The 67,542-nt window shown below is 36.8% G+C and overlaps 2 protein-coding genes across 2 annotated transcripts; both read right to left on the minus strand.

Annotated features, from left to right (window-relative positions):
• Positions 1 to 9,171: 9,171 nt before the first annotated feature.
• Positions 9,172 to 10,536, minus strand: LOC137770310 (forkhead box protein D4-like 1). The gene has a single exon (XM_068552922.1). The coding sequence runs from the start codon at positions 10,534 to 10,536 to the stop codon at positions 9,172 to 9,174; it is 1,365 nt and encodes a 454-aa protein (XP_068409023.1).
• Positions 10,537 to 18,542: 8,006 nt separating this feature from the next.
• On the minus strand, positions 18,543 to 60,576 carry LOC137770052 (zinc-regulated GTPase metalloprotein activator 1A). Its single transcript, XM_068552424.1, has 15 exons — positions 60,314 to 60,576; positions 56,497 to 56,583; positions 54,549 to 54,645; positions 53,320 to 53,411; positions 47,266 to 47,325; positions 46,042 to 46,079; positions 40,796 to 40,842; positions 38,971 to 39,057; positions 35,811 to 35,855; positions 31,106 to 31,162; positions 28,228 to 28,279; positions 21,802 to 21,870; positions 21,634 to 21,699; positions 19,382 to 19,511; positions 18,543 to 18,859 (listed from the first exon to the last, which is right to left on the minus strand). The coding sequence occupies exons 1-15, from the start codon at positions 60,468 to 60,470 to the stop codon at positions 18,753 to 18,755; spliced, it is 1,191 nt and encodes a 396-aa protein (XP_068408525.1). The 5' UTR covers positions 60,471 to 60,576; the 3' UTR covers positions 18,543 to 18,752.
• Positions 60,577 to 67,542: the final 6,966 nt, after the last annotated feature.

Raw genomic sequence — 67,542 nt, forward strand, 5'->3', positions numbered from 1 at the left:
ATGTCAGTAATGCCTCCCAATCACTGCACCCAAAACACAAGAATCCCTCCCTAGAGTGAGGTGCCACTTCTCTGGGGGCCATTGGGCTACAGTAGACAAGGACCAGCAAACTATGGGCTGCATTTGTATGGCCTGTGAGCTAAGAATGATTTCACATTTTTTAAAGATTGTGAAGAGGAGGAGGAGAAGTACAAATAATAGTAGAAGGAGGAAGAGATGAAATAAAGGGAAAGAGACAGATTATAAGTGGTCCAAGAAGCCAAAAATAAGATTTTGCTGACCCCTGGTCTAGACTCCAGAGGGAAAAGGAGATCACATGGCCCATCCCTGCAAGGCGTTTATAACCTAATGGGGAAAGCATCTGTTAGGATTCAATCCGAGAAGCAGAACCATGATAAGCAATATGCAATAAGGGATTTAGTACAAGGATCAGACTTTGTGCAACTGTGGGAGCTGGTGAAGAAGTCCACAGCAGGCTGATGCCTTCGTGCCTGGTGTGGGCCGGAGGTCACTGCAGGTGGACAATGCATCCATCTGGAAGAAAAGCTACACGCGACGTTGGGGAAAGCAAGGACAAACAGGAACCCACCAGAGCCAACTGCAACCGATGAAGACAAACTACAGCCTGCGTCTGTCTCTCTCCAGCTCCAATCTCATTGATGAGCATGACCTGAAGAAGCTGATGCCCTCTGCCACAGAGCTGCACATGTGCTGCCCTCTACATGCTCTCACAACACCCTGGGTTAACCCAGCACTGCCCCCATCACACAGTCCTATAGTTGCCTGCTTCCTTGTCTGTGTCCTCGGCTGGACTCCAAGCCCTTGTGGTGAGGGCTGCATCTGTCTTGTTCATTATTGTATGATCCCTTGCTCCTAGCACAGTACTTAACACAGCATAATTGCTCAAGCAATACTTCCTGGATGAACAAATGAAAAATAAATCAACATATCAAGTGAAAATTAAGCTGGGCAGAAATGAAGCAGGTGATTCATTCAAGGGAAGGATGCTCCTGTTATTCAACATGTGCTAATTCTAATTTTTAAGGTGTTGTGGTGACTTCGTGTTATTATGCGGGGCTTCATTGACAGGCAAGAGCAATTCTCATTGTAAACAAGGAGAGTTTGCCCAAAGGCTATGTACTTCACTATGCTGGTCCTTGGGAAGCAATGGTGTACATGCTTGTCCCTCACACCAGAAGGCTGAGCTAAGCTAGAAGGAGACCTACGCTGGGAACCTTCTAGCAGGAAAGAAACAGCATGCCTTGTACATCACCCATATGAGGCAGGAACTAAAGGACGCCCACCATGTAAAGACTGACCAGGACTCAAGAAAGAGGGCATCAGGGAAGGTTCCACCGATACTTAGGGACACATCACAGTTATTATTATCACTAAATAACAGCTGACATTTATAGAGCATTTAGCCCATGCCAGGCTAACCATTCACATGCATTATTTCATGTAATCTTTACAATGAAATCTATAATTATCACCATTGGATAGATGGGGAAATCGAGACTTTGAGAGGTTGTCTGTCCAAGATTGCAGCGTCAGTAAGAGACAGAACTGGAATGCAAACCAACACACTTTTCATCCAGAGACCCAATTCCTCACTACCATCTATCCTTGGAAACTGGGCTAGTCCCTGAGGAAACTTGAGTCTAAGTTTTATTTTAACAAACAGAAGCTGTTCCCTACAGTAGGTATTTTCTTTTAATTAGGGTATAGTTGCTTTACAGTGTTGTGTAGGTTCTGCTGTACAATGAAGTGAATCAGCTATATGTATACCTATATCCCCTCCCTCTTGGACCTCCCTCCCACTCCACCCTCATCCCACCCATCTAGGTCACCATAGAGCACGGAGCTGAGCTCCCTGTGCTATACGGCAGGTTCCCACTAGCTATCTATTTCATACATGATGGTGTATATATGTCAATACCAATCCCCCAATTCATTCCACCTGCCACCGCCTGTGTCCACATGTCCATTCTCTCCCTACAGTAGGTATTTAAATGGTTTTAGTAAACATTGGAAATCTACTCCAGGATTAAAGTTTCAAAGCTATTGAATATAAAATATATACATATATTTGTATATATCATATACAGATATGATATGTGATATCATATTAATGAAGTGCTGAACGCTATGAATCTGGAAATTCAGACAAACAAGAAATACCTAACAGCATTATATAAAACACCAGCTGCTTACCAAACAGGTATTGAATGGTTAAGAATGTGACCTATTAATTAAGGTATTAAAATATCCAAATCTAGTTTTACCTAAAATCTCTATTTGTTCTAGGTAAATAATACTTTTTGAACAACTATAATTTGAATAAAATTTACATCCATCTAAACTTAAAGCAGAGCCCAATATATGTACCACCCTTTTACACACATCAATATTATAGATACAATAGATTCAAATTAATTTCACGTGTAGTTTTGAAAACGTGCTGGGAATTGTTTGAGATACAAAGACGACTAAAATTTGGTCTCTACCTACATAGGATTCCAGAGATTGGAGGACACAGAAACTTCTGCAAAGAACTGCAGAATGAGACAAATGGTAATAAAAGCCCAATGTACAATGGAAGAATGGAAATGGAAATTGAATTTAGTATGCATACTCATTAAAAAAATAAGGAGCCCCCAAAGTTGGCTACTTTTAATTTTTATTAAACATATTTCTTACATTAAAGTGAAATTTTTTCTGTTCAGTATAATTTCTTTCATATCCTAAGTCTGTTCAATTTAGCGTTATCCTAAAGTGAATTTTCTTCTCATGGGCACACTTATGAGATTTAATGTTACCACTTTTCATTCTAAAATACGTAACAGTATAAAACATAAATTTTTTTTTTTTTTTTTTGGCCATGCGGTATGCAGGATTTTAGTTCCCCGACCAGGGTTTGACCAGGCATCAAACCCATGCCCCCTGCATTGGGACCACAGAGTCTTAACCACTGGACCACCAGGGAAGTTCCTAAAACATAAAGTTTTGAAACATAAAATGTCTTTGGAACTTCAACTAAAATTTTAAAGGTGTAAAGAGCTTCATTCATGCCAAAATAAGACTAGATTCAAATTTTTAGATGAAGTATTTGATTGGTAATTTTATATTTCTATAGATACATGGGAAATAATCTCATTTTTCAAGTTGTAAGAAAATGTGATCTTTACATTTAGGAAAAATTACAAAGCTTTCCCAGATCCATGCTTACCCTAATAATATAATATTTTCTCAACAGTTGACTCTTAAAGGTATCTTAACTAAGCCCTGCCCCTCTACAAACAATATTATTATCAATATTTGCTAGTATTCAAAAGTCTAAATAAATTATCTTATCCCTGATAATATCTTTAAATATCATAAAAATATTGCCTGTAACCACAAGATCAAGAAAGTCAAATTCTTCCACCTAGAGGGGTGGGATACGGAGGGTGGGAGGGAGACGCAAGAGGGAGGAGATATGGCGATGTAGGTATATGTATGGCTGATTCACGTTGTTATAGAGCAGAAGCTAACACACCATTGTAAAGCAATTATACTTCAATAAAGATGTTAAAAAAAAAGCCAAATTCTTGAAGATAGTCCAGTTCCTTCAACAAAAACAAAAACACAATTTTAAAAAAAGGATTGATGAAACCTAAAAGGAAGAGACTATAAGAGACTATATCAACCAAATATAATGTGTACCCCTTATTTTCATCTTAATTCAAACAAGCCAACTAATCAAAAACAGTTTTGAGAGAACTGAGAATATTTAAGTATAGCCTGGATAAATTGATCCTATTAATGAATTACTTAGGTGTGGTGATTACTTAGGTGTGGTGATATTGTAGTTACATCAATGGAATTCTTATCTTTTAGAGAAATGTTCAAAAATATTTGTGGATGGAATGATAAGATATCTGGGATTTGATTCAAAATAATCCAGTGGGAGAGGACTGTCAGAGGGTAAAGATGAAACAAGATTGGCCTAACCAAGGGGAACACAGAGGTTAATTATATTAATCTCTTTACCTGTATATATGTTTGGAAGTTTCCATTATAGTAAACTTTTTAATAAAGGAAAAAATAATCACTGCTTGAAATATAGCACAATGTCTCTTATACAACAGATACCTTGAATAACAATAATATAGTCACCTTAATTCTAAGAACTAATGGTCATAAGCATGGTTTTGAATACAAACATAGATATAGGTAGCAAAATGACAGTATCTGAAGAAAAGGAATTCTCTCATGCTTAATTTAATCTCATTGTTCTCTTTGCCTGGAATTGGGAATAGAAACTGCTTCACTGGCTGAATAAATCATAACTATCCCCAAATAGTCTTAATTACTGATTTCAATAAGCATACCCCTGCATTCTAAGGACAAACAAGTAAAGGAAGTTTATAACCAAGTACTTCTTTTATAAGCATTCATTTTAACATATAAATCTTGATTATATTAAGGTAGCTGAGCAGCAAGAAACCGGTGTTAAACTGATTTTCAGACTGGGTCTTCAAAGCCTTTTTCTTTTCCTTCACCTAATTTTCCTAGGTTTTTATTTGGGGGGGGGCGAATTTTGGTATTAATAGATAAAACCTCTTTAAGTTCTTTGCACCTAGTGATGTATATGACATCAATGAATGTTTAAACCAGAGAATAATTTCAGTGCTGATATGAAAATTAGGCCATTAAGACTAACCAATTTTTGTAGAAATTACAAGAAGGTGACATTATCAATTAGAGTAGGATTACAGTTTAGACTGGAATAATATGTTAACGTGGGAAGACATTTCTGAACATTCTTCCTAAGTGCTGGGGGGAATGAGAGCTAGGAGTTCCCCACACAATAAAATGTGAAGGACGGGTGCAAATTCTTAGAAAACAAAATTCGCTCTACCTCCCTCCCCCAGCCTTAGTTAAATCTTATCATCGTTTTGATTCTATTTATCCTAGCGTCTGCTGTTTCTCTAGATTTTCTGCTGTCTGTTATTGCAGCCAAGTCAAAATGAAAGAGAGGGGGTGTCTGGTTTAGGCAGACAGGAGATGAGAGAGGTTCCCGAATCATTCGCTACACTCCGCTGAATACGCAAGGACCATACAGCCGACGTACGCAGGAACGGGGCGAAAAGTCATGTCACCGCCGGTGCCAGATCGCACCTGCGCGGGGCGTGCAGGCCACTGACAAGCACCCAGGCTTGCAGCCTTCGACCACCTCGGGGGACTCCAGTCCGCCCGACCCACAGACGCCCTCCCTCCTTCTCTGCCAGGGTCCCCACCTGCACTCCAATTCCTGCCGGCCGGGACCTTCCGACCAGAGGGCTGGTCCTTCCTCAGTCCGGCGTCCCCCACTCCTCCCTCGCCTCTCCCCAGGCCGGTGGCGCCCAACAACCTGGGCACATCAGGGCCCCTTTCGCGCTGCCTGGATCCAGTGCCCTCACGGGGCGCGAAGCGGAGCGCAGGGTCCATATTCCGGAGAGGAACTGTGGCTGGGCGGGGCTGCGCGGGGCAGGAGGGAGCCCACCTCCACCGCCAAGGGCGGGCGGCAGGGAGGAGGCAGCGGCGCTGGGCCTGCAGGCGGTCGGGGTTCGTGGTACCGCCGACGCCTACGCGCAGGGGTGCCTGGGCTGCTGGCGACCATGAGGGGAAAGAGCGAAAGTCCTGCTGGGGAGGAAAAACTCACTCTCAGGACTCCGCTGACTGCTCACGGGCGACCTTGGGTTAAGCGAAGTCCTCGAGTTTGGCGAGGGCCGGGGCACTTGCCAGGGCCGGGCCGGCCGTGACCTTCCCGTCGCTCCGCTCAGGCGCTTCCTAGGGAAACGCAGAGCGGAGCCGGGGCCCTGGGCTACGGATATGACCGTGCGCGGCCTTGGGGCGTCCGGGTTTTGCGGAGAGAAACGCGCTTCCTGGCGCGCGGGGCCGGGCCCGGGATCCGGGATCCCGGATCCCGGATGTACGATCTGGGATCGCGGCCCTCTTCCTGCCTGAGCCTCGGCGACCCACTGGAAGCCCAGGCCTAAGAAGGTTGCTGACGCCCACGGGGCTAGTGGTTGGGAAACCCGACAGAGCCCGGTGCCACCGCCCAAGGTCCTCGGGCGAGTTTCTTAATTTCTCTAAAGCGCAAATTTCTTATCTGTGTAATGGAGATTCCATAGTGTCTTCTTCATTGGGTGCTGGGAGGGTTAAAGGGGAAACCATTGCCCCGCTGACAGGGAGCAGGAGATAAGGATTAGCCGCTACTGTTACTATTATTAGTGTTATTATTAGCGGGCTGGACCTGAGGGAGAGTCACTTTTCCTTGTTTCTCCTTCTGCCCTCGCCCGGCCTGTCTGTGCCTCCCAGCTCCTTCGCACTCCGCTCCAGCCCTTAGGCTCCACTACTCAGGCAGCTCTGGACGCTTCCAGTCAACCCGGCCTCAGGAAGACGATCCCGAGGGTAGGAGACGACCCCTGATCCTCTAGTCCTTTGAGTAACTCGGAAGCGCCGCGCACGCGGGGGTTTAAAATGGACACGCGTTCTTGTCCAAGCCTTGGGCCGAGGCCAGCCGCGGGGCGGACAGAAGCCCCGGACCGGAAGGCGCCCTGACGCCCCTACTCCGAACCCCCAGGGCCAGGCCTGGGAACCAGAAATGCGGCCTCGAGCTCGGCGCGGTACAGGACGCGGCCCGGCCTGCTCACCGTGCCGAGCACCACGCGCCCTCGGCCCATTCCCGCCGCGGGCCGCCCCTGCCCCGGGGGCTGCGCCGCCACAAGGCCGGCCGGAACGCGCTAGCCCGGCCCCGTAGTAGTAGCAGCTGCACAAGGCGCCGGTCCGGTCGGCGAGCCCCAGTGAAGGCCGGAGCTCTCCGCGCGGCCGCGGCGCTTCGTGCAGGTGGACCCGAGCGCCACGTGCGCTAGGAGAAGAACGTTTAATTTACTCTTCGACGGAATCGATATTTTTCTTGAAGATTGATCGTTCGGTATGGTTTCATTCGGTAATAATTAGGAGCTTAGGGGCCGGCTTGGGCCGGGATCCGGCCCGCAGTCACCCACGTTCGTGGCTCCGCTGATCTGGCCTGGGGCCAAGGGAAGGAAGTAAACGACGTCTCCTGCAGGGCGCGCGGGAAAGCCTCAGGGTCGGCTCTGGGCTCATCCGCGGCTGCACCCGGAGCTCGGACGTTTGTTGATCGAATAAATGAACGAATGTAGGCCTGGAGCGTTTCCACACAAAGGGCAAGAGGAAATTGGAATGTGAACGCGTGTGTTGTTGGCATGAAATAGGCTCCCTTTATATTCTCCCTTGTTTCCAAACTCTTAGGTGAGCCCCACCCCGCAGAATTTGCTAAAAGGATCTTAAAGCTGAGGTGATGAGGGCGAGCCAGACTGAGTTCACGATTTGGCAAAGCCTAAGGAGGGAGAGGGGGATGAAGGGGATGGAGGGGGTTTGGAGGATCGCCTGCAAGCCGAGGATAGGGGCCGACGTAGTCAACCGGTGGTGCTTGCCCTGCGGGCGAAGGCTGCAGGTGCAGCGGAGGGCAATTGAATCGGAAGCTCGAGAATGGCGGCTACCAAGGGTTGGGCTTGGGAACTTTCCAGAACACCCTCGGAACGAACTACTGCAAGCCAGGAGTCAGTGGGGGTCGTAGGCAGAAGTTCCGAGTGATGGGATGGAGATGAGAAGCTGGAGTAAAAATGGGCCAATTAAACGGCTGTAAAAATGTGTGTCCCTATATGTTCCCTCCCTCCTGGAATGAGAAATTCAAAACTGGGGCTGAAGAGTAGATGAGGGGGAACGAGCTTCTTACACTCACGGGGGGGACTTCCTCCAAACCCGTGCGGAATACAGTTCTTTTGAAACGTGAGCCCTGGTCAGGACCTTGAGAGCTGCAGGGTCTCTAGAAATTTGCTTTCTCTGGCGGGAGTATTTCTTGATGGACATCCTCGTCTTGTTTGCCTCCCACCCAGTCACCTGAAACCGAATACAGTGAAACCTTTCTGGTCGCAAAGTCCTTTCAGAAATTTTTTTGAAAGAGAGAGAAAGTTCCTTCTGTTCTAAAGAAAGGGAATAGAAGTTCCTAGAAGGTACCTGACCTGGGAGTTTTTTAAATTGCAAATGTCCGGGATCCGAGTGCTTCATTTGATATTTCCTTTTTCTCTGGGCCCTAGTTTTGACATTTCTAATTTTTTAAATTGCCTTTTATTTTTCCCGAATAAACTTTGGCCACTACATCTAAGATTCATGTCAAATCGCCCTTCAACTTATTCAGGAGAAAAATCAACGCTTTAGAAAGATGGAAAATAAATGGAGAATATATTTAGATGACCTCTAATTATTTTTCACTTATAGATTTCATACATACTAAATCCCATATTTTAAAAGACAGAATTTTTTCAACTTCAAATATTCGGAAGTTTTAAAAACCATTTTGAAAATGGATTGTTTCTGACGTCTATAATGAATATGAATTGTAAAATTAAATTGTTTAACTTAAGGGAGGAAAAAACTAAGTTTTAAAATAAGTTCCATTTAGAAGGTGAAGTAATATAAAATATAAAATAAACAATGTTGTTGTAGTGATTTAGCACTTTATTTAGTCCATATAGTTAGGTTTCATTTTAACACCTCTCCACGGAAGATGGCACATCAGACATACAGATCAGAAATAAATCCTCTGAAATTAAAATTCTACTCATATTACACATCGATTTCGGGAAGACAAAAAGGGCACAAGGATTCTGCGCTGGATTTGGGAATAATACTTGCAGTTTCTAGGGAGTGAAGACGGGGGAAACGTTGTGCATTGGACGATTTATTTTCTTTGTTTTTCTTTTAATAACAGAACAAAATGCCCCACTCACGTTCATAGTTCCTCTGGAAATGTGCAAATCGGAAAAGCCTTGGAAGTCACGACCGGAAGCTGGAAAAGAAATATTCGACGCTGACGCCATCGAACATTTACGTTCAGGTTGTCTTAAGGGAACAATAACCAACTTTTCCTTTGTAAGTATTTCGCAGCGAACCGAAATTAGTGGTTGCTCCGCTGTAGGATGCAGATACACACTCTTGGTCCCGGCTGTGAAAGGTGGAGTGCGCCAGGGCAGGCGGCGAGGAGAGCGTGACCCCGGGCGGCTCCGCCCTCCAGGTTGGCTCCCTGTCCGCCCCAAGGAGTCAGGCAGGTGTGGGTGCTATTCAAAAGGCCGGTGAGGTCCCCTCTCCGCCCGAAAGGGCGACCAGCGACGTCAGCCTGGAGCCCTCTACTCCAGGCTGACACCCCAGGAGCGCCGCGGTGGCGGACAGGTGCCGGCCCAGCAGAGCGCCCTTGCTGGGAGCGCAGCCGCTGGCAGAGTCCTGCTGCTGCTGCTGCTGCTGCAAAATCGTCCGGGCAGCGGATGCGGCGGCGGCGGAGACGTGGAGCAAGGGGGCAGCGGCCTGAGGATGCAACAGGCACGACGGGCGCTGCAGCAGGTGGCAGTAACCCCACGGGGTCGGCGGCAGACTCTGCGCGGCGCCTGTACCAGCTCCCCGGACCCCTTGCAGGATACTCTCGATGCTGAAGGAGGTGCATCCGCCTGCCGGCCGCGACGCCGACCCCTTGCCCTCCTCCCAAGGCTGGGAGCCTAGCGTGGGCAGCAGCGCCGGAAGGGCGCCGGGGGTCCCCAGATCCGCGCCTTGCGCTTTCCTGGGCGCCTCAGCTACGCTGCCTACGGCCGGGGCAGAGAGCAGCAGGTAGCGGAGGGGATGAGGATGCAGCAGCGCGCACGGGCGGCTCCCGGGAGTGGAGGCGGGATAGGCCCCCGGGACAGGCTGCGGCGGGGCCGGGGGTCCGAGCAGCATGCCCGGGTAGGGGGCATGCAGGGCGGCGGGCGCAGCGGGCAGGGGGAAGGGGTGGTGCAGGTGGGCTCCCGGAGGCGGGTGGTGGCGCTTGAAGCGCTTCCTGCGCCGAAGGAAGCTGCCGTTGTCGAACATGTCCTGGGAGGCGGGGTCCAGGCTCCAGTAGTTGCCCTTGCCGGGGTGTCCCGGCTCCCGGGGGATTTTGACGAAGCAGTCGTTGAGCGAGAGGTTGTGGCGGATGCTGTTCTGCCAGGCGGGGAACTTGCGGCGGTAGTAAGGGAAGCGGCCACTGATGAAGGCGCAGATGCCGCTGAGCGTGAGGCGCTTGTGTGGGCTCTGCAGAATGGCCATGGTGATGAGCGCGATGTATGAGTAGGGGGGCTTCGCCGGCTGCGGGGCGCCCGCAGAGGCCGCCGTAGACTCCGTCGGTGCCCCGCACTTGGGGCCAAACTCGGAGGAGTCGCTTGGGCCGCCGCCGCCGCTCTCGGTGCGCTCTCCGGGAAGCGCACCCGCGCCCGCGCCGCGCCGCGCCCTCTGCGGCTCCGGCTGGTGCAGCTGCTCTAGAAGGCGCTGGCTTCCCTCCGGTTCCTCGTCTTCCTCTTCCTCCTCCTCTCCTTCATCTTCCTCCTCTCCCAGGATATCGATCGCACCGTCTTCCCTATCGGAGCCCCGGAGGCTGCGCGGAGGTGTGGAGCGAAGTCGCTCAGCTCTTGGCAAGTTCATGAAGGAGCAGGTCCTGCAGAGGCCGGGGAGGTGGCGGCTCTGGGTGGGCTGGGCTGGAAGCCTGTGTTAAGAGTGTTCCAAGAAGCAGAGACGCTCGAGGTTACCCTTTTAGGTGGTGTTCTTCTGCTGCCGATTTCTCCTCCTTTCCTACACCATCCGGCGAAGATGCACTTTGCCTTTTATTGAAGCTTCTTCTGAGTCCTTGTGTGGTGGACTCCCCCGTCCCCCTTTATACCCTTTCTTGCCCTACCTCAGAGCGCTCTTCCTTCCTCCCGACGCAGTCCAGTGATGAGGGGTCCTTTGAGCATTACCCGACGCGGCAAGAGCCTCCAGCTGCCCCCTCCTTACACGCACCAGCCAGCAAGGAAGGTGCTTCACTCCTCAGGCTCAGCCAGCCAATTGCGCCAGGAGTTGCATAGGCTCTGTTAATGCACTTTGAAAACCGCGCAAATGAAAAAGGGGGTAGGAAAATGTGTACCTGACAATCTAAGGCCACCTCCACATTCAGGCCTCTCTCCTGAAGGATAGAAATAGGAGCTGGGAGAAGGCATTGAAATATGTACGGTGTTTGACTCTAAAAGAATGTGTAACAGTAAATATGTTTTTGTGTTTCATAGCTGGTTAGTTACCCACTTTCACTGGTGGATTGTGTCCTCCACCCAGAATGAGGAGCTGAAATATTTTTAATGTTCTTACTACATTCCCGAGCTCAGAGTGGAGCGTGAGAGGGTGTGGCCTTGTCCCTACTACCCCCTACCTCAGCTTCCCAAAATGTTTTCCCTGACTCAAGTTTTCAGAAAAGACTGAAATGTCCTATCATGAGGTTGTGGAAGTTCAAGGTGGAGGGAAAGCAGGAGGGCTACAGAGAAGTCCCCTTCCAGCAGTGATTCTCAACTTCTTTGAACATTTAACCTCAGTATGAAGTAAATTTTATACCACGATCTTGCATAGACTTATATAACTAAAATGAGTTTCATAAAATAAGTGATCACTGATATTCTTTCATTTCTTTTTTAATGGCCATGACCAACTAAATTGATTTTGCTGCATACTAACCAGTACAAACCCAGTTTGAAATATCCTTTTCACAAAAATGGCCCAACAACTCCAAAGTATACACCCAGTCTGAGACTCCATCTTTCTCTCTCTCCCTTCTTCCTTCTTTAAAAAAAAGCCAACATGAAGCACTTTTTACTATAATAATAAATTCTAATCTTGAAACTTACAGGAGGCAAAAAAAGGGCTGCAGTTTCAGTGTCTTAAACTAATTCACCAGGTCATCATTCCTTTCTCACACTGGAGAAGAACAAGATGACAGAGACGCTCTGTTTAAGTCACTGGACATCCTTGGAAGTAACATGTTTTTTAGATTGGCTTCAGTTAAATTAGTTCAGAGAATAAAGCAGCAGTGCAGTGCAATATAATTTAATGTGTTATATCACTAGGTATCCTATGATAAAATACTAACAGTATATACTCATAATTTAATACCTACCTACATGTGAAAAGAATTTGAGGTGGCATCTAATAAAAATTCAGCATAAAAATATTATGCCATTGATTGTTACATAGTACATCTTCTATTAGAGTTTGTAAAATGACAACAAATTTTCAGTGAGAAATCAGAAGCCGGCTAATATAACAAAAAATAGCTTAAAGGAGTTAGTTTTCTTCAGGATAAAATTTTGAAAACAGCTTTCTTACAAGTCTTTTTAAAGTCTTATCCTCTATTTCTCAGGTGTTTACCCTCTAAGGCTTCTCAGTTGTATGTAGTTTGAAGTAGAACAAATAACAGAAGTTTTCGAGCCTAACAGATTTGTGTTTAAATCCCAAATTAACCAATTACTACTTGTGTGACCTATTAAACTAAGCTTCAGGAGGGCTGGGACAGGTGTCTTATTCAGCCTTAGATTCCCAGATGCCTCCCCCTCAACCCCCTGTAGGTAAGGCACATTTCTTCCAACAGCATAGGAATCCGATTACCTGGGAAAGGGAGCATTGTTAGTTTTCCTACAGTCAACTTCTATGGGGATTTGGGTTATTTAAAAATGAAAGGAGAAAAGTAAGGGCACTAAAAAAAAAAAAAAAAAAAGCAAAACAACCCCCAATGATGGAAGTATGTCAGAGGGCACTGGGAGACAAGAAAGAGCTGCCAATGGCCAAAGCTGGGGCAATTAGAGCATCAAAATATAGTATTAGATTATTAACCAAAGTATATTCATGTATCTATACTGATAAAAAATAGATGACTGAGTAAATTAATACATGGGGGAAAGAGGCAAATCTCCCTTGCAGAAAACTTCCAAATAAATTATGTAGATATTCCACCCTCTAGGAGGTAGAGCATAACCCCCCAGTCTCTTACTGTGGGCAATGCACAATGACTTCCTTCCAAAGAGAACCATATGAAGTGGGGGGAAGGGGAATAAGTTACCGTGGAGAAACCTGACAAAGGTTTCAGCCAGGTGTCAGGTAATCAATGGCAACATCAACAGTCATAAATCAGGTTGATAGTATGTACCCTTGATATGAGGTGATAAAAATGGAAGACATGACTACCCATGTAGTCATGGGCGGGGGTGGTGGAGGAGGGTGGATGGATATGGGAATTCCCTTCTACTGTCTGCTCTGCTCCATTTTTCTGTAAATGTAAAACTGTTCTGAAAATTATATTTTATTAAAAAATTAAACAGGAGAAAAAAGGCCTAGTAGCCAAAAAGTAGAAACTCAAATGTCCATCAACTGATGAGTAGATGAACAAAATGTGGTATATAAATAGAATTTTATTCAGCAATAAAAAGAAACAAAATGCTGATACATGCAACAACATGGATGAGCCTTGAAAACATTATGGTAGGTGAAAGGAGTCCAAATAGGCAAATCTAGAGACGGAAAGTAGACAAGTGGCTTCTGGGGAACAGGGGCAGGAGGAAATGGGGATTAACTGCTAATGGATACAGAGTTTAAGAGCTATGAAAATGTTCCAGAATTACTGATAGATAGTGGTACTGGTTGCCACTACCTGTGGATATACTAAAGCCATGAATTGTATACTTTAAAGGGTAAATTTTTTTGCTAATTATATCTAAATAAAATTAATGTACAAAATATATCAATGTAAAAATAAATAGCTGTATCAAGAAAAACTAAGTTGAGTTCTTTGGAGATACTCCAAATTATGGCAAGTAATTCCTTAAGGAAAAAAAGGGTGGGGGGACTCTTTCTGTCCCACATGATTAATTCTTTAGTGTTGTGTTACTTTGTGCTCATGAAACACTGAAACATTTAACATGGGGTCCAGTGCATAGTGGGCACTCAATAATATTTGGAGATTACTTCTTTCCTAACACTGAATAGGGTTTTTTTTCCTGAACAAATCTATCAGGGGGTCATAAACGCCATCCATCCCACTTTGAAAACCCAACCTCTCTAAACTACTGGACAGAAAAGAGGATGTCTGATTTCTCTCCATTTCGCTCTGAAAATTAAAGGCAATTCAGTTATCAAACAAGTTGATTATAATTTTAAATAAGTTGATTCTAATATTAAGACTAATTCTGAGAAAAAAGTCTAGTTCTTCTTTCTCATCAAAGTAGGGCAAGTTGCTAGACATTCAAAGACAGAATTCACTTCTTTCAGTATCACCTCCACAATGTATGGCACTTCTAGAACTGGGAAAGTCCTTTCAAAGAAATCTAAAAATATAATTTTCCACCTACATTACTAATCCAAAGGAGACATTTATTCAATTTGTAGCAAGCAACCAAGCCCACAAATGTTTAAAAGCCTTTAGCTTTATTTTGTTGATAATTCCCTTCAAACTTCATAATCTATGAGGAATTAGAGACCCTTTCAATCCCTGGTCTTCCCTCACCCCCTGGGCTGACCCTTCCTACAGCTATCTTAAACTCAGTACTAATGTTCTTGCCCCTTTCACTAAAAGCTGGAAAAGCCTAGGAAAGAATCATTTAAGAAGCTGTGCAGAAGCTTGAATATATTATCAAGTCTTGCTGGAAAAGGAGAATTTACATTTACTGAAACTCTATAGTCAGGGTACTTTAAATTTAATCCCTGGAACAATTCAAAGAGATTTGCATTTTATCTGAATTTTATGAATAAGGAAGCAAAGGTTTAGAGAGATTTAGTAATTTATCCTATATTACTCTGTAAACTATAAAGTTACAGATGAACTATGCCTAAACCTTGATTATCATCATTACCATAATCATAATACCCTGAAAATTTTCTATGGTTAGCAGAATAATGGCCCATGTTATTTATTTGTTAGTGATTTCCATTATAAAAATAAAATCTTCTCTTGAGGATATCTATTGGAGGTTCCAAACCCCTCTGAAGTACAGATTAAACCAGTAAGGTCTCTGATCACTGAAAAATACTTCATTTTGGGAAAAATGAGAACAAAGAACGGGGCAATGCATATTCAAAAGAACTTATAAATAACATAAAAATACAGTAAAAAAAAAATCTAAATTAAAACAGTGAGATGCCATTCCATCCAGAATGGCAAAGGTTAAAATGTGTTAGCTAGGTTTGGAAAAAAGGGTACTTTCATACACTCCTGTTTTACGGCAAGAAGGTACAGCCATTTGGGAAGGCAATTTATCAGTATCTATTAAGAACTTTAAATGTGCATATCCTGGAAGCCAGTGATTCCACCCTTACATATCTCTTCCAGAGAAACATTCTCACATAAAAACAAAGAGGCACACATAATGATGTTCACTGCAGCACTGTCTGCAATTTCAAAAACAGGAAACAACTAGTTCATCTGCCACAGTGATCACAACCACATCACTTGTCCAGCTCAAAACCCTTCAGCCACTTCCCAGGGCTTTCAGAATAATCCAAATATTTTGCTCTGTCCTGTAAGCAAAAAGCCCAGCCCTGGCTCACAACTCCAATCCCACCTCCTACCCTGGCTTTCGAACCTTCCACCACGCTTGCCTTCTTCCTGGTCTTCCAGCACACTATACTGGTTCCCACCTAAAGGCCCTCTCCAATACTTGCTCCCTCTGTGTAGAATCTTCTCCCTGACTTTGCATCAATGACTCCTTTTAACTCTGTTCTCAACTTAAAAGCCACCTCTGGCAACCTGGATGAAACTTGAGGTTCATTATGCTAAGTGAAATAAGTTAGAGAAAGACAAATACTGTAGGACTTCACTCATATGTGGAATATAAAAAACAAAATAAATAAATGAGCAAAACAAACCAAACAAAAACACGTGGATACAGAGAGTAGAGCAATGGTTACCAGAGGGGAAGGGGAAGGAAACTAAACTGTATGGAGAAGGATGGAAACAAAATTTTTGGTGGTGAGCACACTGTAGTGTATACAGAAGTAAAAATATAATGTTGTATACATGAAACTTATATAATGTTAAAAGCTAATGTCACCTCAATAAGAAATAAAGTTTTTTAAAAAATGACAATTTTCACCAAATTGTACTATAGATTGAATTCAATTCAGTTAAAATCCTAGCAGTCTTTTTGAAGAAACTGACAAGTTAATGATAAAATTTATATTGAAAACAAAAATACCTAAAATAGCTGTAACAACTCTGAAAAAGATAAACAAGATTGGAATATTTACACTACCTAATTTCAAAACTTACTCTAAGGCTAAAGTTATCAGGACAGTGTGGTAGTGCCATAAGGACAGATGAATGAAAATAATGTCCATGAAGACACACACACACGCCACGTGATTTTCAGCAAAGGTACAAAAAGCTTATTCAAAGGGCAAAAGAGTTTTCAAGACATAACGATGGAACAATTAAACTTGAAATGGATCATGATGCTAAATGTTAAGAGCTAAAATTATTAGGTTTCTAAAAGAAAACATAGGAAAGATCTTTGTGACATTGGGATTATCAAGAAGTTCTACAACAGCCCCACCCCACCAAAAAAAAAAAGCCACTTCTCCTCAGAGAGGCTTTTCATGCCCACTCATTCTAAAGTCAGTTTTGACTTTTATCAGCCTTCTTCAGGCACCTTGTATTTTCTCACTTATTTATGTCCCTCCACTAGAATGTAAGCAATACAAACCTGGCTTTTAACCATCATGTGCAGTTTCAGCCCCAGCACTAATACTGGGCAAACTTGGAAGCTCTCAATGAATGTTTTTTTAAAGAAATGTATTCTATGCTATACTATGAATTTCTGTCCAGCAGTTAAAAACATATTTATATGCATTGTCACAGAAAGATCTAAGATTAATAGTTTTTTTAAAAGAGCAAACTGTATTACAATATGTAAAGAATGATTTTTTATTTAAAACACACATTATAAAAATCTTTCCTTAAGGATATTTATGGCAAGTTTGTAAGTCTTCCGAAGAAATTCCTTAAATTATAGCTTTATTATTGGAAAATAATTCACTTTGGGAAACAATGTAAACCATAATGTGTGCATAAGTGAAAAGAAACATCTAAAAGGATAGACATTAAACTGACAACACTGCTTACCCAGAAGTGACAGTGACTGAAAGAGAAAGGTCAGGAGAGACTGACTTCATCTGTAATGCTTGCGTTTTACAACACAAATGTAGTCATGCAATACTTTTGTAAAGAAAAATATTTAAAGATTAATACATTATAAAGAAAAAACCAAATATTTATCAGTTTAAAACAGATTTTTAAGAGTTTAGATTAATATTACTTCAAACATTTCTCCCACAACAGTACCATTAATTATAAGCCCTTTCTCATGGCCTAGAACAGATGAATCTAAATACTTATTATTTGCCAATGAACATTATGAAGTATTATCGTGACTACATTAATTATAAAACAAACTGAAATTGTTAGGAAGGAGAAAACATTTATCTATGCTCTGTTGTGGGCCAGGAGCTCAGCTGGGTGCATTACAAACCTATTTAACCCTTACAACAAGCTTGAACGTTTGATATTATCACTGTCCACTTTAAAAGTAAGAAAACTAATCTCAGAGAAAATACTTTGCCCAAGATTATACAGCCAAGAAGCAGCAGAGCTGGAATTAAAGCCCTGGAATTAAAGATCTGACTCAAAAATCAGCTGACTTTTATCAGGCAATTGGCTGCCACAAAATAAGCGTATTCTCTCAGCCACAAATTAAGAGAATAGATTCAGGAGGCAAATGGATGAACATAGAGAAGTTATATTAAAAAGGTACAGAACACAGGGGAAGGGAGATAGATAATCTAATTAATTAGCCTGCCTCCAACTACTGGAACCATTCAAGATACAGAGATGTAATTTTGACTTAAAATTCTGAAAAAATATTCCAAAAGCCATTCTGACAGCCTTCTGATATTTAACAACCATTAACTCTTCTTTAAATTCCGTTTAATGCCTTTCTCTTACAATTTGAATATAGTTAAGCTGACCTGGCCTTTAGCAGGAAGAAGAGAAAAGTAATCCATTGTATACTTACACACCTACCATTTATATAAAGATTGTTAAATTATCAAAAGTTAAATGCAGTTACATCTGAAGTTTTATACCTTGTCACTTTTTAGTTTATATTGAAAAATAAAGAAGTTAAAAAAAAACAAGATGAATTTAATACCAGTAGTAAAATCTACTTTAAAACTAAAATCTACTCTAAAATTAAAAGCTCTACAATTGAAATCTTTGAAATATATTACAAAGTGAATGGCTGAAGTTCCATTGCACTGACTACCAGTAAGGCTTAGAATCTAAGAATAAGAGAAAGTTTCAATTAATTTCTTTGATTTAGGTTTCTTCCACTCTTAAGTCTCTACCACTGTAAACCCTTTATTTCCTTTAATAAAAATGGTGACATTGTTTTTAAAAATTTTTGTTATTAACAATAAAAGTACATCCACGCAATCAGCTGAAGTTCTAAGCGAAAATGACAATGTTGAAGTAAGTTTTCCCATTATTATTATTATAACTTCCATGGGTGAGAAATTCGGCATATGTAAACTCCAAAGCCAATTCTGAAAGATATGTTTATGAATCATCTGTCCACAAAAAAAAGTCAGAGGACAGTGTATTTTATTGTATGAATATCAAATGTTTTATAATACTGATTTACTATATTGTATGTATTCTATAAAATAAATACTATTTTAAAGTTTACATTGGAATTCATAAGAGAAGTAATGCAAAGAATAGATGCTTGAAATACATCCAATAGGAAACTTAGTCCCAATTTCATCATCCAATCCTTTTGGTGATGCTTCTAGTGTTATGGACAAACTTGATCTTCTTTGAAACGTGTTGTCCATTGCTTTTCTGTCTCAGTCACAGTAGCTATAAATAGTTGTTTAAGAATATCCTTATCTAAATTCCTGCCTGCAAACAGAACAAAATATGGTATAAGTATATGATGCTTATTAAAATGACACAGTTTACCTATTAAGTCCAGATCATTAAATGCTTCATGATCTTCAGAAATTTATAAAAACAATAGTAATTAGTGATTCTTTCCTTAACTTTCTAATTAAGTCCCTTAGAACCAAGTTGGCAGTTGGATTAATCACTTTTCTAAAATTATTTGAAGAAGAGTAAAAGGCTTAACAAGTTCTTATGATGTTATCTCATAATTAAGACAAATACATTAACCACAAGCTTATCCAGATTAACCAATCAGATTTACAGACTGGTTAGTACTACTTACGTAGCACATTATATCCCTTTCTCTCTCTCTCTCTTTTTTGCTTTAGAAATTTAACTGTCTATAAGGAAAAAGAATCTGAAAAAAACAGATATATATGTGTGTATAATTAAATCACTTTGCTGTACACCTGAAAATAACACAACATTGTAAATCAACTATACTTCAATTTAAAAAAAAGTTAACTGTTTGTCACTTACCAATAAGGACCAATCGATTTGTTCTCTTACTGTCGTCTTCCCAGCTCACTGATGTCTCCTCCAGATCATACAGCTCATGGACACCCTGGACAATCACTTGTTGTGGTTTGTCTTTGAGCGACACCAGCCCCTGCTCAGAGGAGAATGAGCAATCAGCCACAGTTTGAATATAAAAGCAGAAATCAATCATCAATGTTAATGGATTAATCATTGCCATTTCTTTTTAAAATACAAACTCATAAAGGAGATGCTGTTAAAATTACTTAATTCCAGTTATTTGTGCATTAAAGGCTTTCCTAAATCCTCCAATTTTTAAAAAAGGCTTCTGCACACATTTTTTTTAAAACAATCCCTATTTCTAATGATAAAATTAATATACGTAATTAGGATGTTTGTTCAGTATTACCACAATGAAAACTGAAACAACCAAATGATAAAACATGTTATATCTCAAATTCTACCAGTTATTCTACTTTTAAGGATTTTATACTTGTTTTACAGTTTTAGTGGGAAAATTTGAGAAGTTAAAGGATTTTGGTGATAATCTGTTTTTGAATGGGTTGTAATAAATGGAGTAGATAATGATGAAATAAAGGAAAAGAAAAACTATTATATTTATCTGAATAAAATTCATTTAAAATTGATTTGCAGAAATGAGGAACAAGTTATCTGATGAACTGGCCTATGGGGATGAAATAATTTCTCTGAAATAATGTTTGTTATACATATTTATTATAAAAATAATATATATATTGAAAAATAGTAAGAGACAAACCACTGTCATTCCCACCACATAATTTTTGATGTATTCATGTATTTGGGGTACATGTTCCTCCAGTTTTCTTTTCTTGTGCAGAGTTTTGTTTTCTGCTTTTCAAATCTGAGTTTTAATATGTAACAACAAACTCCATGGAGAGAATTACCTAAGCATCAATTTTATACTTGTATAAAGACTTTGAAGTGTCAGCTGTTATTAGAGTTAACAGTTTAAACATGTTGATTATTTTCAGACTAGTATAATACTTTGTAACAGCAAAGAGAAGGAAGTCTATGAAGAGAAAGGCTGTGGTGCCTCAGATGTCCCAGCGTTGCTGTGATGAGAGGAAGGCCAAAAGAAGAATCAAGGAGGACAGCTGCAGAACAACTGTCATACACGAAGGACAAAATCCAGACTGGGATGGTGTGAGATGAGCCACTGAACTCTATACAGAGGTCTCGTTGCTGCATTAGTATAAACGCCCAAATGGTTGCTTTTCTAGGTAACCACCCCCCATTCAGTACTAGGGGATAAAAGCAGTTACAGAATGAAATATGATCTTCCAATTAGGATCACAGAATGTAGATGGGGACACAGTCATAAAGAAGCAGCAGGATCTGGCTTAGTTCCTCTGCGGGGGAACGACTGGGGAATAGACTAGGATTCAGCTGTGCTGCTCTGCAGCGCCAATCCCAGGTGGAACCAGCACAGGGAGTGAAGAAATCTAAACCAAAATAGTTTCCCGGTCATTCTAGTGACCCTAGGAAGTCGGCTGCTAGCCAGAGAATCTAGCTACTAACAGTAATGATAATAAACAGTAATAATAAAACCTTACGCACACTTCTGGAAACACAGGAGTAGACACTCAAATGACTGTTGATTGGTTAAGCACACAGCCTAGAACCCACCGCTCCCTGGAAAAAACACCTTTTGTGACATAATACCCAAATATCAAGTAATATGAATGGATTTCCAAACACAGAGCAAGAATTCTTCTAGTCCTTTGTAACTCTGTCTCACAGTATAACAAATGTTTAGTGTCTGCTAAATTCATCAAGAAACATAAGGTTCAGCTGCAGCAAGATTTCTAATATTACTCCTCTGTTAAAGAAGCTCTCAGAAAAATCAACACAAGAAAACTTTCAGTTTTCTCTGACTGACCAAGCTGTGTGCCAAGGGGAGGAGAGTTTTAACAAGTCAAGCTCATTAGCCAGATAACTGCTCAGAGCACCTGGCAGTAGAGAGCAGGGGGTAACGTTTCAAAGCACACAGGTTGTTTTAGCTGCAACACTCAATGAAGCTGTGCAAATAAATCATGCTTTATGCAATGACTTCCAAAGCTTCTTTTCAGAAATGGAAATAAGGAAAAACGAAAACAGACAAAGGTTATTTGGACTAAAACTAGTCCTTGCGTTTAAGACTAAATATGGTTTTGTGTAACAGCAAAGAAAGGGACTTTGTCCAAAAGTATAAAACTGTAAGCTATGTACTGCACCTTTAGTCGTATGACCTCCATGCAGTCGTCATCCCTGTTTCTCACATTCTTTTCCCACAGGAGATTCTGTATCAAGTGACATATTTTAATAAGATCAACCACTGCTCATAGGAACAACTACATAGCAAAACAACTGATAAATCATTAATCAGTTAAAATTGCATTCACCTGAATATAGACATTTAGACTTTCTTCCTTTGCATTTCCTGGTACTTCGAATGTGACTGTAACAATACTCTGTAAATCAAGAGATAGTCAATAATGATTTTTTTATAGTTATGTCAAAATATTTTTTAAATCACAAGTTTTAAGATGAAAAGTAAGGAAACATTCATGGACATTTGTGTTGCCTTAACAACTATATTAGGTATATCTTTTTCACTATATTTGCTGATTTTTGGTATCAGCAACTTCATGTTCTATATTCTGCAGAGTTAGTCAATGGCTTAGTATTTACACAGAGAAACTCTTATGAAAGGATACTCATTATTTAATTCATTCTTTACAAGATTCTCAGCACTAAGAGGGAGGGTAATATAGAGAGCGTATCAACTATGTAATGAACGAGGTACTTTTGCCTGGGTCACTTTATTTCATCTTTTCATTTACCCATGACAACAATCCTGTGGATTAAGAGAATTATTTCCATTTTATAAATTGGGGAAGATGAGGCTCAGAAAAAATAAACTACCCAGTGCAAGGAATAAAACTCAAATGCAAACATTTTCTGGGAAAAATAAATATAAATTAAAAGATTCAGTTTATCTCTGACCAAACATGTACCAAGGGAAGAAGAGTTCCTAGAGATGAGAATGATAATATAATGTCATCTTTGGTTTTAGAAGGTTGACATCAACATTTATAGAATGTTAACTCTGAGATTTATTTTCCTCCTGATCTTGATAAACCTCTCACTGTCCACTCTAAGGAATCAGAAGCTTAAGATTTCCTCTAGCTGAGCACATAATTAAAATCCAAACCTCCGTTTGCCACAGTAACCCAAAATTTCAAAATTAATGATAAAAATACACAAGGGCTAAGCATAACACAATAAAAGCACAAACACCACCTTGGATAACAACATGCTGAAACCAAGCTTTAAAACAGGCAGGACGAACACACTAATGCACAGCTTTGCATAACTGTCTAGAACCACATATCTTAACAAATAATACTTAAAAATCCATACAAAATGTATAGCAAGTCATATAGCATATCAAAATATACAGCAAAAGGTTGCCAAATGAAACATAACTTGTCAGTTTCAAAAGACAGTAGTAATTCAACTTTCAAAAGTGCTTAAAATGTATTTTATTCAAGTTGGATAACTTGGCTTTTAATGTTGGGAATGTCTCAGTATAGGACTCAATATTGTCTTATTCTTAGCTTAAAGAATTTTGTATCAGGAATGATTTTTGCTTTTGCCAAGTTAGAGATATGACAATATCTCTAAGGGGTACAATTAACTCCAATGTGAAATTTTAAAAATGGTTTAAAAAATTAAGACAATGCATCATGGGGCTCAAGGAGGGAGAGATACTTTTAGAACTAGATGTTTTTCTGTACCAATAAACTCTTCTCATATTAGACAAACCCTAAAGAAGATGAAATCCATAAATGCCCAGTGCAGAAGATAAGGGTCACAACGCATAGTTCACAACTGGCTCTACTAATAAGTATACATAGAATGCCACCTGGGTTTTCTCATCTACCTTACCACCTTCCAAACCCAGGTCCTCTTTATCAGGATGACCAAGAAATCCATGAAAAATAGAGAAGTGCATTAAACATCACTCAGTGATAAAACTGTAATGACATACATAATATGTCCTAGGTAATACCCATTTCAGACTTCTCTTTGAACCTAAAATTTTTATTTTCAACCTAAAATTAACTCTCCTTTCCCCAGACACAGAAAGAAGCAGAAACCTGAGGCAATAATTCAGAAAACTGAAGCAAAATAAGGTACTGCCCCTAAAATAAAATTTAGGAGTAACTCCCAAATTTTTGTAGTTTGGTCTGTTTTTTCTTTAACCTACCAGGTTATTTCCCTCAGTTTTCTACTCTTTTGCAAACAATAACTAATATGCAATAATTTCTATATATTTTTTCATCTGGAAAACTAAGCCCACTATCATGCTTAAACACGAAACCTCTGTCTCCACACTCCACTCCTCTGCTCCTCTTTCCTTGTATCACCTCTGCTGTGATCTCCTGCCATCAGGTACATAGCTAAATATTTGGTGTTTTCATCCAAATCAGTTTGCCTTCTAAATTTCCCTATTTCTAGGTTCCTCTTGTCAATCTAGGCTTGTTTCCCATCACTTCTCTCTCTCCTTACTGCTCACCATCAGTTACTAAGGCTATTCATGCAAGCCTACCTGTGCTCATTTTATACCATTTCCATTCTCACTGTAACCAGCATGGATCAGGCCCTCATCACAGGGTATCTGGACTTCTGCAATATCTTCCTGCTTGGTCTCCTGACTCCACACTCCAATCCAGCTCACCGGACACTGTCCAATAGCAGAGCATGAGTTCTCTTTGTCTGGCAAATCAAAGCCTAATACCTTAGGTCAGGATTCCAATACCGAGCATCCATCAGGACTTCTGCACTAGAATACTGCTCTTCTAGAGCACTGTCACTTTCCCACTTTTAAAGATCTGGGTTGCTCTTTCCCTTATTTCTTCCAGTCTAAAAAAATACAAAAAACAAAAAACCTCCTAGTTTAAGGCTACTTTTTGGCATATAAATCAGAATAGCAGTTACATCTTTGGAAGAAGAAGGGTTACCAACTGGGAAGGGACACAAGGGAACTCTCTTAACCGTTTTGGAAATCTTTATCTTGATCTGAGTGAGAATTACAGAGATATGTGTTCATGTGTACATATGGACAGCTATATAGGCACAAATGTAAGTAAAGATACATTGACTTGTACTCTAAAAACCTGTATGCTTTACTGTATGTTAAAAAAAAAAAGAAAAAAGAAAAAACTATCTTTCATGAAGCTTCAGATCCACTAAACCAAACGAGACTGTTCATGCTTCTGAAACCCATAGTCCTTGGTCTGCAATATTATATTATACTCTGCCCTATGTTTATACATCTAAAGCAGGAAAGTGCATCAGAATCTCCTGCAGAGCTTTTTTTAAAAAAATAGACATGCCCTATTTACTGGTGAAATAACGTAATGTCTGGGATTTGCTTTAATACATACCAGCAAAGGTGACGGGTATTTGCAGGTTCATTATACTATTCCACTTTTATTTATGCTTGAAATTTTCTATTAAAATTTTTTTTAAAACACTCCAGCAAAAGAAATGTTAGGAAGATGGGTAAAATAAAATCGGCAAAATGGTAAAAGCCATTGCAACTGGGTCATCTGCACAGGGGATTGATTCATTTTAATATTCTCTCTACTTTTGTATATCTTTGAAAATTTCCATAATAAAATGATAAAAATATACATACACATTAATTTGCACATACCCAAGGTCTACTCCTGGAGATGTGAGAGATGGGGACCACTGAATGTCCAATATTTTTTAAAAGCCCACAAGTGATTCTGACCTACATCTCCATTTGAGAGTCACAGCTTTTCATTCTTCACTGAGCACCCACCATATACCACATCCTGTGCTAAGCAATGAGGAATGTATATTTAGGAATTTATAGACTACCGTAAGGGAAAAGCACTTCAACCCAAACTACAAGACATTATAAATGCCACGACAGGGGTACATTCAAGATACTGTGGGTATAGATAATGGCCATGATAAAGGTTCTTGAAAGTAAATACTACATATTCTTCACCTTCTACTCCTTATGACTCCTAGTATGATGTCCTTCACCTAGAAGAATGTGATGTGCTTCAACTTCTTCTTTATGACTAATACTGAGTATCATAAAGAATTTTTCTAAAAATTCTACCTCTAGGGACTTGTAACTTCTCTCATTCACTCATTTGAAAGATAAGTAAGATATACTGTGCTCACAGATTACAAGAATTAATATTGTTAAAATGTCCATACCACCCAAAGCAATCTACAGATTCAATGCAATCCCTATCAAAATACCCTTGGCATTTTTTTACAAAACTGGAACAAATGATCCTAAAATTTGTATAGAACCAGAAAAGACCCAAAAAGCCAAAGCAATCTTGAGAAAGAACAAAGATGGAGGTATCACACTCCTTGATTTCAAACTACACTATAAAGCTATAGTAACCTAAACCGTATGGTACTGGCACATAAACAGACACACAGATCATTGAAATAGGATACAGAGACCAGAAATAAACCCACACTCATGTGGTCAATTAATCTACGACAAAGGAGGCAAGAATATACAATGAGGAAAAGACAGTCTCTTCAGTAAATGGTACTAGGAAAACAGGACAGCTACATGGAAAAGAATGAAACTAGACCACTTTCTTAAACCGTATAAAAAATACACTTGAAATGGATTAAAGACTTATATGTAAGAACTGAAACCAAAAAACTCCTAGAAGAAAACAGAAGCACTACACTCTGACATAGGTCTTAGCAATATTTTCTTGGATCTGTTTCCTCAGATAAGAGCAACTAAAGCAAAAATAAACTACTGTGACTACATCAAACCAAAAAGTTTTTGCACAGCAAACGAAACCATCAGTAAAATGAAAAGGCAACCTACTGAATGGGAGAAGATATTTGCAACTGATTTGTCTAATACATGATTAATATCCAAAATATACAATGAAATCACACAATTCAGTATCACAAAACACCCAAACAATCTGATTAAAAAATGGGCAGAAGATATGAACAGACATTTTTCCAAGACATACAGATGGCCAACAGACACATGAAAAGATGCTCAATATCACAAAGCATCAGGGAAAAGCAAATCAACCACAATGAGATATGACCTCACACCTGTCAAAATGGCTATTCTCAAAAAGACAACAAATAATAAGTGTTGGTGGAGATGTAGAGAAAAGGGAACTCTCACGCACTGTTGGTAGGAATGAAAATTGGTATAGCCACTATGGAAAACAATAATGAAGCTTCCTCAAAAATTAAAAATAGGACTACCATACAATCCAACAATTCCACTTCTGGGTATTTATCCAAAGAAAATGAAAACACTAATTTGAAAATATATATGTCCCCTCAATGTTCATTGAAGCATTATGTATTTACAATAGCCAAGATATGGAAACAACCTAAGTGTTCACCGATTGATGAATGCATAAAGAAGATGTGGTACGTGTTGTGTGTGTGTGTATGTGTGTGTGTGTATGTATACACACAATGGACTATTACTCAGCCATAAAAAGACTGAAATCTTGCCATTTGTGACAGTATGGATGGGCCTAGAAGTATTATGCTAAGTAAAATAAATCACACAGAGAAAGACAAATATCTTATGATTTCACTTATATGTAGAAACTAAAAAGCAAAACAAACAAGCATACATAGCAAAACAGAAACAGACTCATAGATAACAGAGAACAAACTGGTAGCTGCCAAAGGGAAGGGGCAGGGGGATAGGCAAAACAGGTGAAGGAGACTAAGAGATACAAACTTCCAAATTGTAAAATAAATAAGTCACTGGGATGTAATGTACAGCAGAGGGAATATAGTCAATAATAGTGAAGCAACTTTGTATGGTGACAGATGGTAACTAGACTTACCATGGTGATCATTTTGTAATGTATAAAAATACTGAATCATTACATTGTACACCTAAAACTAGTAATATCTTATTCTGTAATAACACTGTAGGTCAATTACACTTCAATAAAATAGATAAATGAAGATGAATATTCTATTAAAAGTTTCTCAGAGAAAAATGCTACAAACATGGTAGTATAGTTTCCATAAATATGAGCCAAAATGAAGACAAATGAACAAGTATGCTATTATCTTGGCCCTATTACAATTAATGACTCAAAAAATAAGTAACAGTCTCAAGATAAAGGAGAGAATGCCAGGCACACTGCTCATTCATATGCCCCTTTTTCACTGTGTTTTAAGAAGTTACCCTTAAGCTCCACCATCCACAACTTGCTTAAAAGAAAGATGGTTACAGTGAAAATATACTTTCTTTGTTCCTAGCATCTTCAATATTTACCTCAGGAATTATGGTTTTAGAGCATGAAAAACACCTTAAGGAGATCAAATTTACAGTGCTATCTGAAGGTGAAACCAAAGTCAATTTTTATTTAAATTAGCCATGGATGCCTGTACTAGACTTTTCCTTAATCAGTTAGTTAAACATAGTTAAAAATAGGCTGCATAAAGAACCCCCAGGCTGCTTTTATATAGTAATTCCCTTCAGAAGAACTAATCAAAATATGTTGACTGACCTACCTGTGGAACGGAGAAGCTAAAAAGCATGATTTTCTAAGATTCTAAATAACTCTGGTTTGATGAACTCCTTTTACGTATTAAGAAACTAGATTAGATACCTCAAAAGCATTTAAATTCTGAAAACTATCAAAATAGTTCAAAAATGCTTTATAAAAAAGAATTCTAATAAAACAATCCTAAACAGAACAATTTAGTTAAAGAGATACTTTAAAAACATTTTTTAAAGATTTTTTTACCTGATCAAGGTGAGGTTGTGTTGTTGGCACATTTTGAAGTTTTCTCTGCAAACTAAGAATAACTGATTATAAATTCAGAGGTCAATACACTTCTGATTTAACCTTATATATTACTGAGAGATACAAAGCTAAACAAGGGAGAGACTTTCCACAACTGAATCTATTACACAGCTCCAATTTTACATGCTGTTTACATATTCTAATAGACAAACACTGGCAGACTGTTTAAAAACTTTTCTTAAAAATGTATATACATTTACATACATACATATACACATAACAGAGATAAAAACTAACCTTTAGCAACACTATTTGGTGTGGTTAAATATGTTAAATAAATTTCTTTTTTATTTCCAAAAGATCTAATACAGGCCTAGGAAAATACACGTAAGCATTTTACAATTGCTCAAAATTTCATCAACTCTCCACATGCTTCCTCAGATGAAAATAATGCTGGAACCTAAAGAAAATTAGAAGGGTAAATTTTTCCTTTATCAATGTTTTCCCTTGAATATATCTGCTTAAAAAAAAAAAAACAGTATCCATAAATGTAAGCCTTCTATACAGTCAGTTACCAGTAGTTGAGAGAAAACAAAAGGTCAGAATCCTAAAAATGCATTGTTCTGATATGGAAAGAGCAAAAGATCAATATGCCATAAATTATAACCATAACGACTGCAGCATACCTTTAGAGACTGCTGGGGGTAGGTCGGGAGGAGGAAAAGGACTTAAAACCTTGCAGATGTTTTGCCTTGAAGAACAGTGAGGGGTAAATTAGTAACAGCAAGTTTAGGAAAGAGAAAAGGCTTGTAGGAACTGTTGGAGGGAATGAGTCTCCTTGGGGGGTCTTAATAGGGAAAGTGTCAAATTAAATCCTTCCCAGCTGGTTGCTCAGGAAAGGATTCTCTTGTTGAGCATCTAAGCACAAAGAAAAGTTATGCAGAGGCGTATCCAGAACAAGGCTTCACCTTAAACAGCTGCTTCTTTAAGTGTCACTAACGCAGTAAGTGTGGAATGAAATTACCTTAGAAAATGTTTGAAAAATTCTATGTTCTTTCCCTGTGTTCAATTTTTAATGTTGGACAATGACTGCCTACAACTTCCACAGGGAAGGAAAAAGTTTTCCTCTACCTCTTAAGTCCCTGGCTGGGTCTGAAAATTAGACTGAGGAAGATTAACAAGAGAAAAGCATATACATTTATTTAATAAAGGTTTTATTTGACAAAGGAACCTTCATAGGGAAATGAAGACCTGAAGAAATGGTTAAACCTGAGTGTTTTTGTGCTAGGTTTGATGAAGAGTGAAAAGCCACAGAAAGATATGATAGGACAGAGGATGAGCCAAGTGTAGTAAACTAGGGGAAACTCAGAGAGGCCTATGCCTTCAGATTCCTCTTGTGTCTCCCTTTGTCTTCAGAGATAGGATGCTCTTTTCCTCTGGGTGTAGAGAGGTTACCTTTCACATAAGGGTGTTATGACTCATCTTACTTCAGAGGAAATGGGAGAAAATATTTGCAAATCATGTATCTGATGAGGGGTTAATACCTAGATTATTTAAGAACACCTACAATTCAGCCACAACAACAACAAAAAACAAATAATCCAACTAAAATATGGGGAAAGTACTTGAACAGACATTTTTCCAAAGATAATATACAAATGGCCAACAAGTAAATGAAAAGATGCACAATATCTAATTGTTAGAGAAATGCAAATCAAAACCACAGTGAGCTATCACCTCACATCCCTTGGGACAGCTACTACCAAAAACAACAGAAAATAACAAGTGTTGGCAAGGATGTGGAAAAACTGGAACACTTGTGCACTGTTTGTGGGAATGTAAAATGGTGCAGCTGCTATGGAAAACAATATGGTGATTCCTCAAAATATTAAAAACAGAATTACCATATGATCCAGCAATCTCACTTCTGGGCATATATCCAAAAGAATTTAAAGCAGGATCTTGAAGAGAGATTTGCACACCCAACCCATGTTCATAGCAGAATTATTCACAATAGCCAAGAGGAAGAAGCAACCTAAATGTCCATCAGTGAATAAATGGATAAAGAAAAAATGGTATATACATAAAATGGAATATTATTTAGCCTTTAAAAAGGAAGACAATGTTGTCACATGTTACAAAATGGATGAAACTTGAGAACTATGTGAAATAAGCCAGTCACAATAAGACAAATACTGTATGATTTCACTTATTTGAGGTATCTAAAGTAATCAAATTCTTAGAAACAGATAACAGAATGGTGGTTACCAGGGGCTGCAGGGAGGGGAACACCAGGAGCTGTCATCTGATTGGTATAGAGTTTCAGTTTTGAAAGATGAGAAAAGTTCTGTAGATCCACTGCAAACAATGTGAATATACTTAACACTACTGAACTGCACACTTAAAAATGGGTAAGGCTGATTTAAAAAAAAAAAAGATATCGATGTCCAGGGAAAAACAATTTGTTCTTCTTTCCCTATCAAAAGGATTCTCTCTGGGGAAAGAGGCAGGAAACTGATCCATCACTATGGGAAAAGGAGTATCTGTGGGAACATGCCAAACTAAAATTTTCTATGTATTTCATGCATTTTCTCATGGAAAGAATTACACATAGTGGTTGGTAAAGAAATGTTAACAATAAGTTTCTAAAGTTAACTACCATTTACACTATAATTTCTGTAGGAGAATACATGTGATTTCCAAACATACATTTAGCAAAACTTTCAAGAATGTAATCATTAGGAATGGTCTTGTATCCCAAAGAAATGACAGGAAGCATAAATCAAATGTGCACCTGTGTAAATCATTCCTGTAACTCCTATAACTGTGGAATAAAAAGTACACTATAATAAAAGTGACCAAAATACAGGAAACATACCTTATTCCAGAGAGACTGTCAAAGGCATGAAGATCTAATATACTTGAGAGATCAACTCTAAAAGGAAGAAAACCATTGTGAAGCATTAATTTCTGTAAAATATATTCAATTAATCAAGAAAAAAAAATCTCTATTCTGCTAGAAATGTAGACATAAATGTTAATCAGTATATACTATTTTGGGAAAAATAAAATTACAGGCAAGGAACAAAAAGCTGTTATAAAAAAATTTTTATGGAATTTATACGTAAAAATTTAAAAATTGAATAAATGGTTTAAGACCAAGGCAGAAAATTACTTGGTTATTGCTTCAATAAATTGTAGTGGTTTTTTTGGTTTGTTTTAGCCTTCAATTATCTTTTCATTCCTGAAAATTTGAGCTTTTCAAACTATATATTTATAACAAAAAAAAAAAATCAGTTAAAGAACTGGAACTTTTCAAAAGCAGCAGTTTATTACTCAAAAGATGAAATGAGGGAAATTGAACAAATGGAAATAACACAGTAGTACATGTACATTATCTCTGGAATTTCTGTATTTCTTTTACTCCACCTCCCTGCTTTCATGATACAACAGGTAGTATCATAAGAATATGAGGAGTCAAACAATCAATGTATAAATATTCACTCTAGGACCCTTACCTACATCTAAAGAATGTGGTTTGATTTCATTTCCTTCAGATGGGGTTGCATATAGACTGAAACTTCCCAGTTAGTGCTCTGTCTGAATAAACATTATTTCTATTATAATTATTTGGTGGTAATTAAGCCTTATTTATTAGGAAAGCAGAGATTAAAATCAGAAGAGATTATATCACAATTAGCATTAGGTTTGGTCTAAATACATAAAAGTAAATTTATAAAGACCAGTGATTGAGTTCCAAATTTTACGTCAGCCTATGAAACAGTAAAGGACAGTGACTTCTCCATAATCAAAGTTATAATGAAGGAATGTTTGAAGAAAATGACAACTATAACTAAGTCTCAAAATCAGACTCCAGGGATTTGCCAAACATTTATTAAATTTTCTCACAAGGAAAACAAAACTTTGCAAATTCAAAACTTTTTCAAATACAAAAACATGTAAAAGCCATCCCCTTTAACTTAGGGCTGACCAGCTGTGTCTGCTTTGTTCATTCTCAACAGTCTGCCATATGTTCATACTTGTGGCAACAATACTGTTAGATTGTGAACACTTCTCCCTGCACAGGGCAGACAAATTCCCATCTTATTAAAAGAAGAATACTCCAGAGTTCTATGTTAACAGACTGTAACATTTCAAATTCTGGACATTCTAGATGAACAGAATTAGGAAAATAATCAAGCAAAGAAGTAAATGTTCCATGAAGAAATTTTTGAATATCAGTTTACATAAGAGACCAAAGCCTTAACATTAAACCTATTTCATTTCACACCATCACAGTTGAGCAAATATTTATACTGACAGGTGACAAGTGGATGAAGTTTTCCACCAAGTTTATCACCTTTAACTTAGGAAATAGCTTAAAGTTTAAAAAGTTTACACATGCTAATTGTGTGAATATCAAAATTCAGGTCAACTGTGTGAATACCAAAAGTCAGTTTGAAACACAAGTTTCTAAATACACTACAGTTTTCACTGCAACAGTGTCCTTGAGAATACATATCATAGATTTAGAAATAATTCTGCTTTGTACCCAGATTCTTTTGATATTTTCAAAACAGACAGGATCAGCAAAAGACCTATACAGGTTAAATTCTACAGAGAATAATAAAATATCAAAGTCTCTCACTGTATTTCACCAGATTCTCAATGGAGAATAAAAGAGGAAAAAGTCTAAGGTTCCAGATGAAAGTTGCCATGGACTTTAGTACCACCATCAAAAATAAATTCCTTCACTCATCCAAGGCATATAACTAGAAAACTAATTTCCATGGCATCAAATTTTATTTAACTTCCCCCTTCAGAGATAAAAACATCGGATCTTTTCCAAAACATTAACACAGAAAAAATAGACTATTACCATCATGTAAAAACTGAATGGGAGAATGAAGCAAACAGAGGGGAAGGAAAAAAGTTCCAAAGCTCATCTTTTCTCCTAATTTCTTGAACTATCCATGCCAGGAGTACCTAATCTTCTCTATGAGGAGCTTTCAATTATCCGTATGCCTAAAGACTGCTTTAAGTAGCTTAAGACCAAGGACAAGAGAATGAAAAAGGAAGAGGGCTCTGGCTGTCTCAGGGGAGGGGAGTTCAGCTACTACTCCAGAGATATAGTTGTCTTTTCAAAGTTCAGTGACTGTCAGAAACAGGGGCCACCAGACCACCCCAAACCTACGAGTTGTTGATACCATCCAATAGTAAGTCTTGAACTCTAGAGCTAAATTTCCAAATGCCCTCCCTAGTGGCATCTCAAACTCAATGTTTACAAAACGGAACTAATCCCCTTTACCAAACCCACTGCTATCACTACCCTACCCCAAAGTTGCCCCTCCTTCCTGTATTTCCTAACTTGGAGAATAGCACCACATTCAGTCCATCTCCCAAGAGTCATACTGCTTTTAAAATCCTTCATTAATTCCTTGCTGCCTACAGGAGAAAATCCAAACCACGTGTCATGGTGTTCAAGACCCTTTGTGGTAATTTCTCCATCTCCACAGTCATACCTCTTTTTCTCTCCTCAACATAATACAACGTGTTCTAGCCATTCTAAAATATTCACAGGTTCTGGAATACAAAATCCTCCTTATGTCAAGAAAGCCACTGCTACTCTTGTCCATCTGGAAAACTCCTATTCATTCTTCAAGATTCAAGTCAATGATAACCTTCTCAGTCAAAATTTTCTGACTCTTCATCAAGAGGAGTTGAATAGTTGTTCTTCTATCTTCCTGATCTTATAGGATCCTGTGCACTTAACATTACTGTTATATTGATAATATTTAATATATTGATTTTTGCTTGTTTTCTAGTCTCCCCCAAATGACTAATCTTAAAGGCAGAGTTTTTACCTTATACATTGCTTAAATCCTCAACATGCCATGAAATGCCTAGCAACTAGTAGAATGATCAGTAAACTGTTGAATTGATTAACTTATTATTGATCAACTGGACTTTGGTTTTCCTCTATCCAGTCCACTTAATCTCCAAGATTTAAAAAAAAAGTCTGAAAAGATAAGAATGGCACTTCTTCTAATCTTCCACTCCTGAAGTCCATCAGAACTTCCATTTGCCTCAAAATCAACTTAAGTCTCACCAATGAGACCATACTATGCCATTCTTGTTCCTTAACTTAAATACTCGAAGTAAGCCTTTTCTACACATTTATAGCAGTTTTATGACTGTCATTTTACTATTGTAAACGTTTGCCAACCACAAGATGCTTAAGAGATTAAAATTTTTTTAAGAAAGAAAGAAAATTAAAATTTTTTCTTTATTTCAGAAAGCTCCTAGATTCTCAGATGTACTGGCAAAAAAACTGATTTACAATATTTGTAAATACAAACTGAACAAATGCTATTACAACAAAACCACAGCTATTTATGGGTATGATTTTTAAAAACTTAATTAAGCATTATGTGGTTGTCTGTGTGTCATTTTGTAAAAAGCTGAAAATTTAAGAAGAAAGAAAATGGTAACGCAACAGGAAGAAGACATATACTGAGGAATGGCTCATGGTATGAGTTAGGTTATCACAGACCTTCTACACTGGAATTTGAAATGAAGGGAGCACATGTGGTACATGCTTATAGAGGACTTAACACTAAGGGCATTCTTCTGCTACCTCTACCAGCAGAGTGGCTTCTGAGAATGCATGCCAAATTAATTCCCCAGCTGTTCACATGCATATAAGCAGCTGCTGCTGTTACTGCCTAACACTTATGGTAGTCTGTCAGCACCTCTAATCTCTACCATGGCAGACAAGCCACTCAACGAAGGCCTTTGCTGTACTTCTGAGGACAGAATCTCTGAATTGAGAACTGGGTGGCACTAGACTGCCAGCTGTGAGCCTCAGAGCTTCTAGCTGCATGTTGCTGGGTCTATCAGCTGCTAAGCCATTCTTGCTAAAAAATAAGCTTAACAAAAATACCTCTGTACAGAAATTTTCTGAAATCATGATAGCACTCAATGCAAAATAGAGTTCAATCTACAAAAGTTCATTTCACAGATGTTTTAAGAACACATCTATTTTATAAAGTAAGGCATATCTGTATGAACAAAATTAAAAAGAGAGAAGAACCTATAGGAAATCAAAATCAAAATATTTAAAAAGAATGCAACAGGAAATTAAATGTAAAGGTTCCATGTATTTTTACATGACATTATTTTTGCGACTATTAAATGCTCAGAAAGTTTTTAAAATGTTAAAAAGCCATCTAAATATCTCAAATTAAGATAAGATTCCTAATAGCATATTTTTTCAGATTTCTATATTAATTACTTCCTTGAGTGGTTTAAAATCCTATGTTTTCTTCCTCATTAAAGCAAAAGCACAGTTACACAGTGTAATCATGGCTTTGAGGTCTTAGTTACAAGACCTCAGTTACCATATATTAACTAAATATGCCAAACTAATGTATAAAGAGCATTCAAAACAACCTTTTGGGCCTAATTTTTTTTAAATGCACATGTATCTTCTTTATATTAGAATCAAACATAGTTATCAATTACTTAATATTTATTAACTAAAATTATTTATTGTTAATATTAGTAACATCTTTTAAAAGTACCTTGATCTTTGTGTTTCTAAAATTTTTCCCAGTCCATTTGTTGATCTGAAATAAATATAAAAATGAGAAAAGTAAAAAAGTAAATGTTAACTTTTTAAAAAACCATTCCATCACATTATTTCTAAAACATGAAGTAAGCATATACAAATATATCCTAGAGCTAGAGAACAATAAACAATAAAAAACGAACTTAAATTTTTTATAGTTTAGTTTTTCCTTCTAGTCATAAATCAGGTACATTCCACTTATGCATTAAAACATGATATGCAAAAATCTACTGCACAACTGACAGACTAGGGGCTACTTTGTGATTTATATAAAGACCCTTCACTTTAGAAAAAATGATTCATAAATAGCCAGTAATTCTAATATTCTTAAAATGAGCAGATAAACTTTTAAATGACACCTAATTTTCCTCAACACACATTGTGGAGATGGCTATACATGCACTAGATATAAAAACCTAGTTACAAGTGGCTTTGACCCCAGCCTGTCCTCAGTATTCAGCCACACATCCAGTTTTTTAATAGAATAACCTCTTCAGTTCTCTAGCTAGGATCTCTACCTACTCTGCCAGGCCGCCTCTTTCTGATACAAAGATAATGAAATATGGCTCCCTTTGTATGGTGCCAAAAATACTTATTAAATCCTTTTTAGTAAACTGTACACCTCATCTATTTATATCATCAGTTCCACTGCCTTTAGGGTTACTTGCTGAAGATATGTGCTATTTGTTCAAGCTTGTTCTCATGGGTAAGGCTTCCCAATGATTCTGAGGCAAGTCTCTCTACTAATTCACAAAACTCTTAATCTTCTCTTTTTTTTTTTTTTTTAATTTTTTATTTATTTATGGCTGTGTTGGGTCTTCGTTTCTGTGCGAGGGCTTTCTCTAGTTGCCGCAAGCGGGGGCCACTCTTCATCGCGGTGCGCGGGCCTCTCATTATCGCGGCCTCTCTTGTTGCGGAGCACAGGCTCCAGACGCACAGGCTCAGTAATTGTGGCTCACGGGCCGAGTTGCTCCGCGGCATGTGGGATCTTCCCAGACCAGGGCTCGAACCCGTGTCCCCTGCATTGGCAGGCAGACTCTCAACCACTGCGCCACCAGGGAAGCCCTTAATCTTCTCTTTTGAATGTACTCTATAACCTGAAGGCTATTTCCTCTCAAACATGTTTATCTTCTTCCAACTCTTCAAATCTAATTCTGAGTAAGTTGCAAGTCTGAGGTACAATGGAGGGTAAAAAGCCCAAAGGGTCTGTAATTTATCAAAGTGCTTTGTCAAATTCTTTTCTGGTATTGCGATACAGTACAGGCTGGCAACAAGCTGGCTAATGTCACTACTGCTCGTGTTAGAGATCCAGCTTACATAGTCAGTATGGGGATAGAAATGCCCAGTAGTAACAATTTCTCTTTCTATGCCAAAAATGTTTGTGACATAGATTATGTTCCCTGTTCTACAATCACAATGATGCATAGGATTTTGAAAAGGGAAACAAAATTTAGGAGAGCAGTGTCAAAAGGGGTGAAAGAAATAACCTCCATTCACCACTTTCATCTTTCTAGACTTTTCAAAAATATCAACCATCTTTCTATTTCTTTCATTTTTTTATTCACTGTAACTGGAAATTACTATGTAAACTAAGAAAAAAATCTACAATCTAATAATGATAATAATAGCTAACAGAGCACTTACTATGTATCAGGCACTGTGTGAAGCTTACCAACAACGCCTCAAACCAAACGCAGATTCCAAAGTCCATGATTTTAAACATTATTCAATACTACACAGCACTACCTACCCTCCACATGGAGACATTCTTACAGCTTTTTATAGTAAAGTCTAAGAGGATATTACCACTAAAATAAGCCAAATAAGAAGAAAAATATGAATTCCTTCTTCTGCAATCATTAACCACTGCAGCCAAAATCCTAATGAGCCTTACCTTTACTGATTCAATTCATAACATATATTATATGAACTGGCACTGACAAACTCAAAATCTGATGTCAGCATATTGTACACACTGAAGATGACCAATAATAAAAGCTATCAAACGTTTCTCTGTAGATGGCTTTTATTAGTTTAGGTCTTACAAAATAATTAAAAGTCCCTGAACTCTAACCTCATTTGAAAAGTCCAAATGACTGTTGGATCTTTTAACACATATCTGAGTACCATTCATATTGTCCTATGTTGATCAGCCTTGGCCACAGACACTGAAGACATTAAAGCTAGCTGGAAAACAGGCATGGTTAGATGACAGTTAAGGAAGACCAAAGTCAATGAGGGTTCAGGGAAAAGAGAAACCACCTGAGACAGGGAAGACTTCGCAGGAGGGAGGGAGAAAGAGGTGGGAGAAAGGGATGAGTTCCAGAGAATGGCTAAAATAGCTTAGAAAAATAGAGAAAAAGAAGGAATTCAAGGATTGACAGAGTGAGAGTTGAGAATACATTAAGAGTAAAGAAAGGATTTGGTAAGATACCTCCATGAGAAAATAAGTCAACCATCCTGGGTAAAGTTAGGGCACTTCATGTAAGGAAAGAAGAGTCAAAGAGAAGACAGGAAAATGAGGAGGGAGTCAGAAGACCCTGAATATCAGTCCATGAACTTTGAACTGTAGTTGACCACGGAACAACTTAGGGGTTAGAGGCACCAAGCCCCCTCACCCTCGAAAATCCTCATACTGCTATCTCTGCCTCAAAAACAAAGGAATTGATAAATGACTCACCCAAGGGCAAGAAGCTGAAAGGGTTTGAACAGAATCAGGACTCAAACCCTAGTTCTTTTAATTCCATATATTTATGATCTCTAATTGAACACAAACTTTTCCTCATACTTAGTTAACTTAAAGATCTGTAAAATGAAAACACAGATACTATGTTTATTGGAAAAAAATCCACGTATAAGTGGACCTGGGCAGTTCAAACCCTGTGTTGTTCAAGGTTCAACTGTATATTCTGTAAGCAATGGGGAACAATTTTATATATCACTATTTACATAACAGTCAATTAGGCAACGACAAAATATGTGATTCCCTAATGATACTTGAAGCAAGTCAACCTTGAACCTTAAATTTCTATAGGGCAATAGTCATGGTAAAAATATTCCATACAGCACATTTTGAATTTGTAGGTACTTAACAAACATTTCTAATTTTGTACCTAATAGTTGTTCTTAATTTGCTTAAATCCTCTTCTGAAACCAAGTCTGTTTTATTGAGGATGATGATATCCGCCAAAGCAACTTGTCTAAAGTAGCAAACAAATAACAGATGTCAAGAGAAATGTTAAGAAATTAAAAATAAATAAGAAACACCTCCTCAAGATCAATTAGCAGTTAAGAAGGATATAGTACTCTATGTAATGATTTAATTTACTCTTAAACTATTTATCATCCTTCAAATAGTAAGGATGAATTGTATTCATCACTATATAAACTCAGATTTCACATTATTCATTCAAAAAGTATTTACTAAGTGCTCTTACTTGCTACTCTGAAACTACAAAGATAAGCCTCAAAAAGTTTACAATCAAGGATAGTTTACAATTAGGATGATTTTCAACTCATGATTTTCTTTGTAAAGAAATGCATAAAATTCCGATATCCAATGTGGTAGAAACAAAGACACTCTACTTACTAAAATATTCCACGTAATAATTACCATAATTTTCAAAGAAATACAAAGAACAAGTTCACTTAACATTAATACTACATTGAACAGTTTTTTTTAAAAAAACTACACTTGGATCTTGAACAATTATCTTCATCACTACGAATATTTATTTTCTCTGTAAGACAGATAAACTACTACAGAAATTCAAGTTAAAGAACCCAGTTGACAGGATGCTGGATAACAAAATAGCTTACTATAATTAGAAACTCTATTTTCTATTAACAGGAGTAGTAAAGCTGAGGATTCTTTAAAATTTCCTCAATTCTTCAGGAAAGTTTAATCACTAGACTATTTGTTCCCAATACTGGTTTTATGCTACCTGAAGGTATAGCTAATTATTTCAAAGAACAACCAAATTCTCAAAAATAAATCAACTTCAGTTCACTGAAAAGCGGATTTCAACAGTATGTACATCACAATCCCATTTTTATTTAAGTAAATTTCATAAGAATAAAGATTGAATGTGCACATCTCAAAATATAGACAGTTGTAATCTTCAAATTGGAGGGCTTCTATATTTAGCTGTTTTTTGGCTTTTATAACATTTTGCTATTTTCTATTTGGCTTATATTTTCTATAACAAACATATTTTAATAAGGAAAAAGTTACAAAAATATTTAAGTTCAGTCTAATGTGAATCATAGATATACACCAAATGAAGTGTTCAGGTAGGATAACAAAACAACAGAGTACCATATTCTAAAATGATAGGGAATCAATCACCTGCTTGCAGTCTATTCTTTATGTCAAGATCATCTGTAGCAAATCTTGGGGTGGAGGGAGACCTCCCTTTTAAACCCAAGAGCATATTTAGTGACTGTTATCTATCCCAAAACTCTTTTCCCATGAGCAAGAATATGCTTAGGGTAGGCAAACCAATTTAAATATTCATAAGTCTAAAGAGAACCCAATTAGGAACATACAGGTATTTAAACAAAAAATGTTCTAAATGCCAAATTGCAACTATTTCCATATTTATTCCTCTGTTGCTCTGAGTAACAGTGAAGAGATGAATCAAATGAATTACTGTTAAAGAAGGCAGGAAGTGAATCAACTCTTTTTTAATAATCATTTTCAATCCCAAAGAAATTGTATGAGAACAAGAAAATATTTTTAAATGTGAACATCTTCCAAGTTCCTCACAAAAAACTCCTGTGCTCAGCACTCACTTTATGCTATAATATAGTTTTAAATAGAGAAAAGATCTTCCTTGACTATGTTTTTATGTTTCTCAGTTTGTTTTGTTTTTCATATCAATAATTTTCTTTTCCCATTTAGCCAGTAATCAATATATACTTTAAATAAATGAATACCTAGAAGCTTCATTGATAAGGCCATCAGGTTTTTCTTCTGCTAAATGCTAAATAAAAACAAAGTTTGAACAAAAGTTACTGTGGTGTAACACACAACCTAATGTCAACACAAAGGATTTTACTTTAGGGACTCCTTTCTTGCCTCTAATAAAAACTTCAACAAGTTCTATTACTGAATACCCAAATTCAGGACTAACTTTTCTATCTGAACGCATTTTCTTCCTCACTTGTAATTTTTTCCCTACAATGAACCTGTGAGGTGTGAGGGCTTAAACTTTGTCCCCAACCTCTTCTTTTTCATAAATGGAAAACCCTCCAGATTTAAATAATGTCATAAAAACACAGAACATTATAGTTCAGATTTTAGGCAATTTCCTTTTGACAAAACTGTCTTTGTTCTAAATATTCATTATTACTTATTTAAAAAAAAAAGAGATAACCACTGAAATTGTACTTTTAAAAAGTCTACTAGACTTTCCTCCATCCTACCCCACCCCCCAGCCCCCACCCCAGAACCATACACACTATGAACTCATACTGGGCCCTTCCAATTCCCTAGAAACAAATTAGCTGTGGGAAGGACACAGTCCTATACCCAGCATAAAGCAGGTTATCATTTTGAAACCCACACTTGAATGATTTGGCCTCTCTGGGCAACTGTTTAGTTTGCACCCTGCCAGAGTCAAACTAGTGCCAAAAAATACTTTGACGTTGACTTAGAAGCCCACAAGGTCATTTTGATCTCTCTGGAAGTAGTTATTATTTTTCCATAATCTTATTTACATCCCTAAAGTCACCAATGTCATAAGGTTCTTCTCTGAAAAATGTTCCACCTTCATTACCTTAACCCTCAGTAGATGTTTCCTTTCACAATAAAAAGCTGCCTACTGATGTCAGAGGCAATTCGATTATATAATACTTTTTGTATTTGAATTGAACTCCACAAATTATTAAATCCTTTTACAAACATTATCTCATTTAGCCTTCATAACGATTATGGGAAATGGCTATTCTCAATTTATAAAAAAGAAGCTAAATCTAACACTGTCACCATCACGGGATACCTTACCATAGGGTGATTTTTCAAAAATGAAAATGGGCTCAATAGAAGGAAAATGAATATAATTTTTAAATCTTTGTGAAAGCTTTTTATGTCATATAAAATCAGTCTTGCAAACAGCGTTACACAAATGTTAATAACTGCATAAAAGTATATGCATAAAGATTACCTAAAAATTATATTCAAAATTATTTCATCAAATCAATTTTACAATTCATGAAGAGGTAGATCATTAAGGTATTTGGATAGTCTGGGACCTAAGAGCAAGTTGGTAATCATTTTATTTAATAGTCTTGGTAAAATCCATAGAGAAAAACTTTTTTTCTTCTAAAAGTTTGCCAAACTCTATTTTTGGGGAAGCTAGCCTAAACTAAAACTAGAGTAATGATGTACTGATCTCCACTTTAGGTACAACCTTACAAATTCAACTGCAGACCCACTCTGAAATTATGGAAATCACAGAACTTGAAGAATATTGTATCAAAAATTCTTTCTTGTCAAAAGACCAAGTTTACTATTTTTGCTAATTATTGTTGGCCTGAGGCTATAACAAATCCTTTCATTATGTCCTCTAGAGAATAAGGGCTATTACCATCCCAGGAATAGTACCTGGCACCCCGGTTCAACAAATACTTATTGAATGAATTCTAGTTAACACCTCCTATTTGTTGACATAGATACATGGATGTTGTTATCTGAAAAATTCTACATAATGTGCAGCAACAACTCCCTTTCTTTTCAGCAGTAAATCTGTTTAGTAAAGATGTATTTTTAGCAAGGTAGCTGTCTCTGAATGATCCTATAATATTGAAGTTCTTTTAAATTTTTGAAATATTTGCAAAATATTGTATTTTTGACCTTTTGGAAGATTTATTTACATATGAATTTGGGACTTTTTGGCTGTGAGCTGGAGGTGTATAAAAAAGATATGGTAAGAAAATTAGAGATTTGTTTTTGAATATCCATACCTAAATGTAACTAACAAAATAGTATTAATATTTTCACAAAGTAACTCATGTTTTTAATGCATCTAATCTAATCTCCAGAAGATTAGAAATTTTCACTCAAAGCTAACAGGGATGGACTAACATTTCATGACCTCTAGGAAGTCAAGAAGTATCAAATATAAAAACACGTTAAAATTCCCCAAAATAAAAATCTGCCAATAGGCACAACTCTATTAAGAATATGATATGTAATAAAACATATAAAAAAGCAGAAGAGATAATGTCCCTGTTCTATGCACATATGAAGGCTATACAAACATAAACAAATAATAAATGCACACTAACATTTATTTTCTCTGGATATCAGCCCATTTCCCTTATGCAACTTCTTACCTTCCCAAGTCAAACTTTGCAAAAAGACTAAAACCAATGTCTGCTATTCAAAAGGACATTCTCCAGTAGCACATTATACACCATTAGTCATTAAGTCAGATGACTCCCATTTACAAAGTGAAAAAATGGAAATTGTGACATTCTATTTTACCTGTACAGGCAAGGAAGGAAAAATTTTTGCAAAATTTTTTTCAAAATATTATGTGTGTGTGTGTATCCCCAACGGATTCCTCATCTCTGCTTAGAGACTGTGGCTTTTGCTTATATATCAAGAAAAAGACCAGAAAATTTTTGGTACTAATTAATCCAACATATCAAAAAGGTTAAGGTTCCACACTCTAACTTAGCACAGCATAAGAAAGAAAGGAATCCTTTGAAATAACACCATCGTAGCACACAACTTCATTAAGGGCTTTTCTGCAGAAATAGGAACAAGCTGGACCGATAAAAAGAAAGAAAGAAAGAAAAAAACACTGTTGTTGACCAAAGTGGAATGAAATCTAGTGTCAAAGATGTCAGTGACATTTAAAAAAAAAGAAGCAGCAGCTATTTCTTTCCAATGGATTGGTTATAGATCTAACACTATTTTAGCTTTTAAGAAAAGATTATTGCATAATGTCAGTCTATTTATTTTTCTGGTCTTTTCCAAGCCAAACTGTTTTCTGACTGAATTGTTTCAACAGCTTGTGCAATATAACAGAAGAACCAAAAAGAAACCTCTGACTTGACCTTTTCTGTGTAACTTCATTCATTGATTCTATTGCATTAAATGCTGTCACTTTTGTAGAACTGAAAAGGACAATGTCAGTAGCCTGGGTGTCAAGTCCTGAGAATAGAGAGCTGTCATTTGAAGTTGTCCAATTCTTTGCCCATGATTAAAAAATGAATATTTCAGATCAATGGGTGACAATCCCATTAGAGTGATAGCCCATGATATCAATTACCACTTCAGTTTCAATTTGGCTGGCTGGCCACAAGGTACCATTTCTCAGCTTTACTTCTGATGGGCTGGCTCTGTGAAGCATGACACCCTTAAATTGCTGCCCATTATCCAAGTGTCATTACTTGTACTGCCTCAGAATTCTCTGAATCACAAGCAGCTACTGAGGTCAAGCTTTGCAACCAGAGGAATTAGACAAGTTGGCAAATCCTTTATATAAAGGAAAAGTTATTTATTTGGCACCTGACGTAGAAAATCTAAAGTTTCCATTATCCTGACAGTATGTCAGTTTTGTGTAGGTATATTGATTTAATAATTTAAGATGTTTTATCAAGGTGGGAGGGGGTTAAACGTTTGCTGTGTCTGCATTATTCAGAATGTTGCTTTGTTTTTTTTTTGGTCTCTATCACACTCATGGTAGATTCTATTTAACTCCTTTCCACATCCAAATATACATATAATATTATTCCCATAATCATAAATACATAAAGAGTTTGATTTTGGGTCTGGTACTGTAAGTCTATCAAAAAAAAATCCTACTATCCATCCTGAAGATAACCCAAATTTGGCAATAAATCTATATAGGAGATGGATTCAAACATGCCCTTTAATAAACATTCAGAGTGAAGAATTTGACTTTTTTTTTTTTTTTGCTTCCTCTGTAAACATTTTGCTAGAAATATCATGATTTCAGAACAGTTGGAATATTTCTGAGTAAAAACTGTAACATCTGGGGTCTTTCTTTGGTTCTTAAGACTATTAATAAATTTTGACTTAAAAATCTAAAAAGGATTCATCTCCCAAACTTCTCAAATTAGGGTGCTCTATCCCTGAGGGAACTGAAGGGCCAATGAAGGGGTATTGGTAACCATTTGACAAGCCTGCCATCCTAATTAAAGGTTTGGAAGAAAAACAAACTTGTTCAAATTAAGAAATTCAGATATATTGTCGGGTAGAATACAAAATGGACATGAATTTTTAAACATTAAATTTGAACTTCTAAGAAATGATTACTTTGGGCACTATTCACATCGCCAGACTGGGTCAGGAGATGGAGGATAATTTCACTCTCTTCTGCCTCTAGTAATTTTTCACTTGGAAAGTTGAGAAACACCACTTTACTTTATGCGGCAATATGCATTTTAAAATCTTACTAAGTGCATTTTGTGAACTGAAATTCATTTAAATGCATTTCCGGACCTTGCTAGTCGCAAAACATTCACAGCAAGATGCCTTTTAAAGGAGAGTTTCTCCTCCCTAAACCTAGGCATAAATCCTGATTTCTTCAAAATATGGGAAAGCAACATATTTTTTAAAAACTCAATCATCTGCAGCTTGTGTCTGACAGCAGTTTAACAAGAAAACTAAGCTCTCATATGCTTTATCAAGCTCAATTTCCTCTATCAAACAGAAAAGCTTATCAACATTGGAGCTGAATCCTAGTGAGGGGTTACACATACCCAAACTTTATCCTGTATTATCCTTATTACAAAATATTACACTTCAAACTTTTATCACATCAAGCCAGAGAAGCAGAAAATAAACATTTAACTTAGAAACACAAAATAATAATTAAAAGACACACACAAATTTCATCTATTGTTCAGGATACTTTAAAAAAAACTATTTTTTTTTACCATAAGTATTTGCTTTATTATTCTTCATGCTTTTTAAACTTCCAAAATATGATATATTAAATTAAAAATGTAACTCACTGGCTTAACACACAGTTTCTGATAATATTACTGCCATTTTAAAAAGTACTATCTATTATATTTACAGTAGAAAAATATTTTTGTTAAGGATATTTCAAACAGTCACAAACATAGAAAAAATAATAAAATCAATCCCCATATAACCAGCTCTTAACAAATAATTAGTAACTCATAGCAATCTTTCAACTTACATTTAATCCATATTTTGAATCCACAACAGTTATGATACCTACAAAGGAATAAATCTTTAAATCATCTTTAATTTAAGAATTAAAATTAAAACTAGCCTATTTCAGTTCACAAATGTCTCTCAATAAAATACTGGTTTTTCTCTTGGCAGCACAGCTATTTAATTCAATTCCATTAGTAAGCAGATGCATTTCAAACATGAACGTAGCACTATTTTAAGGCACTAGATGGGACATAATAGAAACAAATATTTAAAATTAAACAAATAAAAAGAAAGATAAGATTTCTCTGGCCTTTAAAAAGCTTACAATCCAAAACATGAGACAAATTTCATAATATAAAGTGGAATGTGATAAATTACGCAAGACAGCTTATCTTTATTTTCACATAATCAAAATCGAGACTCTTCTTATTTAAATTATTGCTTAACAAATCTGAGGCATCTTAGAATACCTCTCACCAATCTAACTCACAACTGTTTTATCTAAGATGTACCTAAGTTTCCAAATGATCAATTAGTTTGGCAGTCTCTGAATTTATATGCTAAATAATTTTTTCAAAGGACAACAGCAGAATGAGTTTGATGACGCCTAAGGAATTTAACCAGCTACATTCCATATATATTAGGGCCAAATGATGAGGCCCAGCTTCAGAAATTCTTAAAGTTCACCCCTTAGTCTATGAAAAATATGGTCTACAGAAAGGTGAAGAATCAGGTGTGGGGTGTTGCAGGGAACATATTTGCCTAATCCAGAAAGTTTCTAATATGTCTTAAATGAAGTCTATGAATAAGATTGCCCAAAAGTGTTATGGTAAAGAGAGCAAGGGGTAGGGGGCTTTGTTTCATTCTTATCTTTAAGGGAAAATGAAAGCAGAAATTTGATCCTCATACTATATATGTTATTTAAAATAAAAAGCTCTAATATATACTAAGTGCATAAATTAAACAACAGGGAATATAGAAAATCTACATAGTATTTAAAAGGAAAACCTTAATGGAAGCACTAAACTGGTAGCTGAGATTATGATTGATATCTAGTTCTACTACTGTCTGGGGCTTTAGAATCAGTATGAACAAAGACTTATTTCATCATCAAACTAAACAAGCTTAAAAAGAGTACCAATACAAGGAATTTAAAGTATAATATGAATAAACAAAAATGATCTTAACCATAACATTAACATTTAACTTGAAAAATTTTTTAAAAATTCATTTCTAAACTTACCATCAAGATAAATATCAACCCCTAATTCAGCATCAACCCAAAACATAGAAGCTACAGCACCTGAAAATATATGATAGTAGTCATCAAATAAAAATATTTCTTCAAACTAGGAAACAAAATTCTATCCATAATGTTTTAATTTGCCCCAATGGAATTAGCAGGCAAACACATATATGAATTAAATATGGGTTTTCAATCTTCTTAAGGAAGTTACAGTGATAGAACCATTTACTATTTTATACCCATTTCTTCCCCTCTCTCTACTTCAATAAACAAAAAAAACCAACTCTTGTTACATACAAACCCGATATCAAGCTTTTACCAATGCCATAATAATTTACCAATAAATAATATCAAATAATTTGGGCAGAATGGCTGTGTGCACACAGGTCTTATTTTTATTTTCTCTCTCCTGAATATAAAAATCATACAGTTCACAAATAATTATCTCCCTAAAGGAAAGCAAAGCAAAACATAGATAAATCCAAAATCACTTGTCCAAAATTTTTTTTTAATTTTTTAAAATTTACTTGTAAGTTTTACAGAAGAATAAAAGTAAAATTATACACTCTATGGCCTTACTAATAAATCCTTACACTATTTATTAGTACTGATATAAAATTTAGAAATTTTTTTTAATTGAGAAAAAATAATTTCTAAATAAGAAATTAAAACTTGTTTTTGACAGAAACTGGTTCAATACCAAACCACACACCCTGATTAGTATGCCACAACACAAGAAAAAAGAAAACTGACAGTAAAGAAAGAATTTGATTTTTCAAAGCATCACAGGTCCAGTTAGTGACAGAGCTGTCTAAAAGGATGAGTCTTGGGGAAAAACAAGGATAACTGAACTCATTCCAATGTCTAAAGCCGTCCACCTACCCTGACGAGATGTGGTCTCCCAAGCATCACTCTGTGTCAACAATGAAATACCTGTCAGCAGTTTACAGTGATTACTCATGCAGGATATAGCAAGGGCCACAAGATCTAATGGTTTCCTGATATCTATTGATTTTTTCCCAAAAACTTAATAGTCTTCCAATTTGACTGAAATAGGATTTGTGAGTAACAGGGGCTGAATCAATGCCTGTCCTTTTCAAGGAAATTACTTTACCATGACAATTATTTAGCTTAGAACTGGAGAGTGTCAGTCTTCTAAACAGGAAACAACTGAATTGTCAATAAGAATTTTCTTCACTTACTTGGCTAACAACATGATTTTAATTAATGAAGGAGAAAAGTAAATCTATTGTGAGTATAATTACTCCAAACAATAAGTTATTTTTTAAAAGCATTAATTTTTTTCACTCAGTAAAATTCCCAGCATTGTACATAAATCTTTTTTTAAATTCATTGATTTCTATTCGGAGAGCTTATAAGTCCGATAGTTAACATTTGCCTAGTATTAAGTTGAACTGTAAGAGTGTATTAGAGCTTTTATTCTAAATCTGATGTGTATCTTTGGCTTAATACTTACCAGACTACAAAAGAAAGAACTACTTAAAATTTGGATGCAGGTGTTTAACAGGGGGAGTAAAGACGAGAGAATGAAGTTAATTAGTGATTCTAAACCCAGGGTAATTTTTCTCCCCAGGGAATATTTGGCAATGCCTGGAGAAATTTTTGGTCATCTCAACTACATGAATGCTACTGGCATGTAGTAGGTAGAAGCCAGGGATTCTGTTAAACATCCTACAGTACACAAGACAGCCTCCTAAAATAAAGAATTATTCAACCCAAAATGTCATTTGTACCAAGGTTAAAAAACCCTGAGCTAAATTATAGAATCTCCCTTCTTCAAAACCTAACAAAACAAAAAATAAAAATAAACAAAATAAAATTTTGAGAGCCAAATTTTATCAGCAGCAACCAAATATACAACTTCCTGCCATAATTTTTGGGTGATAGTAAAAATAAAAAACAGAAAGTTCTATGTGATGTATGATAGTCATTAGTTCTACCCCAATACTCAACAAGAGGTTATAGATAAGTAGTTTACAAAATCCTAATATTTATCAGAAATAGCTTTCAAAATGGTGAGAAGTAGAACTGAGGGAGAAATAAGCAATACAGGAAAAAGCCAACAAAGAAACTTCAAGGGTAAAATTTTCTAATCGTCTCCACACTTTCAGTGGAGGGGGTCACTTTCTAGGGCTCAGAGCAAAATGAAGAGAGAAGTCTGAAGCTCAACGATGTCCCTGCAAAAGGAACGGAAATCTATTCATGAGTAGTTTGAGCTAATACAGGAGGGGAACACTTGGTATTGTAGGAGAGCAGAGCCTAAAAGTCATATTGCCCATCTGGCTCTCTCAATCACTTCTTTTCTCTCTGCTTCCCCATCCCCGCTCCCAGCAATACCCAGCTTTCAAACTATGGCTCAAGAGAAAAACAAGTTTAGGTAACATGGGTAGGGTATTTAAAAAATTCATGAACACCACATCTAAGTAGACAGTTCTCTGAGCCTCCTACATCAAGCATAAACACGGTGAAAAAACTATGCACATGTTACTACAGATTAAAAGAAGCAAAAAGCAGATAAAAGGAGGGAAAGAAAAAAATGAACAAATGAATGGGGAATATAGATGGCAAAGAACCTGCTCTGGAAGGAAACATAACTGAAGAAACCAAAGAAAATTCCTAAGGGCTTCTTTATAATAAGAAAGATAAAAACAATATAATCTTAATTAAAAACAAGCTCTAGGTAATTCCCTGGCAGTCCAGTGGTTAGGACTTGACGCTTTCACTGCCGTGGCCCAGGTTCAATCCCTGGTTGGGGAACTAAGATCCCGCACGACATGGCCAATAAATAAATAAAAAGTTTTTTAAAAAGATCAAAAAGAAACAAGTAAAACTATTTTTTTAAAAAAAGGGAAGAGCTTTAAAAAAAAGAAAAAAAAAAGGCTCTAAAGCAAAATAAAACAGAATAATATGAAAAGGTAGTTTATAACGCTAAAGAAATAAAACTTAGGGCCAATGTACCATTACTTAATCAATTAATTCATTTAAAACATCAACAGACATTGGTGGAAACAATTACGGACAAAAATGAAGATTTGAGATGATTACAGTAAATGCAGAGGCAAAAGACATATCAAAACAATTAGAAGATAATAAATATGGAGAACAAAAGAAAATTCAACATACGAAAAATTCGTGTCATAAAGAAGAGAACACAATAATTTGACAGAAAAATTCTTCATGGTAATAAATAAGGAAAATATCCCTAAATGAAGCACTAATCCTACAGACTAAAGAGTATATTGTAATCCAGGAAAACATGATTATGAATGACACCTAGATGTATCTTGGTTATATTACTGAACTTTAAAAATAAAGAAAATTTTTTTCAGGCATTTTAGATGAAAAAGCGAGTCACTTTCAAGGAGGCAGGAAAAAAATCAGATTTTTCTACAGTAAAATTCATTGCTCCAATATAATAAAATAATGACCACAAAGTTCTAACGAAAGTGTTCTGAGGATATTACCTCCTGCCAAGTTGTTTTTCAAGACTGAAAACCACAGGCAGACATTCTCAAACATTAAAGGAAACAACAGCACTGAAACTCAAAGAATACAGCACTCACAAATCCTTCCCGATGAAAAGAGAAAAATACTGCACGAGGAAATCCAGCCAATCAAAAATACTAAGAGATCATGATGCAACATTTTCAAAGTTCTGAAGGAAAGAAATTGTGATACGAAAATTTTATACCTAGCCAAGTAATCCTTCAAGTATTAAAAAAAAAAAAAAAGACAAGCATTCTCAAGCAATGAAGTATGCAAGATCTAAAGGAATACAGCACTGAAACTTGAAAAGATTACCTGACCATGAAATTCAGTCAATCAAGAGATTGATCAACTCAGGAATGGAGGAGCCATAGTGCTGGTAAAACAGTTTAAACACAGGACTAAACAAAGTATGACAGAATATAAATGTTAGACACCTTGACAACATAGCAAAGAATACAATGAACCAAAACCAAATGGGAGAAGGTGGAAGTGTTTTAATTCCCTCATCCTTTATGCCAGAGAGTCAATAGGTACAACCCTGAAAATTTAAACATGTAGTTTAAAAAATAACTTGTCCAATTTATGTTCTTTATAATTTTTTCTTTTTTTTCTTATCTCTTATCTCATATCTCTTACAGTGAAGAAGCATTTATCTGACATTCAGCAATTCTTTCACTTCTTTCAAGTTCTCTTCTTTTAGGTTCAAGTAGAACTACATTAATAATTATTTAGAATAGCACAAAGAATGTGATCCTATTTTATAAAATTACTTCTGCATATTTACACATGGAACGGGGTTTCCCAAACTTATGCATGTGTAAGAATCACCTGGGGGGCTTATTAAAACAGATTGCTGGCTTACAATACAGCACATATAGTATTGTTGTAAAGTATACAACCTCTAACTGTATAGTGGTTATCTCTGAATTAAAAGTTGACATATTTTATTTCTTTCTAAAAAAAAAACAAAAAAAACCAGATTGCTGGGTCCCACCCTTAGAGATTCTGATTCCATAGAGCTCAGATGAGGCCCAAGAATCTGTATTTTTCCCAAGCTACCAGCTGAGGCTGATGCTGTCATTCAACATACCACAGCAAGTAGCCCTGGCACGGAGAAATCCTTGGAATAAAATTTACCTGCTTGTATTTTACAGTAGTGAGATATAGGGCAACATTTTTTTTAACTTTCTTCTTTGTATTTTCTTAGTTACTGTTTAAATTTTTTTTTAATGATCAATGTTTCATTTTCACCCAAACAATAAAAATCATTATTCTAAAGAAAGAAGAAACATCAAACTGTTTATACCTACAATTTGTACAAAAGCTTTCTCTGAGATTTTTATTTAATTTTTACTTCCTCTGAAAAGCTAAACTGTGTTTTAGTAAATTCACCTACTCTCAAAATTACAAGAATTTTTCTCTATGCAGTGGCTACAATGAAAGAAACTGATATTTTCTATTTCAAAAAGAGGCACACAATATACTTTCCCATCTTACCAGATTTAAATTAATATTTAACATCAATGTAATGGTCCAAGTCCTATCATCAGTCAGACCTCTTGGAAATGTATGAAAATGTATGAAAAATCCATGCCTACTATAAGGACCAAAAGAGCCTAACTCAATCCTAATTTGAAAACATAGGGACAATGTTATTACATAATACTTCAAAATAAAGTAACAATTGATTACATTTGAACCTTCAGTACACTCCAATATTTCTTTTAAACAATTATGACCCCTTCAATAAATTATTCCCAAACAGTTCTTTAATACGGTTTTATGGCGCAATGTCATAGACCCAGATCAAAAAAGAAATAATGGTATGGGTCAGCCTTACAAAACTAAATGTTCTGCATACTTGGAATAAAGATGTTAAGGAATAGAAACCCATTGTTAGAAACAGGTAGACTTTGTGTAGCTTTCAACAGGGAAGTTTGGATGTAATTCCATTCAGAGGTAAAAATTTCATAGATAATCATTATTAATTGCACACCAGAAAAAAAGCCTTGATGTAACTCTCTACCTTATGACAATATTTACAAATAAAATTATTTCAAGTTTAATAGTAGAAAAACAAAATGCTAACAATTAATTTAAAGGGAATAAGTATTTCTCGGATTTAACTCCAAAAGTCCTTAGATATCTCTAAATGACCCTCTACGAAAACTGGATTAAAAAGCAATCAGAATTAAGATCTCTGTAGAGCAGAACCAACCAAATATATACTAGAAGTAGAATGTCTCCTTTCTCCCTACATTTTATTAGATTTTTCTAATATTTTTAACAACTTTTGTTCATGCCAATAACCCTAATCGATAGAACTTCAAATTTTATTAGCATGTTAAAAGTACCAAACACTTTGATCATCATTCATCTGCCAAAGAAACATGCGACTCAGTATTTTTTCTCCTTTAAAGCAAAATAAAAATTTTTTAATTTAGAGTAAAGCTTTAATACTCATTTTAGATATTTCTCTAGTCCATTTATTTTTAAATGTTTAAGAACTATATTCTGGTTATTAATAATGACATTTCTTACCAGGATCTGCTAATCCAGTGGTCTCTAACAGTATGTAATCAAATTTCCCTTTCTTCTGCATCAAATTTTCAATAGCTCTAAGGCCACTGTCCCTGGAGAATGCCAAAACATGATATACGTTGATTGCCTGAATATTTTAAAGTGATCATCACAAACATTTAAAAATATATTTAGCAACCAGGGATAAAGATATCTTTAGGCATGTGGAAATTTACCTCAGTCCCAAGCTTCTAACATGTCCATCCAGTATTTACCAGTTTAGGGGAGGGGAGGGAAATGGATGCACATATGCTGACAGGTAACAAGAAATCAGATACTTGATGAGTTAATACTTTAATTTTATTAAAATTAAAAGCAGAGGGAATTTTAATATACCTGACTAAAGTAAGTCAGAACCTGTTATTTTTATAGCTTTATGAAAGAAAAAAATCAATATAGAAAATGACAAAATTTAGGAATTACAGTAGCTTAATATAACAGCTAAAGGGACACTACAATTAAATACCTTTCAATTCTGTTCTGAATTAGGGTAGCAGGCTTTAATTTCCTTTTTTTCTTAATAATATCAAAAGTGCAAGAAAATACTTAATTTTAATTGTCTAAGAAAATCTGTTATGTTTTAGCCTTGTTAATACACTTGACTCAAACACCTAAGATAGTAAATGATGTAGAAGAAATTTAATTCACTAGAATATACAAAATCAACCATATGGGTATTAATTTTCCTAATTTGCTCAACAAACACTTGAGTGACTACTATGTGTCACTCCTTTTCTAAGAGCTGTTATATTGGTGAATAAAACACTGTCCTTGGAAACAACTATAACTGGTGGAACAGGATGTGAGGTTTTTCTCTTTTTTCATGGTCATTTATTTTTGTTTTTAGAGGTTGAATTCTTGGAAATAAGACCAATGACTTATTAAATTCAGAATAATCATTTTTTATACATTAAATGAGACTTTCATGCACCACAGGGATTATTAATTAAACCCTGACATCAAAAATAACAACAAAAAACTCAATAAAAGGACCACAGCATTAGAGCAGATAGAAAAACAAGGCTTCAAGAAATGCTTTAAGAAAATGCATCCTAATAAGTCGTTTACTTGAAAATACAGTGAAGAAGATTATGTAGATTCAGTTAATTTACATAAGGAAATCAAAGCTAGAAACATAACCAATAAACATTTCCAGAAGCCAACAAGCACACAGTAAAAACATTCCTCACTTTACGGAACAGCAGAGGCAACCGTTTCTAAGTTCCAGCCATTCTTCGTAGAGTTCTCCACCTTGGCTGACAGCTAAGGATTTCTCCAATGCACTTCCTAGAATGATTAACAAGAAGCACTCTTTAGATTATGTCCACTAGTCAACCAAAAACAAAGATGAGTATACTCAATAATGGAGCAGATTTCAAAGCAGACAATACATTTCGTAACTTTTATTCTTTCATTCTATTCAGGCTGCCTCAATATTTTAAACTATACTACTCTAGATTATTTTAGCATTCCTTTCTTTAAGAGAATTTAAGCCCCTAAAGAGGCAAATGTAAAATCTACTTCCTCTTTAGGCCTCTTACTAGCCTGCTCCCATTTCCTAATAAAGTAGCTATTTTAAAGGCGTTCTTTCTTGTCCATGGCCAACTCTCTAGATAGACCAGTATGTTTATATATTGGTTTTTATATGCCCTTCAACCTCTTACCTATGGTTTCTTTTCACTCTTCCTCTAAATTGTTTCTGTGTCTACTAGACAGACTGTTCAGTATTCCCCGTATGAGTTATACCCTTAGTTCATTTTGAGGAAGCTTTGCTTGGCCAGGGTACCAATGTGCTCACTTAAAAATTAAATTTTAATCAAATACACATACGTTTCCTAGCAATGCTTACTTGAGAAAGGATAAAGTATATTTGAGAGCCTGAGATGCTTGTTATCAAATAAGAATGATTTAAAAGTCTTACTTTTCCTCCAGTAAAGAAACATACCCAAGCCAGGAAAGAGTTCTAAATGTCCAGTAAAGCAAATGACCAACAACAACAACAAAAAAAACCTGAATAATTTTTCACTTACATATATTTTTTGTTTATACTTCAGTTAGGCAATGATAAAAGAGTTTTGAAAGGGGCTGCTACAGAATTCAGGGTGTAGAGAACATTAATAAAATGAAAAGGAAAGTATAACAAATGTTGTAAAGGACAAAGTTGTAAAAAAGGTCCAGAAAGAATGAAGATAGTAAGAAATAATAATAAATGTAATCAGTGTCCGACAGAAGATCAGTTAATAAGAAGTTAGAATTTAAAACTATGATTAAAAAATCTTAGGATTTTTATTTTTGTCTAACAGGACTCTTTAGTTTATTGAAACTATCTTCAGTTTACTAAAACCAGAAATCAAGTTCAACTAACAGGCCTCCCATCCTGTTAATAAACCTAGCTCCTTTACCAATTTGTAACTGAAAAAAAAGTATAATTTAAGAAATACCCCAACTGAAGTTATATTTTTTGGCTAAACATGAGTTTTATTAAAATTCACACTTGAGAAGAAAAGCTTATAAAAGAAATCAGAGAATTGTGTCTAACACTGCTGTATACATTTTTTTAAACACAGTTCAATATTAAAGACAAAAAAACTGGAATGTTAAATGTACATATTTTCACAGATAAATGAAGTTGCTTGAGGATGGAGACCACATGTTTAACTTATTTTTTAAATCTTCTGTTTTAACTGCTTTGCAGAATAATAAACGTTCAACAAGATAAACTTATAAGCCTGAAGCATTTTCAAATATTTTTCAAAAGTTGCAATTATACAATACAGTCAGTACAAAAGGAACTTCCTAGTTGGTACAAAAATCTTCCTGAACGATTTTCTTTCATATCCTTAGATTTTTATTTCTGGAGATATTTATTTTATGCAAAAGTCTAATTTAATTCTGTTGGTATGAATTCTAAAGTTAAACAAAATAAAATTTTATAGAAATTATCTGATTTCAGTATCTCAAATCTATACAAAATAAAGCTTGACATAAATGAATCTAATTTTTCCAAAACTATCTACAGCAATGTGTTCACATTATAATATCTTGCATTTTCATTTTAAAACATGGAATATCAATTCACCAGTTGAATTAACTGTCCAATAAATTCTTGCAGCATGGCATTTACTGAACTTTACTTACCTTCCCCAAATTCATTTAAAATCACTGCTATTCTTTTACTGTGTTGCTCTGTCAAAATATAGTTCAGAAGTGTTGTCTTCCCAGCACCTATAAAATATGTTTGTTTTAATAACAAAATTCAAAGACTAATTTTAAAGACACAAAAAAAGATATAAAGGGACTTCCCTGGTGGTCCAGTGGTAAAGAATCCGCCTTACAATGCAGGGGACGCAGGTTTGATCACTGGTCAGGGAACTGACCCACATGCCGCAGGGCAACTAAGCCCGAGTGCCACAACTACTGAGCTTGCGGGCCTCAACTAAAGAGGCTGCGTGCTGCAAACTACAGAGCCCACGCGCCCTGGAGGCCGCGCGCCACAACTAGAGAGAGGAAACCTGCACACCACAACTAGAGAGAAGCCCGAGCGCCGCAATGAAGAGCCCACGCACCGCAACGAAAGATCCCGCGTGCCTCAACAAAGATCCCACATGCCACAACTAAGACCCGATGCAGCCAAAATAAATTAATAAATTAATAAATTAAAGTCTTAAAAAAAAAGATATAAAGAGTCCCAACACTCTTTAAAATTTGCATGCTATTCAAATATTATTTAACAATGGTAAGAGAAGATTCTAGAGGAAAAGATTAAAGTATCCTTTGAAGACTATTAAAAATGCTTCATGCTAACATAAAATTTTATAAATATTTACAAATACTCCAACAAGGTGGGTCACATAGATTTCTTTGACCTCACATGACAAAAAAAATATGCCTTTTATATAACTTACACAATTAATGTAAGGGCATCTAAATTTTCTATTAAATAAGGAATTATTGAAGTAATGGCTCCTAAGGAATAAAGTACTTGTGTAGTTTATAAAACATAAAATATTTAAATCCCTTCACATGATGACAATGTTTCTTAGTCAAGAATATATGGTTTACTTCCCCAGAATTTACACATAAAGACCTTTCTTTTATTTTAACATTCATCATTAACCAGACACAAATTCAGAATGTCTATATGCCTACTTTTAGTATGCTTAAAGCAATCTATAAAATTGATTACACACACACACATACAATGGAGAATGGACCTAGGAAATGTTAACAAAAGACACAATAATCAGTATTAGGAAAGAAAAGTTCATAAAGCTACACTAACTCTATCCAGTAGGTGGCATATTACACCTAATAGATTCAGCTCAAGCAGAAGAAAAACTTTTGTCTTGTGAGCCATACATACCAAAGTCCATGGAGGGGAAAACAAACAAACAAACAAAAAAACAAACAAACCCTAATTGCATGCACATACTAGTGTAGTTCAACTGTATAAATATGTCATTTATTTACCTATTTTTCTGCTGGTGCGCATTTGGGTTGTTTCTAGTGTTTTGCTGTTACAAATAGTGCTGCTAAGAACTTTTACAGGTAAGCTTGTACACATCTTCTGAAGGACATTTACAAGATTTCTAGGGTATAACTAGGCGGGATTTACTGAGTAATAGAGTATTAATATCTTCAACTTTTTGGGGTCACATTCGTATAAAGCTATCAAAGGGATGGAAGGCTTGTATTTAGCGGGCTTTAGGAAGCTCAATATCACTAAACGTTGACATTTAGAATGGAAGGGACAGAACTTAAGGACACATGGCAATGAGAAAATTCTTAAAACTAGTCCAGGTGTGAGACAGGTGCCCTGAGCATAAGTGCTGCCCTAAGCAGTGGCAGTGAAAATGGAAAGGAAGGGCTGGATGTAGGAGACCTAATAGAATTACTAGGGCTTCACAATTAACCATATTATGAAGCAAAAGACGTTAAGACACAGTTCAGTCAGTCAAAAGTCTCCTATGGACCAGATTTTATACTGAGCCTTGGTGAAAAATGCACAAGACACAGACAAACTCTCTCTACCTTCAGGAAGCTTAGAAACATGAAAGGAAATGGGAGAAGGAGGGGAATTCAGAGCAATAAAGAGGCAATTATGTCACGGGATGACACATTCAATAGATGTACAAGATGTCAGGGAGCACCTAAGAGGGACATCTAGCCAGAGGACTAACAGAAGAAAGCATTCCTGGGGCCAAAACACTTGGCACATTGTAGAAGTAAAAGTCGTTCAGTGTGGCTGGGCCACAGTTTCGCAGGCTAAAGAGGTTGTCAAGAGCCAGATTGTAAAGCTCTTGTAATTCATGTTAAGGAATCTGAACTTTAACCCAAATAGAAACCACTGAAGGGTGTGACAAAATCAGATTGACATTCATAAAGATCATTAACGCTCAAATACAGAGAATATATTAAAGGGCACCATGACTCAAGACCAGTTAGGAAGCTTTTAGAATATTCCAGATGGTTGGGCTCACAGAAGCAACCATCATTCATGATGGGATGGTAAGATGAAGTTTGATACATGCTGAGTTTGACATGTCTGCCGGACATCAAAATAGAAACCAGCTGGGTATGAAGTTAAAAGGATGGACAGAGAGGGAAAAAAATAAATTTTAAAGGAGAAGCCAGGAAAATCTGATGAAAAATGTGATGGAAACCAAGGGAACAAGAGCTCAAGAAAGAGAAAATGGTCAAGAATAAGTAAGGAAACTATCCCCTAGATTCAGCAACAAAGTTGCTGGCATTAGTCCTCACTCCTAAGCTTCAGACCATCATCTCCAATGCTCTTCTGATCTAACAGTGAGCAAAATGGGGAAAGACAGGAGGGCAAGTCTAAACTATACTGTTTCAGACAAGAAATGTGCTCAACTTCGCAGTAGAGCAGCCTCTGAATAACAGTGGGAAATTCCTTTAATAATAAATAAACTCCTTTATAAAATTAATCCTGAGTAAAAATGAAAATAAACTTAGTCTACAAAGCAACAAAAGAGAAATGCCAGTGATTTAATTCCTATTTTTATGTAAAAGGCCCTCAGGTGCACCAAGTTTGTACTTGTCTCCAGCAGCATCTAGGAGTGGTATTATTTTCCCAGATCGTTTCACTTTATCTACATTTCTTAACTTTTTCCACACTTTTAATATGGTATTTATTCTAGCCCTTCTAGTTAACTGTAAAGTTTTAAAATAATACTTCTCAAACTTTTCCAGTCAAGTACCTCTAGTGTAAGCGCGTAAACTGTCCTTCAGGAAATTGTACTATGTTTATAAAGCTATGAATTCAAGTGATCCCATGAACTCCTGAAAGTCCTCAGTTTAAGAAATATAGCCTTTGAGGGCACAGTAATTTTATTCTTACTCTTTCTCCTACAGTACTTTACAAACAGACCTCAAAAAAAATGTTTGAGATATTAGTACTTTACACGAAAGGTTGTTAGAGACTGGCTCGTGAGGAACAGGAATTATACTGAGGAATGGTCCTCGGGTGTCGGGCATTTTCAGAAAGGTCACACTTTAATTGGAACAGAGTTATACGGTAGGTATTTCTTGCCCCACTAAGCAGAAGAGAAAAGCAAAGGCAGACAGGTGACTGGAACTATTTCCGTTTTCAAGTGAGGCAGGTGAACTTTAGAAATACAAGGTAACTTGTTAGAGGTCACATGCATAATGAGGGGCGGGTCCGTGCTTCACACTGCAAAGCCAGAACTAGTTTCAAAAATGCGAGGCTAATTTTCAATCTCACTTGATAAATGTGACCCTAACTTAGAGGGGTCTGAGCATAACCTCTGAGATGAAAAGCAACCCAGTCGGGGAGCAAGTGACCCAGCCCCTACCTCAGGGACATTTGCTGTCGGCCAGAAGGCCCCGATGCCTAAGGAGAACAGGCACCGTCAGCCTCAAACTCACAGGACAACAGCGTTCACTGCATTTTCTGACCGGAACTGTTAGTTACCTAAATACCCGGTGATAATTGTGACTGGGATCTTAGCGCCGGGGCCAGACGTTTCCTCCTTCTCCTCTCTTTGCTTCGTCTTAATGGGGACCAATTCAGGACAATCCTCCTCCGCCTGCTCCTCTTCATCATCCGCAGAGCCAATAGCATGAAACATCCTGGCAAACAGCACAGCACACCTCCACCTAAGAGCAAACACCTGGGATCAAAACGCCGGCCTGCAGCTGCGCACGCTAAGCGCGCGGCGCGTGCTTGACGTCATCACGCCGCGACGCGTGGCGCCTCCTGATGCCGCCCACGGTTATTACCTGGTCTCCGGCTGAGGACCGCCTTCCTTCTTAGACACGCCCCCAGGGGAACTGGGCAGATCCTTGGGGCGTGTTCTCTGAACCGGACCCGAGCGAGGCGGACTTGCTGGGCCCAGACCTGACGCCGTCTCTGTGTGCGCCTTTAGCCTTAAAAGCTAATGGCTGGCTGATGGTAGGGTTGAGTCCCAGGTGGTTGGAACCTGGAGTGAGTAGCCTGTCCTAAACAGCTCTCATGAGGAATAGGTTTTATCAACTTGACATTTCTTAGTATCATTAAAAAATTTTTTTAATTCATAGGAGAAACAATGGGAAGCTGTTAACACTGCAAAGGTAATTGTAATTTTTCTGCCTGAACTAGTGAAACTTTTTTCTTTTTTATAATTGCATATTTTACATGTATATCCAAATTTTTACCACGTACATGCATTATTTTTATTTATTTTATCTTCTCATTTTTTATTTGGACTCAGGTACCCTGAGTTCATTTATTATATTCTTTAGTGCATGACACTCTCATCAATAATCCATGGATAGTCTGGACAAAGAATGTCACCTGCCACATCAGTAAACAAAGGCTGTTGCAGCCGTCAAGCCATTAGCCTCTGCAGCCTACCAACAGTGCACCCTGAGGGGATTCAGGATGGAGAAAAACAGGATATGGGCCCTAGATAGTTAAGGTGCATATCAAAGGAATGATTTCATTAAGCCCAGACTCTTTCATCTTCCCATACATAGAAAAGCAGTAAATTCATTAACTTGAGATGTCTGGTTTTCTTTAACAGTAATCTTTTGACGTTCTAGCTACCTGGTTTGGTTTTTTTTGTTTTTTTTTGTTTGTTTGTTTGTTTTGCAAAAACTTCTAGATCCTGGCTCCTCCCTTACATCTTCAGAACAGTCCCTTAGAGCTATCTGAGAGGCTGCTCCCAGGCTTAATTCCTCATGAATAAAACGTAATTCTCAACTTTTAGTTTGTGCATTTTTTTAGTCTACAATAGCTCTCCTTTATATTTACATATATATTTATGTATATTTACAATGAACTCCTTTGACCTCACCTCTAACCCAAGAACATTACCAATAAGTTATACCTATTCATGTGGCTGTCTCCTATTCCAACCCTCTGCCTCTCCTCTGAGATAGTAAGCACTCTCATAGTGGTTGATCATAGGTGACTTGCTTCCTCTTTCCTTTTTAGTTCTATCACTTATATATGTACTTAGACAATATGATGTTTAATTTTGCTTGTCTTTGAATTCCATAAAAAGAGTATCGTACAATATATAATCTCCTAGGGTTAGCTAATTTTCTAACTCCACTGTTGTATTATATCGTTATATGACTCTGCAGCAACTTATTTATCCATTTCCTGTCAATCATTTTCAGGTTTTGCTCTTATGAACAGCATTGAGTGACGCTTCAGCATTACTGCCTGAACAGAAGCTGTTACAGCTGTGACTTCCTTCTCTTACATACTTCTCAGGCAAGTTCTTGCAGATTCCCTTACATGACTCTGGCTGAACATTATACTAACATCTCTTATCTCTCACCAGGAACAACCTGTGCCCTTTAGCGGCTCAGTCAAGAGGATGGACAAGTACTGCTGTAACAGTGTGTAGCCTCAGTCAGGAGCAAAAAGAGTTTTATACAGTGGTCAAAAGTTAAAGGCACCCCAAATGTCCATCAGCTGATGAATGGATAAACACAATATGGTATAATGGAAAAGTATCTCACAATAAACAGAAATAGAGTACTGATACCTGCTACAAGATGAATGAACCTCAAAAGCATTATGCTGAGTGAAAGAAGGCATTCACAGAACACCACATATTGTATGATTCCATTTACATGAAATGTCCAGAATAGGCAGATCTATAGAAACAAAGTAGATTATTTATTACCAGGGACTAGGGGACTGAAGGCAGTGACTGTAATGGGTACATCTGGGGGGTGACGAAAATGTTCTAAAATTGACTGTTGGTCATGGTAGCACAACTCTCTGAACACACTAAAAACTACTCAGTTGTACACTTTAAATAGGTGTATTGTACGGTATGTGAATTTTATCCCAAAAGAGCTGCTATTTAAAAAAGGCTCCCAGGAGTTCCCAGGTGGTCCAGTGGTTAAGACTCCAAGCTTCCACTGCCGGGGGCCCAGGTTCAATCCCTGATCAGGGAACTAAGATAAATAAATAAAATAAATAAAAATTTTTTAAAAAATAAAATAAAAGAGCCTCCTCTGTGCATCAAAATGTGGTGGTGACAGTGTGCATTTGCATAGAAGCACTGCCTTCAGGTCTTGCCTCCAGCAGTTTCAAGTCCTGGCCTTCTGTGTAGAGTTATCATTTGTTGTAATTTCCCAATTGAGACATACCTAGGTATGAGTATAAAGATTAGAGCTTAAAATTTTTCTTTTAGTCTTTTTCCATAATATTCTTCAGCAAGATGTCTATGCATGAATTCTATGGAGTTCTACCATTTTCTTTTCTGACTCTAGTAACTGGACAGAATTTAGGAAGCACGTGTCTGAAGAGGTGAGGGATTTGATTTATTTAGTTATATGGCTTTCAATCTCAGCTCTTCTTGCATGTCTGAGTATGACTGTTTTTACTTCTATCTTAACACAGGACACCAATTTTATCCATTCTATTCTGAGTGAGACGCTGTTGTTGTTGTTTTTATTTAATCCAAAATGCCTTTTAAAGTAAGTTTTTAAATGTCCTAAGTATAATATTGTAGAATCTATCACAATCTCTTCTATTCTCTTCTGCAAACTATTACAATCTATTCCAATGTAACTTTAAAATTTCCTCATTTTTGCGTTTTATTTAATCACAGTTGCTTTATGGTAAAATGATAACAATAATAATAATGTGTGGATCCCTTACTAAGTGATAGACATTATGTTAAACATATTAAATGCATTATCTCATTTAACTCTGCAAGATAAATATTATTTGTATGCCCATTTATAAGCAAGGAAACGGAGGCTTAGAAAAGTTAGATATCTTGCTCAAAGTTGTACATTCAGTAAATTCAGCCCTGCAGCTCAATCCAGATCTTCCTGACACTAAGTCCCATGCTCTTCTAAACCAGAGATCTGCAAACTTTTTCTGTAAAGGGCCAGGCAGTAAGTACTTTAGTCAACAGGAAAATTCAAGGATGTTATGTAGGTACTCATAAGAGAGAAAACAAATGTCCACACGTTTTGCAATTTGAGCTTCATATAATTTTCATGTCATGAAATATTATTCTTTTAATTTTTTTCAACCTACAAAAAATATAAAAATCATTCTGAGCTTGCAGGCTGTACAGAAAGAAGCAGCAAGCCATAGTTTGCCAACTACTGATCTAATATGCACTGCCTTGTTAAGCTGAATTTTGCAAAAACAGATCACCCTTGCTATTTTAAACTCAGTTTGTAAATCATTCACCATTGCAACCACTCCCCGTCCTCAAAGGGTTAGGTACCATAGTATACTACCATACTAATATTCAGAGGAAGGTAGGTCTGAAACTGAGAAGTCTAAACTATTTCTCCAAGGACACTGATACCCAATTTAAGGAGCACCTGACTCTTTCCATTGTGGTAAGAGCCCTCTGTTGGCGCAGAGCTGAATTCCAGCAGCTCAGCTTTGTGGCAATAACCCTGCCATATGTCCTTTGGCATAATTCCCTGCTCCTCCTTTTTGCCTCATTTTTCTCCTTTGAATAATTATGATAGTTGCCACGAGAAAAAGTAAGGACTGTAGCTACATCCAAATCAGAGGAAAGCTAAAAATAATGCCAATTTGGTATTGTTTTTTTCTCTCAATTTTGCAACTTCCTGCAAAGGAAAGAACACATCAGTGACCAGCAATAACTATTGGCTTAGAGAAAAGGAAACTGAGGGTTTCAAAATTAACCCAGTTCCTCTTATCTAGCTGTGCTTGGTAAATAAATAAATATTTCTTAAATGCTAATATTTATTGATTTATTTGCTATTTTTCATTAGATGCACATGAACTTAGTGGGAATATCTCTGAAAGGCCAGAGGCCAGTGGTTTTTATTCTTGTAACTGCCTTAGTTAAGACAGAATAACAATATTCAAGTATCATATAGTCCTCCGTTAAGATGTAAAACAATTTATGCACATGAAATAATATTCCTTCCCCAAAATATTGAAGGTGACTGGCAGGTGAAATAAGTACATTTCTGTGTTTTTAGGGAGTGTGACTTTCATTTAAGGCTGTCAGTAATATTACTTGAATTCATTGTCTTAGGCTGTTAAACTATGCTACTTATAAGGCTTAGTTTATAGTCCAGTCACTTTTAAATCAGCTTCCCACAAAATCTTTTAAAAAAAGAAAAGCACTGTTCAAAGCCTGCAGGCTGGCCAACTTGAGTGGTGCACTATTCTCTCCAAAATAGACTATCAGGCAAAGAGTGGGTGTTGAGCAAAACTAGAAAAATGGTGTGCAATGATTTATATTGTAATGGTTTAGGAGACAGTCTAAATAATATCCTCTTCTACTGTCGATAGAAATTTAGAAGTGACATTTGTGGCTTTATTTAAGTTTCACTTTCTAACTTTTATGGTTTTAAAGAAGTGTATGCCAAAATCCACAGGGACCTGCTCATGATTGCTTAAATGTAAATAAAAGACAGAAACAAAAGTGAAAGATCTCCATTCTTCCTTCCTCTTACTATTCCTCCAAATTTCCTCAAAGAGTGTTTAATTGCACTTAACTGAAATACTGTGCTCTCAGCAAAGCCAGGGCTTCCTGGTTTCAAGACCAGTGTCTTTGGAGTCCCATAGCTCTGTCTCTCAATTAGGCATTACGACTTCACTTATGGAGGAAGATTCATGAACTTTCTTCAGGTTGACTTACTTACTTTCCTCTTATTATTTTAATGTTTTTGTTCTGCCCTTGAGTCTCAGTGTAGGCTGCTCCAAATACATAGCAGCAAATATTTTCAAGCCACGCAGCCACTTCCGTGTCTCTATCTCAATCACCTAATCTTTCTATGGGAACTTCCTTCACATCAGCATCCTTCGGCACCCTTACTCCTTCTGCAAGCTACCTTTATTTTAGTGGTCCTTCCAAACGTATGTGCATAATAATTTGAAATTTCCTGAATTAGGTAGTGTATGACTCATCCCCCTCTTCTTTAATAATAGCAGACCCCCTGAATTTTAAGCTAGGTACGTGGCCTCTTAGGATAAAGATTACCCTTCCTAGTCTACCTTGCAACTAGGAATGGTCATGTGGTGAAGTTCTGGCTCATGGACTGGATGCGAAGTGGTGTGTGGCAGTTTTGTAGAACCTCGTGTCCTTCATTTCTTCTTTCTCTTGCTGCCTGGTACACAGAAGTGATGGCTGGAGCGATTCTTGGTTACTAAGAATGGGAGCCACACCCCAGAGATGTGGGAGCAGAGACCTGGAAACAGCCCACACCCTGGCGTGGAGCTGCAGGAGAGGAAAATGAACTTTCGTGCTGTTTAAATTTCTGTTCATGCCACTGAAACGAACTCTAACCAATAGAAGGTTTTACTTGTTTGTCTTTAAAATAATATAAATAACACCTGAATGTATTCTAATTAGAAAAAACTCAGACAGTCCATATATATATGAGATTGTACTTATGTACGTGTGTGTGTATGATGACACGCATCCAGTATGTTTGAAAGGATACACATCACTGTAATAATAGCAGACACGGGCAATGGGGGAAGAGGAGAAAAGGTTACATTTTATTTTTTAATACATCTCTGTATCATATTACTGGTTACAAAAGACAAAAGGCATCTATAATTTTTAACACGAAAACTAAACATTTTTAAATAAATAAGATATATAACAACAACCTTTTTATGGAAGGCAAATTTTTAAATAGCTATCAAAATCTTAATTTTATAGGCCTTTTGACCTAGGAATTCTATGGCTAGAAATTTGTCCTACATATATACATATGCAGACATTTATGACATTTATAGTAGGTGTGTTGTAGGTAAAATGTTGGGAAAATCCTAACTATCCACCTGTAGGGGAGTAGCTAAATAGATTTGACACATCCATACGTTGGAATACTGTGGTAGAGTAAATCTTTGCACTGTATTTACATATGAAACTGCTAGAAGCATCTTTGTTTTGGACAGCCCCCAAGAAAAAGACAGAAGAGTCTGAATGAAGCTTTCTGAATAACAAGAGAATCTATACTATACACGATGGATTTCTTTCTGATCACAGGTGTGGTAAATTCATGTACAGCTTAATTGAACAAATTTAATCTCCCGTAACACTTGTATTCTATAGATTAAATAACCAATTATGATTTCCTTTAACAAACATGTTTATAAGCTTTATGGTCATTACATGCCTTAAAGTTGAAGGTGACATTCCTAGGAGATTAAATAAAAACTTTGAAGTTAACAATTGACTCAACTGGAGAGCTACTTGCTCTTTTGCAGTAAACATTGAAGAGGAAAATTAACATAACAGGGATTAACATATACGCACTACTATATATAAAACAGATAACCAACAGGGACTTATTGTGTAGCACAGAGAGCTATACTCAATATTTTGTAATAACCTATAAGGGAAAAGAGTCTGAAAAAGAATATATATATGACCGAATCACTTTACTGTACACCTGAAACTAACACAACATTGTAAATCAACGATACTTCAATAAAAAATTAAAATTAATTTAAAATTAAAAAATAAAGACCATACTCATAAGCACACATATGATAAATGTATCATAATAGCAATAGCGCACACATAGACCTTTGCCCTACCTGGCCAGTGCTCCTTGTCTCCTTGTTCGTTGTGCTTCTGTGGTCACCAGAATGTAAAACATTCACTTTATTATCTTAACTGAACAGAATAGTAACCAGATGAGTACTTTGAATTCTAAAAACTCTTGGGTCAATAAGAT

Source organism: Eschrichtius robustus, chromosome 10, assembly GCF_028021215.1.
Source record: "Eschrichtius robustus isolate mEscRob2 chromosome 10, mEscRob2.pri, whole genome shotgun sequence".
Lineage (NCBI taxonomy): Eukaryota > Metazoa > Chordata > Mammalia > Artiodactyla > Eschrichtiidae > Eschrichtius > Eschrichtius robustus.

Excerpts from the sequence above, each read along its gene's own strand:
- LOC137770310 (XM_068552922.1), bottom strand. The coding sequence starts at position 10,536 with ATGAACTTGCCAAGAGCTGAGCGACTTCGCTCCACACCTCCGCGCAGC.
- LOC137770052 (XM_068552424.1), bottom strand. The coding sequence starts at position 60,470 with ATGTTTCATGCTATTGGCTCTGCGGATGATGAAGAGGAGCAGGCGGAG. Across the intron at positions 39,058-40,795 it reads CTTATCAATGAAGCTTCTAG|ACAAGTTGCTTTGGCGGATA; the intron begins GTATTCATTTAT and ends TTGCTACTTTAG. Across the intron at positions 28,280-31,105 it reads GACAGTCTCTCTGGAATAAG|TTTGCAGAGAAAACTTCAAA; the intron begins GTATGTTTCCTG and ends AGTTATTCTTAG.